This window comes from Semicossyphus pulcher, unplaced genomic scaffold (assembly GCF_022749685.1).
Source record: "Semicossyphus pulcher isolate SPU_LCO1_2020_fin unplaced genomic scaffold, fSemPul1.0.p SCAF_2, whole genome shotgun sequence".
Lineage (NCBI taxonomy): Eukaryota > Metazoa > Chordata > Actinopteri > Labriformes > Labridae > Semicossyphus > Semicossyphus pulcher.
The window spans coordinates 17,364,641-17,433,878 of record NW_027211693.1 but is presented as its reverse complement, the minus strand read 5'-3'; the positions used below and the strand labels follow the sequence as shown (position 1 = coordinate 17,433,878).

General features: G+C 41.3%; 7 protein-coding genes and 1 non-coding gene across 9 annotated transcripts; 3 read left to right on the top strand and 5 right to left on the bottom strand.

Annotated features, from left to right (window-relative positions):
* Positions 1–1,168: 1,168 nt before the first annotated feature.
* Positions 1,169–12,474, bottom strand: vegfba (vascular endothelial growth factor Ba). Its single transcript, XM_069670463.1, has 8 exons — positions 12,239–12,474; positions 7,594–7,645; positions 7,298–7,494; positions 7,131–7,204; positions 7,012–7,047; positions 3,921–4,004; positions 1,696–1,944; positions 1,169–1,460 (listed from the first exon to the last, which is right to left on the bottom strand). Exons 1-8 carry the CDS (start codon positions 12,314–12,316, stop codon positions 1,439–1,441), a joined length of 792 nt encoding a protein of 263 aa, XP_069526564.1. The 5' UTR covers positions 12,317–12,474; the 3' UTR covers positions 1,169–1,438.
* A 2,637-nt stretch (positions 12,475–15,111) lies between these two features.
* dnajc4 (DnaJ (Hsp40) homolog, subfamily C, member 4) lies at positions 15,112–19,454 on the bottom strand. Its single transcript, XM_069670435.1, has 8 exons — positions 19,421–19,454; positions 18,840–18,908; positions 18,181–18,305; positions 17,962–18,052; positions 17,392–17,573; positions 16,619–16,786; positions 16,190–16,276; positions 15,112–16,081 (listed from the first exon to the last, which is right to left on the bottom strand). The coding sequence occupies exons 3-8, from the start codon at positions 18,270–18,272 to the stop codon at positions 15,985–15,987; spliced, it is 717 nt and encodes a 238-aa protein (XP_069526536.1). The 5' UTR covers positions 18,273–18,305; positions 18,840–18,908; positions 19,421–19,454; the 3' UTR covers positions 15,112–15,984.
* Positions 19,455–20,431: 977 nt separating this feature from the next.
* nudt22 (nudix (nucleoside diphosphate linked moiety X)-type motif 22) lies at positions 20,432–25,334 on the top strand. Its single transcript, XM_069670001.1, has 7 exons — positions 20,432–20,495; positions 22,457–22,608; positions 22,922–23,573; positions 23,650–23,769; positions 24,066–24,163; positions 24,737–24,830; positions 25,042–25,334. The coding sequence occupies exons 2-7, from the start codon at positions 22,523–22,525 to the stop codon at positions 25,144–25,146; spliced, it is 1,155 nt and encodes a 384-aa protein (XP_069526102.1). The 5' UTR covers positions 20,432–20,495; positions 22,457–22,522; the 3' UTR covers positions 25,147–25,334.
* On the bottom strand, positions 25,226–29,781 carry LOC138598255 (heterogeneous nuclear ribonucleoprotein U-like protein 2). Its single transcript, XM_069670000.1, has 11 exons — positions 29,219–29,781; positions 28,995–29,071; positions 28,563–28,805; positions 28,326–28,438; positions 27,919–28,185; positions 27,588–27,710; positions 27,368–27,469; positions 27,045–27,213; positions 26,505–26,732; positions 26,382–26,428; positions 25,226–25,741 (listed from the first exon to the last, which is right to left on the bottom strand). The coding sequence occupies exons 1-11, from the start codon at positions 29,683–29,685 to the stop codon at positions 25,670–25,672; spliced, it is 1,908 nt and encodes a 635-aa protein (XP_069526101.1). The 5' UTR covers positions 29,686–29,781; the 3' UTR covers positions 25,226–25,669.
* Positions 29,782–31,948: 2,167 nt separating this feature from the next.
* On the bottom strand, positions 31,949–35,731 carry LOC138598196 (transmembrane protein 179). The gene is made up of 4 exons (XM_069669918.1): positions 35,244–35,731; positions 34,056–34,193; positions 33,692–33,770; positions 31,949–32,757 (listed from the first exon to the last, which is right to left on the bottom strand). The coding sequence occupies exons 1-4, from the start codon at positions 35,564–35,566 to the stop codon at positions 32,560–32,562; spliced, it is 738 nt and encodes a 245-aa protein (XP_069526019.1). The 5' UTR covers positions 35,567–35,731; the 3' UTR covers positions 31,949–32,559.
* A 1,863-nt stretch (positions 35,732–37,594) lies between these two features.
* trnaf-gaa (transfer RNA phenylalanine (anticodon GAA)) lies at positions 37,595–37,667 on the bottom strand. The gene has a single exon. It is a non-coding gene; the product is annotated as a tRNA-Phe (tRNA).
* Positions 37,668–37,942: 275 nt separating this feature from the next.
* hs6st2 (heparan sulfate 6-O-sulfotransferase 2) lies at positions 37,943–40,887 on the top strand. Its single transcript, XM_069670473.1, has 2 exons — positions 37,943–38,801; positions 39,428–40,887. Exons 1-2 carry the CDS (start codon positions 38,224–38,226, stop codon positions 40,254–40,256), a joined length of 1,407 nt encoding a protein of 468 aa, XP_069526574.1. The 5' UTR covers positions 37,943–38,223; the 3' UTR covers positions 40,257–40,887.
* A 2,980-nt stretch (positions 40,888–43,867) lies between these two features.
* Positions 43,868–68,994, top strand: mbnl3 (muscleblind-like splicing regulator 3). 2 transcript variants are annotated; one of them, XM_069670475.1, is made up of 8 exons: positions 43,868–44,119; positions 50,070–51,086; positions 56,614–56,778; positions 57,087–57,290; positions 57,385–57,624; positions 58,564–58,717; positions 62,549–62,643; positions 63,420–63,506. In XM_069670475.1, the coding sequence occupies exons 2-8, from the start codon at positions 50,913–50,915 to the stop codon at positions 63,420–63,422; spliced, it is 1,035 nt and encodes a 344-aa protein (XP_069526576.1). In that variant the 5' UTR covers positions 43,868–44,119; positions 50,070–50,912; the 3' UTR covers positions 63,423–63,506. The 2 variants fall into 2 exon arrangements, with proteins under 2 accessions (XP_069526576.1, XP_069526575.1); XM_069670474.1 differs by lacking the exon at positions 62,549–62,643 and having other exon boundaries at positions 63,420–68,994.
* The last annotated feature ends 244 nt before the right edge of the window (positions 68,995–69,238 follow it).

Below are 69,238 nucleotides of genomic sequence, written 5' to 3'. Positions count from 1 at the left end.
GCCCCACTGATTGTTTGAATTACACATTATAATGTATATAGTCTCCGTTTGTGAGCCGTCTCTGTTTAAATTCAATACATTTGGGTATGGGTTTAGATTCTGACTGCGTTCATAGCCGGCCACCCAGCGTGACTCTTTATGCAGACGGATTAAAGATGAACAGAAACAAAACAAAGACACATTCTGCAAAATACAACATCGTTTCGATCAACGTGACGGCATTATAATTATAAAAAAATTATAATATAAAACAGAGGCATAAAATACAAGACTTTACAGTAAAATGCAAGTATACTACATATACTCAGTACAAACAAAAGCTTATGGCTACCTGCAGTCATTTCACATTGTATGATGTGTGTAAAAATGCATGTATGTGTGCCTGCTGCGGCACAGAGTGAGTGAGCCTGTGTGTGTCTGTGTTCCTGGCATTATAAGTGTGAATGTTTGTGTGTGAAGCAGTGGACGGCCGCCAGCCCCCTCATTATTGTCATTCTCCTCACTGCCTAAAAGAGACGCAAAGAGAGGCAAAGCGACTGCTTTCAGTCCAGGAGCCCAGCAAAGATGGAGACAAAAGGCCCAAATTAAACAAATGCTGGAAATCGGCTTGGAGAGCCAGCCCGTGGTCAGACGCTTTGAATGAGAGAGGACGGCTGCAGGGATATCCCATCTGGGTCTTTCAATGAGGGGACCACACAGATACACTCACCTCCCAGCATTCAGCGAGACTATAGGTCCACGCACACTGGGGTGCCAGTTCATGTGCATGTCCACGTCCTTGTGGATGTGTCCATCTGTAATCTCTTGCCGTTGTGTTTCAGATCTTCTGCACTGAAATTGGCCTCGACTTCACCCTGGAATCTCCATGAACATTCGCCTGAAAACAGCCAATCGCAGCTTCTACTGAAGCATCAGCAAATAGGACACAAATCCAATCCACGTCATATCCATTGTTCTTGTATAGCGTTGATGTTCTTCTTGTGTCTTTATGTTCAGCTGCAGACCAAAAGAACTTCTAATAGTCCAACCTCCAAACCGCAGCAGAGCAGGATCATGTTCTTCTTGTGTCCACCAAGAAAGCTTTAGTCTGTCAGAGACACCAATGTGCTGCTACTTCATCCCTCCACTCATGGGATGTGTTTTGTGACTCTACATGTTGGTACACGCATGAGGACTGACAGGAGCGAGGGGGTGAGAAGACGTTTGGTTGCACACATACTTACACACGTATGCAGATCTATATTTAGGCTGTAAAGCTGCACTTGTTGCTAAACTAGAGCGCTACTACAAGTTGTTGTGTGTGCCTCTGATTATATTTCCTTCAGTCTGAGGTCCTGGATGTTCAGCTGTTTGCTCCATGGCGCTGGTGCTGAGAGCGGGCGATGAATCGACAGGGGTCGGTGGAGAAAAGAAGGTGAAAAGAAAGCAGATGGACACATCAAGTCCTCATGGCTTCACACCTGGAACGACAAACAATCCTTTAATTACTTTAAGTTTAGTAATAACAGAGGAGTGATGGGAAGATGCTGTGCATCATGCATGATGCAGCTCAAGTTGCATAATGCAGAATGCGTTTTTCAAGTTAAACATGCTTAAAAATATATTTAGAGTCTTGAATTATTAAACTTTTGGAGCTACACATTGGTTTTTATGAAAAAAAAACAGATTTATTTGCTTGGTTGCCTGTGGACAGACCTGCAGCGCTGATGGTTGAGCTTCCGGTTTCTCCGACTGCAGCGCTCAGCTCTGATGGTGCAGCGACACTGACAAGTGGTCTCATCCAGTGCCCACTTCCTTCCTCTGCACGGGCGACATCGAGGCCTCTGAGAAGGCGACGGAGAGGGAGAAGGGATGGAAGAAGGAGGGAAGCTGGTGGGTGGCAGTAATGGAGGAGGAGGAGGAGGAGGAGAGGATGGGGGAGGAAGAGTCGGGGTAGCAGGGGTCCTGGATGGAAGAAGGGTTAAAGAACAGCGTAGTTAAATGCAGAAGTTATTAATTCACTGATCAGAAAGTTGACAGCAAACAGCTTTACTTAGGCTTCGACACTTTGAACACACACGCTAACGTTAGCATGCTAATATGCTATCACATGACCCCATTTTAACAGGTATGATGTTCCCCATGTTCACCATCTTATTTTGGCGTGTTAGCATGCTGGTATTAGCTCAGCACTAAATAAAAGTACACCTGAGGTTGATGGGAAATGTAGTTACTTTTGCAGGTATTTGGTCGTCAATAGAAGCGAGGAATCACCACATTTTCTGACAATCCATCAATTAAGTATTAAGTCGCTTCATTTCATTTCAAAAGCACCTAATGCTGGAGCTCCAGGAGAAGGTCAGGGGTCATCTAAATCTGTTTGATTCATCATGAGGTGGCCATGAATCTCAAATTAAAGAACAATACATTCAAAGGTTGGCAAGATGTTTTAATCTGACAGACGTTTCTGTATTTGATGTTATATTATTGGATCAGTGCAGGGTCCAGAAGCTTTTTGTGACGGTTAAAACTGAAAGCAAGGCTTGTTTAAACCTTTAAATGGTGCCAGACTGAAACCAACTGGCACAGCTCCGTGTGTGGGAGATGTGTGACTAATGTGGGATACTGTTTCTTTAGCTGCAGACAAACTTTCTGTCCATCCGTCTCTCTGTCCGTTACCATGGCTGTGGTCACTTAGTTGCCTTCATCAGGCCTTCACTTTCTCCTCCAGACGCCCTGTACTTTCTCCGGCTCTGAGAAAGTTGCCTGCGTCAGATGGTCCATTAACTGGAGCTGGTTCTGCCTCAGTCTTCCCGGGAGGCTGGCAGCCTTAATGAAGTGACTTAATGAGGCAGAGAGGGGACATCTTTGTGCAGAGCCCGATGACCACGCCTGCCGCTGGCATGGACAGAGGAGATGGCATTTGGGAGCAAATTACACAGATTTCACCCCTGCCAGAGTCTGAATAAAGGCAGTTCTGAGTGATGGATGGGTGCTGAGGGGACATCACACCCAAACCGAGGCACCTCTGGCCCCTGGGGGCCGAATAATGACTGACAGTAATGTGAGGAAGAAGAGGCGGGGTGAGGAGGAGAGGGCTAACTCTATTAGCCGTCACTGCTCAGGGCTGAATCATGGTTCATGCACCAGAAAGACACAAACTCACCTGTTCCTGTTAGATCACAGTCTTACAGGTTAATAGTTTAAAATGTTGTCTTTAAATGTGTCCAACTGCTCTCATTGTGGATTATATAATAGATTAATCATCAGGGTGCGGACGCATACTTTATAAGGTGTAGTCTCAGGGATACCCGTCTGATAAGACTTGGTTGGTCCATAACTTTATATAATGTAGATTTGGCGGATTAATAGTGAAGAATGTAAAACCTATTAGCAGAGTACTCGTTCTTATACATTCTCAGTTTTAAGTCAATTAAAGAACATTAAAATTAAGACATTTCCCCATTTATCTTGGGACCCTAAGTCGACAATCACTGTAGTTATTATTAAACATGAATGAACAGCTGTTTAATACTATTATGTTGTGCAATAAAGCTTACAAGTCTTCTGTGTTTAGAGGTGAATCCCTGAAGTGATCTTAATTTCCCGCTCTTACAGCTGAAGACAGAATCATGCCTCCACTTGGGAAAAATCTGTTTGTTGAGAGGGTTAGGGCCTCCATGATGAATTCTCTCTACGTAATGTCCACAAAGGTGACGTCAGTAAGTCTGCGTGTGTTTGTGTCAGAGTGTATACGTGTGAGACCTTGACTGCTGTGACTGTAAAACAAATTGGCCTTCAGTATAACCAGATACCTAGTTTTTCTCTCTAATACAAACATTCACACTGACAGGAAAGTACTGACGCAAATAAGCAAAAAAACAACTTCAGGATTGTAACTGAGGTAAACAATCTGACGTGAGTCTGAACATTGAACTTACGCAGCTCTGAGGGCTCCAGGTGTCGTCTGTCTGGACTTTCCTCTTTCCTTTTTCTTGTCTTTTCTTGTCGGCTTCGCTGAGGGCCTGCGAAGATCAGACACACACACAAGTGACACACATCAAAATCAAACTAGAATCCCTCTCCTTGTGCTTTCTTTGAATATTTGTAAAGTATCCTTGCATGATCCCTGTGTGCTGAATGTCCCAGTTAAAAGTTTCACAACTTGTGTTTCTCTTCTGATTCTTAGATCAGACAGTTTCTCATTTCAGTCATAATTTAAGAAATATTCAGTCTGTGTTTTGTTAAGGAAAAGTTGCACAGCCGATTTAAAGATTAGAGGGTGACGCTGACCTATTTTATTTAAGAGTTTTGTAGAAGGACTATCGGGTTTCATATCTGCACTTAGTTATCCGAAAATGTCAAACAATACCGAGCAGGGGGCCCGAGTATTTCATCTTAAAATGTTATTTTCACATAATGCTCAGCTTTGAAGTTATGCCCTAAAACAAACATTTCAGTCTGCAGAAAAACACAATAAATCTCCTTTTCAAAACAGGAAGCTCACAGAAGAGTCTGACTTTAACTGAGATTCACATGTAGCCACGAAACCCCGAGTTATTTTCATATTTTCCCATATTAGTTTTACTTCTGTTGGAGTGGTTTGACTTTGATTCTCCTTCCAACACAACTCATTCACAGGTAAAATTACATGTTTTAGGGAGTCCCTTCAGACACAGTCATTAAATTAAGTGTCACTTATTGAGCCACACAAGACTAAGTCTAAAAAACAAACAGTGAAGCAACATTTAACAGGTTTCCAGCTTATTTAAATGTTTTTGACCTCTAAGATCTCTCCCAAGAGGTAAAAAATGTATAATATTCAGACACAAGTTTAGGATATCAGGAGAAAACATTAACATTCTGTTTGCTCTGCTTTCTTGTCCACCCTGGTTAAACTTCCCCGTCTCTCTGTTCTGATCCATCTCCTGCAAGCTGTATTAAACTCTATTAAATCATGGGGACAGTGTTCACCAGTGTAGCTCTGACATTATTAGCAGCCTGTGCTGCTGCTGCTGCTGCTGTTGTTTCTGGACCTCTAATTTATCATCATGCCTGCGTGACTCTGCTCCGTCAGTCTGTGAGAGAGCACATGGCAGGGGAGATAAAATCATCACTATGGTGACAACAGGATGCGGACTGCCCCAGGGGATGCTGGGACAGAGTCACACAGATACTAACTCACACACACACACACATAAACACACATAAACAAACGCTCACACCAACTTTAAAAACTTTCACACGCACTTATACTAACACATGTAGAAAGTACACATGATACATGTAGAGATACAGCAAACTAAACACAGTCATATGGACACTTGAAGCACAAGCATGATAAAAAGGCTGAACACACATACATTGGAATCCTTTATTTATGTCCCCCTCCTAACAGGAAGCAGAGGGACATAAACATTAAAGATGCAATCATATGATTGTGCAGTTGGAGGTGCACAAACAAACATCAGGGACAGTCACAGTGCTGAGCTGTCCGTCGCAGCTGACACGAAACCTGAACAGCACGGTGGGTCCACTGCCTGAACAGACAGGTTTCTTTACTTAAATTAACACGTTGACCTTAAGACGGAGATTTAGCATAATTAACAACGGTCATGTTTTAGTCTCATGATGACGTCAAATCAACTTGCAGAAAGTTCTTGTTATTTTCATGAAGGCAAACACTTCTATTTTGGTTGTGTGGTAATGGGGCCACTAATTAAGTCACTCTATCAATGTAGTATTAAAGACATTTATTATTAGCCTAATTTATTATCAGTGTCCTACTCGTTTTTTAATGGTCTTTTTGGTAATTTTGCTTTATTGATTTTGACAGCTGATGAGAGACAAGAAAGGCAGGGGTGATGGAGAGGGGATGATAGGCAGTGCAGACTCAGCCTTAAAACTTGGCGTGCATGGTCGACCAAGTATGCTACAAGGGCAACTCTAATGTTGTTTTATTGCTCCAAACAGGGGTAAGGATGTTGATTTTTTGCCAATATCCGATATGCCGATATTTTCCAATCCTTTTGCAGAATGCCGATTTCGATACCGATTTAGGCACATGTTTATTTCCAACTAATTGCAGAGTCATCAAGTCTCCCCTTTAGTGGAATTGATATCATGCCTACTACTTATTGTAGTGGCCAAAAACTGCCATACATCTTGCACCCCTCTTCACGCTTGATGAAGAGGCATTGTACAAAAGGTCAGCATCCCCCCCCCGAAACACAGCAGCGACGGAGACATGCCCAGACTTGTCTACTGCACCTACTAAAAGACATCAGTGATCACAGACAGAGTCTTTTTGTTGTGTGTTCATGAATATGTAAATAAGTTTTGCACTGATGTTACACTCTGTTAGCGTCGGCTTTGGCCACAAGTGTATTTTCGGCGTGTTTGATGTTAAGGCCGGTAAAATGATGAGAATGTGAGCTGCTAACTGTGAGCTGGTTAAGAGTTATGAAAGTTGTTTAACTACTTTTCATTGGCTGGAGTTTCTGTGACTTTTTAGTCTATATTTGTATATTGTTGATAACTTCAGGCAGTGCAGGCGCATATTCACGCCGAGTTAATGCTGTAGCATTACGTCAAGCTTTTTTAGGGAATCATTGAGCATTTAGGCAGAATTAAAGCGTTTTATCAGCGGTAAATATTGCATGATAATGATGACATGATTATCTTTGACTTTTGCAGTAAGGAAGAGTATCCATATGGTCAAATCCACCTGCACGACATGGCATTGAGAAGGAATATGAGAATAAGTGTCTCCTCAACAAGCCACTTAAAGCTACTTGTGTTTTATAAATGCTGTTTAACAGAAATACTCTCTGACTACCTCCTCCTCATCAACAACATCATCAGCAGAATCATAAGAGCATCATTAGTGGACGAGGCTGCACGGACAGGGCTTCATAAAGTCATTAGAGATGATGGAAAATTAGGTTTCACGACAATGGCTCACTCACACACAAACAAGGAGAGAGTAATGTCCACAAGAAAGGGATGAATGTGAAAAAGTAAACGTGTTACCTTGTCGTAGGTGTTGGCTCGAAATCTTCTTTAAACCTGCACACAGGTGAAACAGATGGTGTGAGGTCAGGAAACAACAGGTATACCAGGCATCCTTGACTGACAGAGTGTTTTATTACCTGCACTCACACTGGCTGTGCTCGACGAAGGGCAGCTCGATGAGCTCGTGCTTCATGAAGGAGGTTCTCATCAGCTGCACACACACAGAAAGACATCACATGAAGATCCTGTCACTGCTGAACATTAATCATCTACACTGAAGCAGGTAGGGATGCAGTGTGTGTACCTCCATGGTGAGTGTGTGTGTGAGCGAGGGAACACACTCCAGGGCCTCGTCCGAGCAGCATCCGCCACATCGCCTCACTGACACGCAGGACGGGACGAAGAGATGGTGCGTCTCCCCCGGCAACTCCCGCCAAACCTCCACCAGAGTGTCCCGAGGCTCACAGCCGCTCCGAGAGTAAACCTCCAACCACCGCCGCACTGGTGGAGACACACACACTCACAATCATTACAGTCAGGATTATGTGTATGAGCTCTATGAAGTTGTGTAGAAGCTTTTGCAGAAAAAACTTAGCATACCTTCTCGAGCTTCCCTGGATTTCGGGGAGTCTGCCGGCCGCCAGTGAGCGAGCTGGAGGGAGAAATACAGGTGATTAATAAGTTAATGTGAAAAACGTTTCCTGCTCAAGTTGACCTGTTATCATTCAGAAATGTACTTTAGAGTCAAGACAAGTGACAGCAAAAGTGTGAGGAAATTATATGTTGAGTTATCATAGAAAAACAGGAATGTTCTTTATCAAAAGAATGTCCTGAAATATCCTCAGTGTGTTTGATGCTGATTCCTGTGATTTATACTGTGAATTTATGGAACATGTGATCATGTCAAGCTAAAAATTAGTAGTAACTATCATACATGACAGAGAAAAGAAATGAGCTCAAACCTCATTAATTTTTTGCATAAAGAAATCATAAAAATAGAGGACAATTTATTTTCTTTCGACCAACTGTTTGTACAATCGACTAATTATCGCAGCTACACAGATCGCCCTCAAATTCTGAAGACATTGTTTAAATGTCTGAGTTTGTAATCAATTCAATAAAGTAAAGTTTATCTCACAATGTTCAGCATATTTAATACTGCACGTATCTGCTGTTTCTCAGCGATCTAACTGCCTGCCTGTTTATAAACCGAACAATGTTTCACATCTGAACATAAACAATGCGAGGTGCTAAATGAGAGGAAAAGTGAAAACTCTGCACATTGATGCACTCATGCTGGAGCAGAAGAGCTGCAGTGGTTTGACAGCTTCATCAAACAGGGCTGTGTTATGAAATGTTTCGTGCACACATGGGGTCCATCAGTTTGCCTGTAACTGAAAATGTCTGTGAGTTGTACCTGCTACCTTTGCCCTCGAGTCTATCAGCCGATCACAGTGTTTGAAACACTTTCAGTAGCACCGCAGAGGAAGATAGTGAGAGGATCTGCCACTGGATTTATCAACAGTCAGCTGATACAGTCGGTGTGAAGGTGGAGATTAGATATAATGATTTTAATTTTCTGTTGCACTAATTCAGTTCTCATTATGTCACCTCATGTTCACTCTCAGTTTCCTATACTCACCCCTCTAATGAAAACCACAGACTGTGTATAAAAAGTGGAAGTAGCCACTGTGACATCACCCAGGGGTTTGTAGACTTCCATTTCAAAGTCTAAAGTTTTACGTTTTTGTTAGTTTAAGGGGCCAGAAGTGACATTTAGAACAAGGAGTTAAGTTCAATAACTAGAACAAGAGGAGACACCTTGCAGACAGCTAGCTCCAACCTGACCCTCAAAGTGGCAACATTCTTAATCATGCTAAACTTAAACCTTGATATAAGTCAAAGTGTAAAGTTATATAAAGCCATATATTCCAAACATATATTTTGTACCAGGCTGTACAACATATTTCCGCTGTAAAGTTGGGCATTTTAATATGGGGCTCTATGGGGATTGACTCGCTTTTGGAGCAAGTCTCAAGTGGTCAAAAGTGGAACTGCACTTTTTGGCTTTTTTCGTGTTGGCATCATTTTCAAGCTGTGAAGATTGCTGCTTAAAAGAAACATAAAAGTGGACGAAAATAAAGTGGATTTATTCAATTGCTTTGGAGTCATTGAAGTTTCTGTTCTGCTTTATGTTTCTGCTTCGTTACATTTCACACTACATTTATTTTTAAAGCTATAGTCACTTTGCATATAAAGACTTCACGTTAAAAAACAGACACACTTAAACATCCTGGGTTAAAAATATTCCCAGTGCGGATGTTTTTTCAATCACTGTTGGGTTACTGAATAAAACAACCAGCTGCTGGCCGGTGGCAACACATGGCTCCTTGGAGAAATAACACCATAAAATTCTGACACTGATTTCAGCCATATAAAACAACATATGTGATTAAATATTAACAACAAACTTCAACAACAAAGCAGAGAGTATTTCTTCTTGTCATGAGTCTGATGTCTTTGAGTTGTTTGCAGTTTCACAAGATTCTTTCCCCCTCTTAACTTCTCAGATGGTTTCATTTAGATTGATAGATACTTTATTGATCCTGAGGGAAATGTAATCACTTTTAAGGCACAGTGCTCCAAGAGACAAAATCATCCCATATTAACACATTTCCAAAAGGGCAAATCTTTGAGAAAAGTTGAATGAAAACAGATTTGTGTGTCAGAACTATTTTTCTCCTTTCCTCTGCAATTATCTAACCTCTTCTTCTTACCCATTCATGCATTAGTATCTCAAATGTCATATCAGTGCCAGCTTATGTTTCACTGCAGAACGAGTACATTAAGTACACTTTGCTGATAACACTCCTGTACTTTTACTTATTTGAACACAGGACTGTTATTCTGTGTTTTCACGTGGTTTTGTGAGTAATGTTACCAAAGTAAAAGGTCTGAATACTCGTTACACTACTGACAGAACACACAGAAAGAGAAACTGGGTTTTATAGCTCTCTAACACACACACCACCATTGTTGGGCCTGTGTGTGTGTGTGTGTGTGTGTGTGTGTGTGTGTGTGTGTGTGTGTGTGTGTGTGTGTTTGAGGACCAAGGCCACTTGTAAGGGAATGTAGACTTTGTCCAGTTGCCCCCTTTTAACTGCTCCACCCCCTTCAAACCACACACACACACACACACACACACACACACACACACACATGCACACACAAACACAAACACATACACAGGTTAGGCCCACATTGATTCAGAGTTAAGCTGGGACTGAGGCCATTTTGTGACTGGTAGCATGTGAGATTAAGTAAGTGTGTCTTTTCTGTATTCGTCTCTGTGATGGGGATAAGATTACCTCCTTTTGGCAGCCACATTTATAAGGGGCTGGCACACACACACACACACACTCTCCTCTGAGTGCCAGCCCAGTGCCATCTGTACTGGTACTGCTGTCTATCTTCTGCCTAACTCCCAGCCTCTATGAAAGCCCACTGCGCAGATAGCACAAGAGTGTTTGTTTCTATGTGTGTGTTAACCTTACAGCTACACACCATCTCTCCCACACTGGACTTCATCACTACTGGAGAAAAAACAGCATGACCCCTTTTTGAAATACTCCGTCAGAGAAGCAGACGGCATGAGAGCAGAGTGTCTCGGGTATGTGAGCAGGTGAGGAGGCTTTCTGCGCACGTCTCTGTGTGCCGTGTAGTGTCTGGGATGATGCATCACTAAAACATACAGCAGCACAAAGTCAGGGCTGAATCCCACACTGCTGCAGGGTACGGTCTGTTCCTGATACAAGTCTCCAGACATAAATAAAAGAAACCAGCACATGCAGCTCTCTCAATGTATGTGTGCATGCCCCTGCGTGTGTGTGAAAATGAGCCCACATGTCACATCGAGGTCAGTCAGTCATTATTAATGACCACTATCATAACCATGTTTTTGCACTACACAAATCAAAATGTCAAGGCCATAAATAATCATTGGTAATAATTTTCAGATCTTTTACAGATTATTAAACTTATAAATATTGAAAATTATGCCGTATCTTGCTTTATTAATGCCATTTAGGTTGTAGAAATCCACCGCATGACATAGGCTTTGTATTTTTAGCTAGCCTTTTAGTTAAACGGGAGACTAGTGTAACTTTGAGAGAAATACACGTATACTTTTTCTTGCTGATTGTAAGATACGAAAATGGACACAAAACTCATCTTCTGTAAATATGAAACTACATTGAGCTGTTGGTTAGCTTAGCTTAGCAAAATGACTATAAACAGCTAGCTTGGCTTAGTCAAACTGTTAAAAACCACCCAATAAGCATTTTAAAAGCTTGTGAATTACCATGTTATAATTTATCATTTAATTCATACGGAAAAAACTTGTAAAAAACACAATTATTCATTTGATTGGGTTAGAAGTAGGACCACTTTGGCTATCAATAGTTGACAGGCAGCTAGCGGAAGCTCCACAAAGCTAACGTTCCCTGACAAAAAAAACCCACACATGATATTTTACATTCATTTTTTTGGACAAATTAAAACTAGATAAAACATGTCAATAAATGAGCTTTATATGTGCTGGAAGGCAGATGTGTTACATTTTGAAAGAGCCAGGCTAGCTGCTTTTAGCATAAAGAGCTAAGCTAACCGGAGGGGATTTTCACAGCAAAAACTCTTGGTAAAAACCAAATTTAGCCTATTTTCCAAAATATTAACAATTTCTTCAATATTAAGCTTGTTTTTGTACGGATTTCTGGGCCAAATGTCCTGTAGTATATAAGTTGTCAAACAGCTATGAGAGAGTATCCTTGATGAATTAAGAAGGACCGGGTAAGTGCGAAGCAGAAGGAGGATTTTCTACAACCTGGCAGCCCAAAAGTAGCTCTCATTACTGATTTCCACAGCTTCGGTAGATGATTTATTACTGCGTTAAAACTCGATGTATAAAGTACATATTGAGCACCAGTGACCAACTTATATTACAGAGATGTTTTCTGCCACTGGACCTAAAGTGACAGGTGTCATTGACCTGGGGGATAACTTCCTCAAAATCCCATATGTTCTCCACCAGACCAACTTCAATCAAAAGAGGTGTTACACTGGCCAGCGAATGATCACCAATTTAAACTGGAAGTAAATCCGAACAAGCTCATAGCTTGTGGCCGGCTGAGCACTTCAAACACGTCTTTAGGGGTACGACACATAGTAAAATGCATAGTATACATACCTTGGCATGGGACGTTGGTATTCTGGTCAGCAGCAGGAATTGAAACATTCCTAGAATAACTTGAAGCATAATCCCCATTGTGCAGGAGTCCAAGGGGCACGCAAAAAAAATATTTTTTGGACCAATCCAAAAAAAGAAGGTCCGGCCGTGTCCTTCCTTCAGCTCTGTGTCCGATTGAAGACGCAGAAATCCCGCTTCATTCTCCTGTCTCCCTTCCCTGAAAGGACAGCCAGGGTGGCATCCTCTCTGTTGGAATAATAACTTTATCTTGGTGCATTTGAGTCTAAATGATTGTCTAAATCACTCCAGGGGCCAGTTCCCAACCTAAACTCTGATGATACTTTGTGATAATAATTAGTAGAACAGAGGCTGTTGTCCTATAATAACCCTCCCTCCAGTTATTTTAACATGTACACAGTAGTAAGTGATAGTAATTCAAAATCTGCCAGAGTCAACCTGACCTTAAGGTCCTGATATTTGGGTGAGACTTATTTAAACTTTAAGTGACGCCTCCTTACATGTATTTCAGGGCAGAATCAGTCCATTGGTCTTGGTCCCATGAAACCGGTCTGGGGGTTCGGGGTGGCGTGACTGGAGGATCATCCAGACTCCCGCTGAAACGTGCTGCGATCATTAAATCCTCTGTGTGCCAGAACAAAATCATCATCCAGATGTAGGACGTTTTATCCCGTAAAGATCCGTCGCTGTGAACCGACGTGCCGCATATCCCTCTCTCCGGCTCGGTCACACTCTGTCGCTCCGTCTGAAAATGTGACGTTTCATCTCCAGGCGCATCTTCGCGTTTTTTATCCTCTTATAAACATGGCCAGAATAACATCCTGCACTGACATGGCAGCGCCGCTCCAACAGAGCAGCAGACAGACAGACACAGACAGGTCTGGAGAGGTATCAGTCCTCATTAGTTTAGTGATCGTTTCCTCATTTCCTTTGCCCTTGAGACGCACGCAGCGTAACCATTGCGCTGCCAACTTTTTGCAAACGGGACACGCGCACTGAGTACAGGTGCAGCGTCTCTATTGGTCCTAAAGTGGGGGGTCAGGGGGCCTCCAGGGGCCCCTTTCGTATGGGGAGCGGGGCTTCAGGTGCCACGAGGACACTAAGGTCTTGTCCTCTGGTTTGTTAGTGAACCTAAGGAGTTTTTGTTAAGTTACAGGGCTAAAATGCAACATGTTTTGTTCGTATTTAAAGATCAGAAAACAATTGGCCGAATAATGGATGCAACAGCTGACTGAAATATGGAAGTTTTGATCATTTGTGACAAAATTTCACAGGTTCCTTTCCCTTCCTTCCTACGGGGTCTCTTATTCCCAGTAATAGGAGACCTGGTTTTGACCACGAACATAACACTTTGGTTTTGGACTGTTGTGGTCATCTTGAAACTGTGGTTGGATTTCATCCTACTTTTTACATTTTATAGACCAAAACAGTTAGTCATGAAACTAATTATTTATCAGGCCTAATTAAATTAACCGTTAGTTGCCATCATAGTGTGTGTGGTAGCAGCTACATGTGAGTTTTGTTCTTTTTTGACTGTATTCTGGCAGCATAAAGAAGAAAGAAGCTCATTTTGTTAACTTGTTTGTTTATGAGTCTGTAATTTCTCAATAAGCCCTCTTGTAAATTTCAAAGGAACTTTTATCTCAATGGCTTTTGATTTGGGTATACGGTAATTATATGCAAAAAAGAAACAAGTTGAGTTTCAAAGAAACACTTGTACAGCAGGTAAAGTGTTGTTGTCAGTGCACAGAAGATCAGTCCAGGTAAACCATCTGACGGAGAATAAAGTGTCCGATAATCAAGAGTGTAAATATTTACCTCAGTTTTAATTCATCATTTTTTTTCCAGAACACTCTTCTGGAAATAAACAATAAACTCCACACACTACAACTAAACTATGACTTAAATCGGTGAAATATTGTGTTTGAATGCCTTTTTCACAGCAGACAATTTGACTTTCCATAGTGAGGGAACCTGTTAAGTATTGTAGCTACATGTGTGTGTATGTGTGTGTAAGCATGTGGACAGCAGAATCTCAGTCACTGTGGTGTGTTTGGGTTATGACGAGGCACTCACACGCCACATGAGGGTGAGGGTGTCTGTAAGCTGTGCATGTATGGATGTGTTATCTCCCGCTGAAGGCTCAGGACGGGGGCCGCTGCTGACAACAAGACAGGGAGAGGGAAAGGCACAATATCTTCTCTTCAAGCACATTTCATGTGGTGGTTCTGTGAAGTTCACTTTATACTTTACTTTAAATGAAACTAGGAAACCAGCCTCTTTTCCATGATGTCACAGCAAACAAATAGAGCACACAGGATGCTCTTATGAAATGTTTCATAACTTTCATGTGAATGTAAATATGCAAATAAACAGTCTGTGTACTGTATCTGTTACGTCGGATTTCAGTTACTGACATCTGCAGCTCAAAATGTTAGATTAGAGGTTTCAAGAGCAGTTAGAAATCACCAAATCTGACCGCTTAGACAATGGAAAATAAAGTCCTGAATTCAGAAGGCAGGCAGATAAATAATTATCCAATCACAACTGTACTGACTCATCTGTGTGGTTGCTCATTAAAAGGAAACTGTCTGAATGCCTCTTGCTAACTCTGCCAATCAGAATAAATTAAATTCACTGTAAAAACATATCACTGAATTAGTTAATAATAAATTTCATGGTTCTTATTCGTCCAAAAGAATATTAAATGTATCGGTAGTTTTTAGGGCATAATCAAGGACAAGAAAATGTTTAAAATGCAGTGTGCGGAGTCTGTTGTGTATTAAAATACCAGAACCACAGCATGTGTGAAAGAGAGACGAAACAAAGGGAAAGTAATGATTGATGCTAACAAGTTGATCTTTTAATGGTCTGGTCTGCTGTGAAGCAGTCATAAAAAGGAAAACAACAACAATCTCTAATATCTAAAAACTGAAAGGCAAAATGGTAAATGTTGGTTCTGCATGGTGAAAGATAAACGTATTTATGAACCACCTTTACATTCAGCCTGACAAAAAATAAATTACTTAAGAGTCCCTTTTGTCTAGTCATGACTTTGAGCTTCATCAATTCCTTCTCGTAACACACAGGCTCAACAGAGGGGACAATGAGGAGTTCAGATCCATAACTATGATTAGTAAACACGCAGAGTAATGAGTTTCATTGGAAAACCATTGTTTGAGTAACTTTTGACTTTGCAGGTGTCATACTACATCCTCCTCAATCGTCCCCTGGAATTATGGAGCCTCCAATGTTATTATTATTATCCATACGAGTTCCTTTCAGCAGGAAACATATTGGCATTACAGTTAGTCTGCCTCCTGTATGAAACATCAGCTGGCATTGATTCACCGCTATCAAGAGGCTGAGGACCATAAATAACACGCTCCTGTAAGTTCACACGAGGCGGTTCACAGTGTTCATTTTGGCTCTGAGAGGTTTGTGTACATAATGTGACTGGATCCCTTTGACCGTCGCATCACTTCAAATATTCAACAACAACCTATAACTGCTTCCACAGTCTACACTTACAGTTCAGCTTGGGCATGAAGAAACACATGACCAGATGAAACCAGTAATGTGTCCGTCTTCAAGTCCTTGTCTTCACGACTGAGGTCAAACTCGGCTGCATCTTCAAATACGTCAGAAAAACTTTAAAATCCTAAAACTTGTGCCACGTTCTATCTGCCGGCAGTTCAAACCCTGTCATCACTGAGTTGGAGACTTTCCTACTTGTCCTCTCCACTGTTGCGAATTTTGTATTTCTCCAGAAACTCAGCATGTTTCTGCCGCAGGATTTCTGTCTGTTTCTTAAAACCGTTGACTCTGCAAAATAGCACAAAAGACAAATTCAGAAAATAATACACAGATTTATTTGTACATTAAATGTTTCAAAACTTAAGACAAATGAATAAAAGAGGTTCTTGAACTCACCTGGCCCTCTCTTTGGATTCATTATAAATCTCTGTGATGACTCGATCCTTCTCGTCCATGTAGTTATTGTGAACTTCTTCCAGTTTCCTGAAGGAGTCGAAGCAAACACTTGAGTTAACTTTGCTTAACCTAAAACCTTGTCCCTCAGCAGGAAGCTCCCAGTCGTATTTATGAGTTTGCTCAGCTGTTAAAACAGCTCGACAGATCATAAAGACGTGAATCTCCACAAACAGAAGTGGCACAGAGTCAATGTGTAAAAACAAACACGAGGCCACTAGTTGGGAGGTTGTGCCAAGACACATGGCACTGAGACATGTGCAGATGGATGTGAACGTGCAGCAGAGAAAACTGTAATTTGTTTTGACATACATACAAGGTGATAAAAATGTACAGAAAAACAGAAAAGAGGATGTGACAGTTTTTTTTTACCGGAAGAAGATGACGTGTGCTCCGACGCTGAGCAACATGGTAATGATGCAGTAGCCCACCAGGCGGTAGTTCTTCCTCCTTCTCCTCTCCCACTCCTCTGCCGTCGTCTCCTGTGTTTGAGACTGACGAAACTGCTCCCAGTAACGCATGCTCTCCTGGTGATCCGTACTGATGGTAAGGTAGAAGGATTGTGATTGGATGGTGAAATCAAAAGCAAGCAGGGGTCGGATGTTAAAAACAGACTAAGCTGAAGCCGTAATGAGGCTGAGACAATCATTAAGTAATACATTTATATAAACTATGAAGAACAAGAACATTTTTCCTGTTCTGATTCTTCCACTTGAATACTGGGAGACAGTGGTTTAAGTGGTTTACAGGGATATACAAAATAAAATAAATCATTTGGCCAAAGACTGGTTAATTCTTTGTGCAGAAACGTTGCCAAAAGCACAATTTGTATACTTGTGCATATGGTTGGAGAAAACCTGAAGCATCAAACTCTGCAGCACCTGCATCAAGTGTTCTTTTGAAATATACATCAACAAATTCTGGACAAAAATAGTTTTTATTATTTGAGAAAGTGGAGATGAATTCTGCAGTGTTTGAAGTGTCAGTTATTCAGAAAAACAATCAAAGAGGGCCAAAGTTTTCAAATTAAAACCATGTCAGCCAGTTGTCCCCCCCCCGCACACTAATAGTGTTAGAGAGTGTGGAGGAAGGCCAGGTTACATAAGACGTACGAGCGTGCTCGAGCTGACAGATTGCATCTTCACCTGGCTCTGTAGCTGGTGTGACTGGAGGTAGATCTGAAGGCCTGGCCCCCACCATACGGACGTCTGATTTTGAAGTCGTACTCCTTCCTGCTCATGTCCTTGCTCAGCACCCTGTAGGCCTCGTTCAGCTCCACAAACTGGTTGTGCAGCGCTGGGTTGGATGGGTCGCTATCTGGGTGTAGCTGCATGATGAGAGGATCAGTAACATTAATGAGGTCTACTGACCAAAAGCAACCAACAAACCAAGAGTTACTCTGGTGCAGGCATGTGCTGCTGGATTTTAAATTATTGTTAGTTTTTCTGCAGGCAGATGCACGGTCTGAACTCATAACCTCGTTTTTTCTCTAAAGGATGAGTTGTCTGTCTCACCCTTCACTTCTGCCAGAATCACAAGGTAAATACACATGCACATCCTTATTTACACTGGGAGCCACAACATGAAAACAAACAGCCAGGAAGCCCACTGTGGGAACAGGTCAGAGATAAAAACTAGGCTGTGAAAGGCTGCCCTCATGTGGCCACACTTATTCTTCAAGCAAGCACACAGCCTGTTAAAACTGAGCAAGATACCTTCTTAGATTTGTCAAAAAAGGCATGTTTAATTTCCTCCAAACTGGCATCAGACTTGACTCCCAGGAGATCATAGTAGTTCACCGCTTTTCTGTAGCAGGAGAGAAAAATCAAACAGGGATTTAGTTTTTCTTAACACGGTCAAAGTTGTGTCAGTGATTCTGTTTAAATTCAACATACAAACACACACAAATATTCATCTATAAACACACAGTGTACCTGTGTGCATAGCTCTGTGAGAGCAGCCGCAGCCCACTCTTGCAGCACCAAAGACAACTCTGACATAGACGCAGCTGAGCCTCCAACTGCATGATGGGAAATTTCTGAGGTTCCACACAGACAACCTGTACAGAGAGGACAGGTGTTAACATGAGTAAATCTACTTCTGCTGAAAGATTATCTGGTGTTTTAATGACACTTGAGGCCAGTTGATTAGTTTAGTATTGTTTCAACTAGTCATTTAAAGGTACCACAATGGGAACACATTGCCAAACAGATATTGCGACAGGCAAAAATGCGATTGTTCTTTTGTCTCATTTTAATTGTGAATACTCTAGTTATACTACTTACAACTTGGTATGAATATGTTTATAGCATATCTAAATCATAACACAGAAATGGTTGCACATAAATCTTCTCATCTAAATCATCTGAAGCATTGGCAACAGGATTTCAATCAACAATAAAATACATTTTTTAGTGACCATAAATCTACCATATGAGGGATATGTGAAATAATTACATATATGACAGCTGGATATGTCATTGACAGATCCTGCATAATTATGGTGTTGCCAGATCATTTAGCTTTATAACATATTGAGTTTAAATCAAGCTGTTGTTGATTTACATGTTATGCACATCTTTCCTGCCTTTACCTTTCAGTGTGTTTCCATTGAAAAAGATGCTGTCAGCAGTTGTCCCTCAGTAGTTGACACGTGACCTGACTTAGGACAACAACAGAGGACGAGGTGAGTGAAATATTTTAGGAAAAGGACTTTAACGTGAACAAACCAACACTGCCTACCAACCCCAGCACCTCTCTCGTGATCTGCTAAGACATAAAACTTATGATTCACACAGGCATCGTGCAGCTTTGTTCTTGGGGGCGTGTTGGCTCTGTGCTGTCTGAACAAACTAGTTTTACACACTTTTAAATAAAAAATAGTTACCTTCATCAGCTATACCATCAGCTAGAGTTACTGTCGGGTTTGCACATTAATCCTGGTATAAAACAAAGAGTATAAAAAGGAGCAAATGTTGTCAGTGTGTTTCCAGTAGGAACACTTTGTTCTGCTACCTGAGCAGCTGAGCTAACGCTAGCCGTCTTTTACTTCTGTCAGCTAATAAGCATCTAATTCATCTAAAGTGTGTTTAGTCAGATATGGAGAAGAAACGTTCACCAATGCTACAAAATTTGAGCGAGAATAAAGCCAACGTTTGAAGAAAAGTGACATACCAGTTGGCCTCTGTTTCATAACAGTAACTAGCTGTACTGTCCTGGGCGGTTGCATAAACTCTGCGGAGTCAAGCTAGCAAGAGTACAACCGGAAGACGATCATGTCAGCGCTTTAAAACTAATGAAAGGGAAACATGCAAAGTCTCTCCTCAGAGCTGATAATGCAATGAAAATAAGTGATGACCTCTAATGAACTCACTGGACAAGAATGTACTTAGAATTTTTATTTACTTTTAATGTATTTATTATTATTATTATTATTATTATTATTATTATTTAGTGGTATTATCTATTTATATTTCCTTTTATTTAATTATTTGTTATTTATTTATTTATTACTTTAATTATTTTTTCTTTGAAATTTTATTATGAAATATATATATATAAAAATAATATATTTTCTATTACTGTGCCTTGTTAAGAAAAGGATGTTCACTTTTGTATTTCCATGCTATAACGTATTGATTTAATGATTAATGATTGACTAAAATAAATGATAATTTTCAATAAAATAAATATAACACGTTTATTTTCTTTGGCAAAATAATATATTTACACTGGTAGTTTCTTTGTTGATTTAGTACATTACAGTCAATGTCAATGACTGTATGCTTGCAAAGCATTTCCATGGGCTTTTATTTTGACTATAACCGGAAGTTATTGTTGGTTCGAGGCGGCTTTACACAACCCAAACACGGCGCTGCACGTGTTTTCTCACGATTTTAACCCTTTCGTTGCCTTTTTTTATATACAGAGGTGTATTCACACAATTTCCTGAAACTCACCTTTGCATTGTGGATATAACAAATCTCATGTAGAGTTAAAAAAAAAAAAAAAAAACTAATTTGTTTGCATAAACCCTTTTACGCAGCTGTCAGTTGAGTATTTCTGATGAGGCATGTTCTTTATACAGTCAGAGTATGGACTGCTGCTCAGAGAGAAACCTGCAGTTTGGACACTTGGTCACTGGGTGGCGATAATGAGCACTATTTACCAAACGTCAAAAAGGAGGAAGAAACTATAATCTGCACTTTTGACTTCTTCCTACCCAAGTGCTCTGCATCTATCCAGGAAGGTAAATTCAAACTCCTATATTTTTTGATACAAGTTTAACAGTGCTGTTAGTTGTCCAGGTTACAGTAGTACAAAAGAGTGTAGGCTTTATTTTTTAACTAATAGATAATTTGTGATTCGTCTTAGTCTATGGTCCCCGTGTCTGCTGCAGGATGAATTCAAAGTTGTCGTCACGTAAATTGTCAAGTATGGGATCTGTAAACAGAACAGTTTACAAGATTTAGTCTATCTCAAGTTACTAATAGCATTAGCATAGCATCATTTCCGTGGTCCATGGAATTATGTGCACTAGACTGCATATAATAAACGTCATCGATTCATTTTTGTCTCATTTTGGCTCTTTTTACAGAACTTAATAGCTCTTGTTGGTAATACGTAAGCTTTCAAAAGGTGTATGATCTATTTATATATAATTTATTAAACGTATAATAAACGGTAACCAACCTGCTGCTGCCTCGTGGAGTAACACCTAAAAACATATTCAACAATGATTAATCCTTTGTGAGTGTTCACTCCTACTAGTCTATTTAGTCTGTGTTGCAAAATTGCCAGTAAAGAAAAGCAGCCAAACATTGTTGATTTTATAACTATTTGATAACCTGCTCACTCTTTGACAGATAATCAAGCTCATGTCCTGATACCAACGCTGACACGACGCTGACTGATTCACAAATAGAATAAAGGTTTCACAAATCAGAGACTGTGTTATAATGAATGTTTATCCTCTGTAGGATAATCCAGTCCAGATTTGAGAAGTCTAGGTACAGTGGTTTTTGATCTGGACGTGGTCTAATGTGGTCTATATGCTGAAAAAACAGGGAAATGTGCCTTTATTGCATTTTCACAAATAGAATAAAGGTTTCACAAATCAGAGACTGTGTTATAATGAATCTTCAGGGTCTGTAGATTAATCCAGTCCAGATTTGAGAAGTCTAGGTACAGTGGTTTTTGATCTGGACCTGGTCTAATGAGGTCTAGGTATTAAACAAAAACGGTGAAATCTCCCCTATAGCATTTTCACAAATAAAATAAAAGTTTCACAAATACAATAGTGGGTGTCAGGCAAAGTTAATGTCTTACCTTAAGTGTCTAAAATGTTTTCACATCAAGAAGTGTCACAAAAAGACAGACAATCAGTGGACAAACAGTCGCACTGCACATTAAGTTAATTTCCCCTGAACTTTCCCCTTAAGTGCCGTATCGGAAGCTGGCGAATCAGATGCTAACTTTAACGTCGTAACGCTGACACTTTTAAATGCCCTGCTCTGTTATTCTGGTTAGACCTGTGCTTAGATTGATTCTCAAACTTTCTTTGTGTCACCAAACCTCACCTAAAATATATAATGATAAAGAAAGGTAAGAGATGACAAACAAAGCAAGCTGGAGAGTTAAAAAAAAACAACAACAAAAAACCATTTTGTTTGATAATAGCCTACTGCTCATAATTACTGGACATTTAGGCTAACCATTCAATAGATGACTCAACTTGATGAATTGTGTTGGCTGGCTGTGACCGTGTGTGTTCTTGGCGTTTCTGTTTGTTTATGAGTGGTGGGGTTGTTCATACTGAATAAGTATACTGTTGACCTGACCAGTTATTTTCAGAGTTAGCTCTTAAAAACACATGCTTTAGTTTCTGTAGCTTTCCTGTGCGTTTTGTTTCCTAAAAGAATTATTAACTCTTAGTTTGGACTTTAGACATGAGGATCACGGGACTGCAGCAGTGTGAGAGACGTTCCCATAAAAAATATAGAGAAAAGTTTAAAGAAAATAGTAGGCCTACATAAATGAATACATTTAAGGACATAAATATATGGAAATGGGAAAGGGAAAATAATACAGATAAAAAAAAATATGTAAATGAATACATTCATTTAGAGATGCATTAAAAGCAACAAAAAAATATTTTTTGGCATATTTATTGTTGTACTAATTAATTTGTAATTTAATTGATGATTGCAGCTCCCATCTTCCACAGCGAGGAGATAAATGAAGAACACAGTAATAACCTGCAGTCAGTGACAGCTGATGGACTCTGAGGTGTCAGTGCTGCTGCACTGTGCAGCCTGGAGGGGGCTGGTGGAGTCTCAGGTACAGGCGGAGCTCTCTGACAGGTAGGAACATAAACCAGGCCTCTGAAACTTGTTCTACCTTCCAACACAATTTATTTAGAAAGAGTTTTATAAAGCCTTATAAATGTATCGTACTGTCTTATAAATGTGCTTAGAATTCATATAATCGTGACTTTATAAGAAGGTATGGCAGGTCAAGTTGCCCCTGTAAAATACTTAATAGTAAGACTTGAGACTAATCAGAAACAATACAGTGGCTAATACTTATCTTATCATGCTGAATAAAATCGTTTGGCTCAACAGTTTGTCAATGGGCAAAAAGTAATTATAGTGACGTGAACATTTTGTTTTACAGATTCAACAGGCAGATAGATCTGAGTCTGGAGCGTCAAATAGAGGAGGTGTGGGCAGAGCGAGTGTCCAAGGAGCCGTGGCTTTTCAACGGGTCCAAATTCAGACTGCACTCTTTCTGCTTGGCCTCGCCTGCATGTGACTCATCCTCCTCTGTGTCTCCTAAACACCAATCCTGCAATCCCTACATCCCTGTATCAAATTGTTCAGAGGGTCAGGAGGAGGAATTACAAAACAGCAGACAACAAAGAACAGAGGAGAACTTGTGTACAGAGCTGAACAGTTTGGAGAAAATAAGCAGATGTGTAAATCAGGGTGAAATCAATCAGACAGCCACTGCATTGACACCAGCCTTGTCTGATAAGAGGGTTACACAGCTCACAGAAGAGCCAGAAGCCAGGCCGCTCCTCACTCTAAGACTGGGTCTGACCTGCTACAAGGACTACCTGGGAACAAACTGGTCGAGTCGAGCGGCAGAGCTGCGTCGGCTGGGAGAGGCCGAGTTCGGTGATCCCCTGGCGCTGCTGGCTCAGCCTCTGGGTGTGGGCGGAGTCCTGTGTACAGGCGACGGACAGGTGGTGCTGATCAGGAGGAGCCAGAAGGTGGCAGAGGCCGGTGGGCTCCTGGACATCCCCGGAGGTCACCCAGAGCCAAAGGTAAGGAGGAATGAAGTGGATGATGTGGCACCAATATGCATGATGTGTTGTTTTATATCACGGCTGCCCTCCTCAGGTGGTGTGTGAGCGTCTGGGCCGGGCGGTGTGTGAGGAGCAGATCAGTGTGGACATGATGACGCAGAGAGCTGTCATCTCAGAACTCTTCTCGTCTGTGTGCGCAGAGATCAGAGACGAGGTGGGTCAATCTGCCAATGTAATTCCTCAAATAACTCAAGAGGCATATAGGTAGTTTATAATTAAATATTGGGGTTTCAGCTATGTAATATTAATAAATTAACATGTTTTTTCAAAGTAATTCAAAGAAAATGTCTCTTGAACCCCTCAGTCAGGGTTTGAACAAACCAACAAAGATTAAGAACAGATGGTCACAACTACGATCTGTGAAAGTCACTTTAAAGTTATTTGGAAACTACATCTTTAACAATAAAACTCTTACTTGCTTCATCCCGTCTTCCCTCTGTGCGTCTGTAGGTGAATATTCCTCTGAGCTCCCTCGGAGAACCAGTCCTAATGGGCGTCGCTCTGAATCACACCAGCGCTGGCAGGCCGAGTGCCGAGTTTTACGTCAGGTACTCATGACTACAATGTTTTATCAGTGGCTTGAACACAAACTTTTTTGATTGAATGTGTTCTAGAACGATCCACTGGTAAGCAGGATCAGGGGCTGCAAATAAGCATTCCTTTTTTAATGTAACAATGTTTATCATTACAAATATGGTGGAATGAGAATAGGCTGAAGACCCAGCTCTTTCATGAACACCTCTGCACTTAATGATATTAATACTAATGTAAGGATGAGGATGTTGTTGATGTTGATTAGGATAGTCATTATGATGACTATATCGACCGTGTTGATGTCGTTGATGATGATATACCGGGAAAAAAAGCACTTGAAGCCGTTTTTTGGTGCTTACTTTGTTCCTTCTTGTCTTGATCCTTGCTTGTGTTGTATTAACTCTCAGATGTGCGTCGCTTTGGACAAAAGCATCTGCTAAATGAAATTGTAACATTGTAACAAATATTAAAGCTGGGTTCTGCAACTTTTTAAGTAAACAAAAAGAGTAAGCTAGATTTGAAATTTCAAAGCCACTCCCCCAAAAATTCATGACAGGGTTTTATCTCAATCATCTCTGTGTCCTTAGCTGCTCGTTGACATCAGATGAAGTCAGAAAGCTGTACTGGAAAGGAGGAGCAGAGGCCAACGAGTCTACAGATGTCATCTTCCTCAGCAGAGAGGTCAGTAATCTACAGTTACACATGCATAGTTATGTGAAGAGAAGAAGAATGAGCCCTTCTTGTTTTGGCAGTTGCACAGGTTAAAAAGTACTGTAGATAATATGTAGATACAAGTTATGCTTCAAATGATATCTCAAAACACCACAGAAACATCTAGAACATCTAAAACATCTTTTACAAATATGAACGTAGTTGTCTCTGAAATTTGCAGGATGTGTTGCAGCTGGACGGACGCAGCCCTCTGTGGTCCGAGCTGTGTCCTTCAGCTAAAGGAGCCGTGCTGCTTTATCAGACGGTGAAGCCTGACGGAGAGTGAGGCCCGAGCAGGGGACGGGACACATCAGGGACTGGACCCACATGATCAAATGTAACAAACTCAAGGAGAAATATTTCATTACAATTCAGGGATTTATTACTCTGTCTTTTAGCACTCTCTGACCAATGCTGGTGCTAAAACTGTGCAAAATGCTGTATATTTAAAATCATTTCTACACTGTACAGGAAACAATGGTCAAATTTAAAAAATATTTTGAATAAAATTGTAAAAAAAAATGACCTGGTTTACAGCGTAAACATTATTAAAAATATCAAACGGATTATCTCTGCTGAAGATTACTTGCTGATGAACTGCAATCATCTCTCTTGTGTTTAAAATTAGCAGCATTAATAGAATGTTTTTTCCTTGTACACGCACGCACGCACGCACGCACGCACGCACGCACGCACGCACGCACGCACGCACGCACGCACGCACGCACACACACACGCACACACACACACGCACACACACACACAAACAATGCAGTGGCATCCGTTTCCTCTCGCTGCAGGTTTCTTCTTCAGTAACCTTTGTACCCACTGTCCCCAAAGTCTCTGTAGTAGAAGCTCTGGTCCTGATAGGTCACATCCCACTGAAAAGAAAACACAAAATGACAATAACATATAGTTTACCGTTTAAAATCTAGTTAAGGCGTCTGTTGCTGTGTTTCACGGCTGTCATTTAGATATTTAAAAACCCGAAATATTTATCTGTAAAAAAAAAAAAAGCTGCATGCTCAATGTTGGCCAAAAACAAGCACAAGTAAGACACACCAAAGAAGGTGTCAGTGTATGCAATACTGACAAACAGTCCCTCAGAATCAAAGTTTCTCATACAGTAAGGAAACAGAATGACAGCAAGGTAATTAACTCATTTGAAGTCTGTCAAAAAAGCAAACTCCTCAGATCAGGGGTCGGGTAACAGATCAACCTCAGAACACTATTTATCTGTGTTTTCTTCAACAAGATTTTCCAAGTCCTTCACCTAAATCTGTGACTTTAATCAGAGAATTTTAGAGCTTTTTTGTCACTTCTGTCTTGTAAATTCATGGCACTATTGATGGTGTTTCATTCATAAGATTACACATTATGAAACATAACTCATAGAAATTCATACAAATATTCAACCTGCAGTAGCATTCAGGTGATTTTGGTCAACAGTTTTAAACCTGAAACTGCAGATAAGTTCATGTCAAAGCAACAGCCCTGAATGAACAGCTGCCGAACACTCACATATGTCGGCTGCTGCCTCCATGTCTTCATGTTCATGTCCTTCCACCCTACAAAAACAAAAATGAAATCAACTAATATACTAAAATTTCAAGTCTCTAAAAATACTCCATTTCTCACACTGACCATAATGTCCAGTCCACTGGGTCCTACGTAAGGGTGGAGGGCCAGGACCGTAGGGTCTTTTCCCGTGTAGTCTGGGTTTCTTCTTCTCCTGTTTGGGGATGGCGGGCAGCAGTCTGCGAGACTTGTCTTTATACTCCTGCAGGAGCATCTGCGCCTGTTCCTGAGGCAGCTCCACATACAGCAGCTCCTCCAGCAGGTCACTCTGCAGCTCTGGAAGACTGCAGCTCACTGGAGAGAAGAAGGAAGGTTAGCATTTGATGTTCATCCTCATATGATTTAACTTTATTATAGTCTCAGCATTAGCAAAGATTGTTATGAAGCCTTTAAGCATTTCATATGGAATTACAATAAAGCAATAAAGGGAAAATAAAAGCTGTGTCTGTCAAAGGGAGGTTGGCTAAATAAAGAGTAATGTTTGAACTTAAATATTATTTAACTTAATGTAGAAACGCCTTTCAAATCAACTGCTAAAACTGGTTTAATCCAGGGCACTGTGATGGTCCTGAAGTCTCTTTTTTGTCACTAAGACATAAGTCACACCTTGCAATTTGAGCAGGGAGGTCTCGGGGATCTGCTCCCTGTCACTCATTTGATGCTGGGACAGTCGTCTTCTCCACTCTTCCGCTGAGGGAAAGACCACCACCACTCTGCGCCTGAAGCCTGTAAACAGCTGCAGCTTGTGACGCCGTGCAGAGAAGAGGATGTTGCACTGGAAAGAAAGAGATGACAGAGACTTTGGTGAGACAACAATCCTCAGCATGGTGGCTCTCATAAACACTTTTTGTACCAACCCAAACTAGTTCACCCCAAGCATACTGACGCCTTTAGAAGAAGTAATATTGTTTTTAGAAGTGAAGCGCTACCTGGTCGAGGATATAGTTGCCAGGAGTCTGAGCAGCCACCTTGATCAATTCAGTGAGACACTGAGACGCCTGCTGCAGCCTGCTCTCCCTCTGTCCACCACTCTACACACAGAGACACAAATACACACAGTGGACCATTTTTGATCAGCTGGTCAGAAAGTGAACATCATGCCTGAATGTCAAAATTAAATTGAGAGTGAAAACTGGAGGTTTGACTGACAATCATACATGCGAGCAGCTCCTCTGTGCCCAGCAGCCTGTACTGTTTCTCTGGATGCTGCTTCATGTGAGTCCGGGCCCAGCAGCTCTTCCCAGAACCAGGAAGACCAACCATCAACAACACCTGGAGGGAGGGAGAGAAAGATTCAAATGAAACAAGTTGTAAGGACTTATTTTATCCTGCATTAAAACAAACTTTTCCTTCAGAGCTACAATGAGGTTGTTTAAAAGCCTAAGCAACTAATGGATGGATTAACATGAAATTTGGTAAAACATTCATGTAGAAATTTTAGTTTCTCCATCCAGCTGAAAGCCCAGCTACTGTGTCTCACCTCACAATGTGCCCTGACAGTAGGACTCAATGTGTTGCGCACCCTCTGCCCAGAAGAAAGAGCTGCCATCGGTGTAAACCCTGGAGGGCTGGGGTACCAGGGAGGAGTCGTGGGGTCCAGGTGGAGTCTGACTGAACAGCTCTTACAGAGGACGTGAGGGAACAGAGCACCGCCCCGCAGCACGGAGGGACTCAGGGAAAAAGCTACACCCATGTAACGACCATTCTTATGGAAGGAGAGCTCAACAGCACCGTCTGTGGAGAATGACTGTCAACACACACAGTTCAGATTAGAAAAAGAAGAAATGTATGCCAACTCAAAACTAGACATGTCACAAAAAACAGCAAGACGGTAAAGTTTCAAAGACTTAGAATAAAAGAAGAAATAAACATAAATATGTCGCTCACAGCGTAACAGCCAATGATATCTCCCTCTGAGGAGGGTTCTCCAAAGTCTTCCTCCTTCCCACCTGACACTTTTCTACCACACCCGTCATAAGCAAAAGAGACCTCATCTTCTCCTGTTATGAGACAAATAGAAAGCCAGAGGGACAGAGAAGCAACAGAGCTTAATAACATCTCTTAAAAAAAAAGGTAAATATGTTGAAATTAATTCTCCAGGAAAAGAATGAACCTAATATTTACCCAGCAGGAGAGAGCTGTTTGCCATTGACCAGCCGACTCTCAGGCCGTAAGAGTCCTTGTCTGCGTGTTTCCCCAGCTGTGTAGTACACAGCCTTCTCTCTAGCCTCACCTCAAAGCCCACCCTGCCTTGCAGGACCCCGTGAGTTAGCCTGCAGCCTGACCAAAGCAAGGGGAATCTTTCCCAGAATCGCGGCTGGCCATATGCACTATCAGGACCAACCTCAAAGTGGAGGTGACTGTTATCTGTGTTAACAACAAGGACAGTCAAGTTATAAACGTTATATGCCTCTGTAAAGCTCTTATGGCATGACATTAAATTCAAGAAACTGTATGTTCTGCCTTTATTTTTGCAACAAAACTACAAAACCATGGTTCAAGGTTTGTTTCATGTTTCTTCACCAGAAAGGTGATGAGTGTAATTCAGGGACTTACATGGATCTAGTCTGACTTTATCTTCATCTTCCTCCTCTGCCTCCTCTCTGTCCAATGGAGGTTGTGGTGGTTTAGCTCTGGTTGACAGGAGACAGAGACAGAAGACCACTTTATAAGACCGTTTTCACAAAGGTCAGATGAAAAAAAGTCAAAGTTAGGGTTTGGGCAGGATATGTGGCAAAACAATGAGTTTAATAACAAAAAAGAAATCAAGCTTTCCCAACCTTTTGTATCGTATCTCCTCTTTGAAGTCATAGAAAGCTCTTCCCCTGCCCCTCTCCTCTGATGAATGACTTCTCTCGTCCTCTTCTGGATCATTTTCCTCTCCTTCCTTTGCCTGGGACTCAGGTCCACACTCAGAACCTTGTTGTTGCGTTGGCAGACCAGTAATAGTTTCTGTCTGCGTGGCAGAGTCTGTGTACTTCTTGACACAGTCCGGCTCCCTTTCTTTCAGCGGTGAGGACGATGAAGCGTTAACGTAAATTGTCTCTGTCGTTGCGAACGGTGTGAGTGACTTATTATTTTGTGATTTTAGCTCTTCCTGGCTGTCTTCCACACTTCGTCCAGCCTCCAGTGCAGACCACAGCCTGCCCACCAACTCAGCCTTCAGTCCCCTACTGTCCAAATTAAGTTCTGTGAGTTTGGACCGCAGCTCGGCCACTTTTAACTTTTTTATGTCCGTTAGCTTCATTGTGTCATCGAATATAGTCCTGTTGTCGCCTTATTCGAGGTATGGCCTCTTTATAAAAACACAAATTAAAAGTAAACGGTCGGAGGAAAGCAGCGTTTTGGCTCAAAACATCGGTTTAACATGGTACCCTGGTTTGTGATTGGCCGTTTTCTTCTTCTTCGTTTGTGTTTTTTGGCAGATTGGACACGCATTGCAGTCTATACCGCCACCAGATGGTTAGAAACGTTACTACAACTGGCTTTAACAAGGATGGTCCTCATTTTTAGGAGGTATCCATCTTTTCTCTGCTGTTCACTATTCAGTAACTTTACTTAAGGACACATTGTATGTACTTAATATTAACTCACGTTTTAATTTTACTCAACTCTTAATCCACTGCATTTCAGAGGCAAATGTTGTTTGCCTGATATTTTCTGTTATTTTTCAGATTACAATTTTTCATACTCTGAAAAACTCCTGTCCAGTGAAAAGCATGTATCTGCAAATTTTGTGATTTATATTTTTCAGACAAACTCTATGATTAAGTGTTACTTTATTGGTTGAGAAAATTAAACTATGCGAAAACCCCTCTTCAATTTGCTGGAAAATGCACTGTCACAAAGCTAAAAGCAGGGTGTGTTGTTTTTCTCACAGGACAATAATGGTACGAACATTAAGCGGCAATAATATAAATAATAAATAAATAATTTGCTCTGTGTCTGGTCCCATCATTCAGGATCTGACGACATATAAGTCATGTTTCTTTATAAAGGCACATTCAATAATGTTGAGTCACAGCCTTTCTGTAGAAGAAATACATTTCCTACATTAAAAATCTTATCAGCCGGATTTTCATCATGTCATTTTTTTTAGTATGCATGTAAGTTAAAACAATATTCTTTCATGATGGGAAGCATTTTATTTGACAAACAAGACAAATGCAAAAAAATACATGAATGTGAATAAGCACAGAAATGTTCAAGACGTGAAGTGGGACCATAGTCAGTTATAATACAAAAACATATTTTACAATTATTCTTAAGTGATTAAACTGTCTCGTCTCTCCTTACTTCAGATATTTCGCTCCACTGTCTGTGTGTCATTACAACCACTTGGCTCAATGATACAAAGGAAAATAAAGTTTAGAAACAAAACTCGAAAGAGAAAGTAACTTCTTTCCTCCTCACGGACCTTTTTGGGCTCTGCATCAATGTCTCTCTTTGAACATGTTCACTGATCTGTGAAGGTTAACCTGCTACTTCTAATATCATCAAGTACCAATAGAGAGTTTGACTGCTTCATTATTGCCCGTAGTGGTTGTGTCCACACAAACAGCATCATAACAACAATCGTCACAAGAGGAGAGGTCAGCAGTGATTTTTCGTTACACAACGGAACATTAATTCATGCTCACACAGTGAGCCTGTTTCACATACATGGTGGCTCAATCACACTCTCACCACATGCTTCACATTAAAAGCTTCTCAGTGCTACATCTGAACATTACACTCAGAACGGTCATGTATTCTCCCTGATGAGGACTGTGCAAAATGTCACACCCCTGCAGAAATGTAAACAACCATGCATATTAAATATATTTAAATCACACTGTAGAAAAAACACCTTCTGGTTGCTTCTGAATAACACTTTGAAATATTAGCTCACTGAATACATGGGCTTTAATTACTCTGTTGAGTGTTCCCTTCATGTTTCTGTAAAATCCCTTTTTGTTCAAAGACAGAGCAGAGATTAGTCCCTGCTATTTATAATTCATATTTCTTAATGAAGGTGTTACTTTTATTTTGTAATAGTATATCCTTTGTCATTGGAAAAAGTGATATAATTCAAATAAATTATATTGTCGTAAATTCAAAATATCAACAGAATAGGAAGAATCAGAACAGGAAACATGTTTTTTCCCGATATGAGTCCTGCAAATAAACAGGCCAAAATATGCTTAGTTTTTGTGGAGGTCATTAACTAGTGAAACCAGATACATAAACACACTATGTGTTTATCCTTGAGATAGCTTAATGTATTGTATAAGGGTTAATGTTGGATTTGAATTCGATGTAACTCCTAGCAATCCAGGGTTTGCAGCAGTTTTGCAGACCATTTTTTGACACCTGTAATTCTTTTTACCTTCACTGCTGATGGATTTTCCAACAATTTTTACCATTCAGTTAGTCGTACTTAGGCTTCAGTAAAATGACACTAATACTGTTTACTTTATGTCTATCTGGATAGAAAGCTGAGTTACAACTTGGGGGGGGGGGGGGGGGGGGGTCTTTTTTTATCATGCAGCAGACAAAGTGTCTGAGATTTTGGAAGTGGGATCGTTCTGAAACATATTTGTTTATTTGTGGGACTCTGATGTAATAAATACACAAAGAGGGACACACTGGGGTTAATGTGTGAGATGATGGATGGCAGGGTTATATAACGTACGAGTTGTACATCCTGCTGAAACATCATAACATTATATAATATTGCCTGAGAGATTATGGTACCCAGTGTTTGAGAATTCAAAGATCTGATAAAAATATATATCAGCTGATATTTCTTAGCAGGCAGAGAAAAAAATGAGGAACATGTTTCTCTAATTTGGCAAACAAATAATTGTGACTTATTTTAGATTTACAGGGCGTAAATAGACTGTCAGTGCTCCCTGAAGAATTAACTATATAGTGATGAAACGTTTTCTGAACGACCTGGAACATACTATATCTTTGGCATTTACCGAAATCTCTCTTTACTTATATAATGTAGTCAGGTTTTGTTATGTAAGACGATGAATTAAGTAAACAAGTCCTAAACTGTATTTACACGCAGTAATGAGAACTGTAAAGAGGAGAGTTATTGTACGGTCTTATGTCACTTCCTCATACACACTAATCAGACCAGGAGGGTGGGCGTCTCTAGCGGATGTGGAGGTGAGGGGGAGCGGCTGTCAGATGGACTGTGTCCCAGCAGCATCTCCTTCTCGCGGGGACGACATGGTCCGCTCATGTGCTGGCTGTGAGAGTGGTAGAGCCTCAGGAAAGCCAGGATGGACTGAGTCAGCCACAGCGCGGTCACACACCAAAGAGACAGCTGAGGACGCAGGGCGGGAATTAATGAAGTTTACAGGCAAACATGAAAAAATCAAAGTAAAGTATGTGCCTTAAGTAAAGAATAAATAATAAAATGCTTTGGCATATAACGGTATCTGCAGACGTTATGTTGGACTTTTGGAACTGGTCAATGGCATATCTAACTATTTTCTACCAAACATTTACAACATATAAAAAAACTGAGAGATAATTGTTAGTTTGCAGCCTTATTCTTCCTCGGTTATCCTTCCTGGTTCCTTGGTGCCCTGCCATGTTATTACGCGGACATTTACTTTGGCATGGGTGTGTGTGTGTGTGTGTGTGTGTGTGTGTGTGTGTGTGTGCGCGTGCGATAGATGCGTGGGTCTGCGTGTGTGCTTGGGGGGAGGGGACGGGTTTTTATTACGTGTTGCATTTCTGTTGCATGTTTGTATTTTTATTCTTTGTGAAGCACTTTGAGTTGCATTTTTAATGTATGAAAAGTGCTATATAAATAAAGTTTGATTGATTGATTGATTGATTATTCTAAATGTAAAATGTATCAGTCAATATTGATGGATATGGATGTACTTTATATTTTGTATATGTTTAGACAGCATTCTTTAATACTCTGAGATTTTTGATCTATTGAAAAGACTAAAGCAGAAACCTTTTTACATGTTTCTTCTCTTTCTACATGTTTTATTTCAAACTATCTGACACCTTTCATTATCTCATCCTAAAACATATCCAAACTTAACCTGAAATGTTTCTATCCTATCTATTATTATTTTTACACTACCTTCAACCATCTGTTGAAGTGTATTTATTATTATTTCGTAGTGCAGTAAAGCATTTTTATAACTACACATGAAACAGAAGCTATTTTAAAATATGGGAGTGAATTTGGCTATTTATTGTACGCAGTGGGTGTGTCTGTTGTCTGATTGTCTTACCTGTGCCAGATTGAGCTCTGTGTAGAAAGAAGAGGTGTCCACATCCAAGTAAAGAGGAACAGACTGGGACTCTGCACAGCTGAACACAAACATGGAGATGATGAGAAACCACACTCACAGAATGACATATTAGCTGTGACATATTTATCATCAACAGTCTCACATGGTGTAAAGATATATCACTGCAGTTGGGCCACATGAATATAAAGACATTAAAGGTGTCAGAGGTTGGACAATTCAGTACCTTTACCTTTTAGTGGCAGATTTCTCGACTATGTCATCATCCTAATAAGACCCTTGAATGAAACATCAACATACAGTATGGTCCACAATTAAAATATGGATTACCACACAGACACTGTACCTGTAAGGCCGTGTGTTGTCATCAGTCACGGTATCACACCAGGAAACCAGTCCCAGAGACAAGAGAACACTGGCCCCTCCGGACAGGAAGAGCACACACACACTCAGCAGAACGGTCAGGAAGGACGAGAACAAGGTGCTGGGTAGAAACACACATTACACACATCAGACATCCACTGAAAGCATGCTGGGCATGTAGGTAGACAAAGCTACTAGGGCTGTGTTGATTAGTCAGCGAATCAATTCATTTATCAGCATGTGATTAAACTTTTTATAATTGAGTTGAACAGTATGTGCAATTTTTAAGCCCAAATGCAAAACTGTGCCTGGTTTTTACTCCATTATCTGGGGATTTGTTGTGTTTACTTGTCATAAAGAAAGTCAACTTAATATTTTGGAGCTTGGAGCAGGGTCCATTAACACTAGGCAAATATAGACAAGCACAACAATGTATTTTCTTTTCACAGACAAAACTATCAATCAATGGGATCTAGAAGCCACTAAAGCTGTGATGAAGAAAGGGCTATAATTCATACTTTCATGTTTAGTGAAATTTCATGAAGCTGTTTGCACGTCTGTGTACTGTTTACACTATTTTATGCATATCTTTAGACATATTAATGATGCACTTCAGCATGTGTATTGATGTACATTCATTAAGAACACATTTCTGTACAAACAACAAGTGCTGTATTACTGTAGAGAGATATTTAGTCTGTAAACTATTTAAAATAGTACTTTACTTATTAATATAAATATTGAAATAAATACTTGAAGTACAAAGATTAAAAGTACTGATTATACAGAAAAATGTATGAGAAATGTATGAGCATTTATGTATGTCACTTATTTTAATTACTTGATATAAGTTATCTTATATTTAGATGACACAATTTACTAATTGATTTACATTTTCTATGAAGAATCGAATCTAAATCTGCAGAATACCAAAAGCTTTAGTATAATATGTGATAAAGAAACGTGTACACATTGCCTCTGACATATTGAGGCGTAGAAGTAGCTTGTAAGTACACTACAATGTAAATACTCAAGTAAAGTACCTAAAAAGTGTAATACTGAAGTACAGTAGTTGAGTAAATGCACTGAATATTGCCACAAGCATCACTAACACTGCAATAGTAGGGCAAACTGAAGAATTAGGTCAGTAGTGATGTGTCAGGAGACTCACTCGTCATGTCGTCCATGCAGATAGAAGAGACATCTCCAGCCCTGCGCTGCACCATACAGCACCGTGAAAATACCGACAAATGTGGCGAACTGGCAGGCTGCCGGGGGTCCCCACTGCTGCACCACCAGGTGGGAGACGTCTCCCTGCTGCCCCGTCAGCTCGGTCCGTGTCTCTGTCCTCCAGTAGCCGGTGGAGAAGAGTGCACAGCGGCCTTTAAAAGCGGAGCCGTTGAGAGCCATGGGGACGACCACCAGCAAGCCCGCCACGATAGACAGGGCGTGAGCCGTGCAGTGGGCCAGCAACAGCCGCCGGTCCAGCTCCATGTTAGAAGTCAAACAAAGTCTAAACTGTAGAAGTATTCACGTTACTTGAAAAACAAAAACAAAAAGTAAGTCAGCACATCCCCGTTTGTTTTCCCATGCAACGGTTTGGTTGGTGGTAGTGGGTATTTAAAGTTATCAGGGCGGGGACCGAGTCGTCGCTCTGAATTCCAGCCGTTATACAACAGAGAGGAGAAAGGAGGGGGAGGAACAGAGGTCCCACTCCGCCGCTATCTCCAGGAACCAAAAACAAAAGACAAGAATCGTCTTTTTTTAGTAGTGTCAAATAATAAGAAATTGTAAACATGTGTAATAGTTGAAATTATTTATTATCTTCAAGATAGGGGTAAAAGGTATAAAGGTTAAGTAGGTTTAATTCCGTTACTTTTTAAATAAGGAATCGAGGAAAGTGACATTTTCCCCCAGGCTTTGAAATATATAAATTATCAAAGCGACAACAAAACCAACAATACATAGCCTATTACAAACAAACTAATGTCGTCATAGCTATGGTCTAAGTTTTCCAGAGATCTCACAAACTAACCCAAAACACAGGGCCGAGAGGGCCACCCCCTTATAGAATGGGAAGTCGACTAATTATTGATCAGAGTGATACATCTTTTTATTTAAACGATCATTGGTAGGCTACAAGAAATTGTACCATCAGTGACGCAGACGCGGCGACATGACGTCTGTTTTTGCCAACTGGCCTCCTTTTTATCAGCGCATGCAAAAGAGGATTTAATCACCCTGCAGACAAACAGATTATATGCATGATCTCTATGATGAAGGGTCTGATCATTGACGAAAGTAATTAAACATTTCAGGAATGGCAACACTGTGGTCAGTTTTGAATCAAATAAACACATTTTAAAAATGTCCTAAAGCTTGTTAATAACACTTAATGGCATGTGAAAGTAAACTGTGAATTATGAACGTCACGCTATATGTAGAACAAAATATGTTTGCTTTCTTGTTTCCCAAGAAACTGCTGTGCTGTTTGCTTTATAATTCTTATGTCATCTAGCAAATCAGCAGTTACAAGAGCCATCCTGACCCTGCATCCCATCCCAGAGTCATGCTTGTTTCATTACACACAGAGATTCTCAAATTATGTGGCACCATATGCATCTAATTACCTGTAGTTACGAGGTTGGTCGGAGAGAGAAGCAGCAGAGCTCTGGGTTTAAAAAGGCAGTTTGCACAAGTAATACATCGCAAATTCAATTGCATTTTTCTTTTGTGTTGATTCAACTTATTGCAAGCTTCTTAACCTCTGATATACAGGATACAAAACAAATGGCCAACTGGTTGCTAGTATAAGAGGCCTTTTGGCTTGAATGCAGACTCTTCTTACAAAAATGACTGGAAAGTTACACAAATCATGAGCAGTCATCAGTCATAAAATATTTAAAACAAATGAGTAAACACTACTGGAACCACCAGTAAGTAAACCAAAGAGTCAAAGGCCATAAGTAAACCAAAGAGTCAAAGGTCAATTCTAGGTGGATGACACTTACCAACATTTTCCAGATTGAATTACCACAGGAATGAATGTACATGTCTTTCTGTCTCTTAACATTATGAGCCTCATAAGTTTGCTATGTAGGGCGAGCTGCAGTTATTGGGACAAGGCCGATACACATGTTCAGCTATACGAGAATTAATTACATTGATAGTTAAAAGTATATTTTGAATATTTTTTTTATATTTAAGTATACTATTTATAAGATGACATGTGATGTGATAGGTCAGTAATACATGAATTTAATTTCTAAAAACAAATGCACATAACTAGGTTGTATGTAGGATTTATGTTTTATTGGCTTAAAATGTATTGTCTTTAACACAATAATGAGTAAGTAACAAAATAGTTTATCCACTATAATTTCTTTTTTTAAATAAATAAACCTTTTGAGACTATCATACATTTTAAATAGAATTAATTATGATGTTGAGACAAGTGTGTTTGACATTTGTGTTTGTTTCAAAACTGCTGACATAAATGTATGTCTGTGCGTGCTAACAAAATGCCGAAACCCGGGATCGAACCAGGGACCTTTAGATCTTCAGTCTAACGCTCTCCCAACTGAGCTATTTCGGCGATGAAACCATATAAGGGAACATGACGGATTTGTTCCTAAGCTACAAGAATATATATTTTGCTTTTAATATTACTTTAAAAAGCATTAATTGTTAAAAAAAGCTTAAACTGGTCGTTACGTTAACTTTGAGTGTAGATGGTTCTGGGGGAGACGTTCGACACAAACACATACGGTGTGACGTAATCTCCACGCCCACATTCAACGCAGTGGCTGTTGGGAAGAAAGGTCAAGAATCGATGGCCGCGGAAGGCACTGATTTACTGCTGTGAGTAAGATTATCGTTTTGTAGCACTAACTCGTGCAACATGGAAAACTGCTGAACTATTTCAGACAATACTTCTACGCTAAGCAGTTGGTAATACAGCAACAATTGTAATCTACGTCAGTTTTTCTAAGACTCAGTCGAGTCTGGCTAGCTGCCGTTAGCAGGCTAGCATGCTGCATTGTTTTTGTTTTCGCTTCATTTGGTGGTCATAAAAAGTATTCCTCGAAGTTCCCCGGCCGAGCCAGGGGTCTGAACTGCCTGAGTTATGTTTTTCTGTCCGTCCCGAGAAGATGGATGAAAGGTCCAGTAATAGCAGCCACCACAGGCTCTTAATTGTCCTGTTTATGGTGTTGCTCTTTGGCGTCATTACGATCCAGTATGTGTGCCCGAGCAAATCTGAGTGCCAGATGCTACACCAGCTGGGATCCTGGTTTAAGGACGGCAGTGCAACTGGTTCCCGGGGCAGTGGTAATGAGGTCCAAGTAGGGCTCCAAAAGGATCCGTATATTGCAGAGGACGGCGCCCTAGTCCGGTTTGTCCCTCGCTTTAACTTCACCAAAGCGGATTTAAATCGTGATGTAGACTTTAACATCAAAGGAGACGATGTCATAGTTTTTCTGCACATCCAAAAAACGGGTGGTACAACGTTTGGTCGACATCTGGTGCGCAATATTCAGCTGGAAAGGCCCTGCGAGTGCCACGCAGGTCAGAAGAAATGCACCTGTTACCGCCCTGGAAAAAAGGAAACCTGGCTCTTTTCCCGTTTCTCCACCGGCTGGAGCTGCGGGCTCCATGCGGACTGGACCGAGCTGACCCGCTGCGTCCCGTCACGCATGGATTCACGAGAGGTTCCCGAGATCATGCCCAGGTTGGTGAGGGAGGGTCCTTTGCAGAGTATTCTCAGAGTTACTGGTTGTATCATTTAATAACTATACATTACTCATTATTATAGAACTTTAGGCGATTCAGATATGAACACTATAATATAATCTTTATTACATCACTGAAGGGTAAAATAAACTCTTAATAGCGAACTTTTTTCTTTTCACTCTTCGATAAAGTGCATTCAGTTGTATGAAAATGTTTATGCTATAAAGATGAAACAAAGTCAACCCAAGTGCTCACCAGGTAAAAACTTTTGGACATTACAAGTGAAATCTGTTTCTAAGCTCATGTATAAATTTAACTTGTGTAATTTAGCGGTGAAACTGTAACAGTTTGACCATATGCTGAGGTGCCAGTTAGGTTGCAGCCTAACAATACTGATGTCAGGGTTTCAATTTAAATTATGTTTTGTTGTATTTAACACAGTCCTCTCTGCCTTGCTTACTAAATGCTTTTTGCCAAGCTTATTAACCCTTTCTATTCTTTAAGTATTGTGATGAATATAAAAAAGCATGACTTGCTGTCTTATTCAAAAAGACAAATTAATTGCATTGACATCATTAGACTAATTGGTGGATTACAAACCTAATGTTCTCTTTCTCATTCCAGAAGGAACTATTATTATATAACCATCTTAAGAGACCCTGTATCACGCTACCTGAGCGAGTGGCGTCATGTGCAACGGGGTGCTACGTGGAAGGCTTCCTTACATGTGTGTGATGGACGTTCACCAACCTTGTCTGAGCTGCCAAGCTGCTACTCAGGAGACGACTGGTCAGGCTGCTCCCTGCAGGAGTTCATGGACTGCCCTTACAACCTGGCCAACAACCGGCAGACCCGCATGCTGGCTGATCTCAGCCTGGTCGGTTGCTACAATGTCTCTGCAATGAATGAGGAAGAGCGTTGGGCGGTACTCCTGGAGAGCGCCAAACGCAATCTACTCGGCATGGCTTTCTTTGGGCTGACTGAGTACCAGCGCAAGACCCAGTATCTGTTTGAGCGTACCTTCAACTTGGAGTTCATCGCACCTTTCACACAGCTCAATGGCACACGTGCCTCCAGTGTTGAGGTACCTTCTGAGACGGAGCACAGAATTCTCCAGCTAAACCGATGGGACGTAGAGCTTTACGAATATGCCCGTGACCTTTTCCTGCAGCGTTTCCAGGTGGCAAGGCAGCAGGAGCGCAGGCAGGCCAGGGAGAGGCGGCAGCAGGAGAGGAGGCGTCTCCGTGGAAGGCTCGCAATAAAGCAAGGTAGGCAGCTGAAGCCCACTGAATCACCCCATCAGTCTGACCGACACTCAGTAGTAACTGAAGAGCGGCAGAGGGGAAAAGCTCATGGAGACAGTGAGGAGTCAGAAGTGCTTCTCCCAGACTGGTGGGATCTGGATGAGAACAGCACCCTGGAGGATTACATGGACAATGTGGAACAGTGGTAGTGACAGGAACAAGCAGTCGGGTGTCTTAATGCGTAGTGTGCCATGTTCTGCCTTGTCTGTTCTTAATAATTCCTAGTCATTTTTGATATATGCCTTCTACTAAGTTTTCTTTTTTCTTATCATGAACTGTTTTAAATGACATATTTATTTATTGATACTGATTGTATTTCTTTTTCACAACTGACATTCAAAATGGAAATGTTTCCTCAACAGAAAGAAAGAGGCCCTTCCAGGTGCCTGCAGTTCTTTACCTTTCAGTGGTCGTCTAAGCCTTCTAGACTGTTCTCTGAGCTGAAACACCTCTGAACTCTGTGATATAACTTGAAATGAGGCAAGGTTTATATTTTTCATTGTTAAAAAGAACAATGTTATACTTGTTTCGATAACAATATGCTACTGTTTGTGATTTACAATCTGTATGTTTGCCAAATTGTTGTCCTGTCTAAAAATATGTACATTTTAAGATGTAATAGTGATTTTATGTCTTTTAATTCATAGAAAAGGAGAATGGAATTGTCATAGATACCTCAGTGTGTAGCATTAACTGCTAATGTTGTAAAATTTCTGAATGTGTCCCAAGTATTGATTTTATATAAAAAAGCTTTTACATTCACTGAACTATTGTTCTGTTCCTGCCACATTGAGACGTCTTCTTTCTGTGTCTGTTGTTTGTCTGATCTGAAACACAAAAAACTGAAAGCCTCTGCGTTACACTTGCAGACCCCTATCACACCAGCAGGGTGTGCTGAAGTAATTGTAAAAGCAGCAAAACTTTCAGTGTTCAGTTGCCTAGGTGGAGGTTGACATCACGGCTTATTTTTGAATTGGTTGGATGGGATTTGCATTTTTTCAGTGTGATCCTCTGAGGATTTTATGGAGGGATCAGCTTTGACAGCTGTTTTAATTTTTTGGAAGAAATATTCAGAAAGAAAACTAAAAATGAAAATGCTCAAGACTTCATGGAGATTATTGGAATGTTAAAAAATACTTTTTATCAGCAGAGTTACACTGGCGGGATTAGTCGAGGGATGAGCTCAGACTTTGGTGTTTATTGCCTATACACTAAAATATATTACATTATGATACACACATTTCAATATTGATTTGACTATAAAAAATGGAAGTGTTAATAGCTTATTTTTCATCAATTAACAAAATGCGGAGAATGAACAGAAGAGACATCTAAATCAAATCAATATTTGGTGTGACCACCCTTTGCATTCAAAACAGCATCAATTCTTCTAGGTACACTTGCACGCAGTTTTGAAGGAACTTGGCAGGTAGGTTGTTCCAAACATCTTGGAGAACTAACCACAGATCTTCTGTGGATGTAGGCTTCCTCCGATCCTTCGGTCTCTTCATGTAATCCCAGACAGACTCGATGATGTTGAGATCAGGGCTCTGTGGGGGCCATACCATCACTTCCAGAGCTTCTTGTTCTTCTTTACGGTGGAGATAGTTCTTAATGAGGCGGCTGTGGCTCAATGGTAGAGTCGTCGTCTCTTAATCGGAGGGTTGAGGTCCCTGACTCGATCCCTGACTGCTACAGTCACATGTCGAAGTGTCCTTGGGCAAGACACTGAACCCCAAATTGCTCCCGGCGAATGCATAGATCATTAACTCTCAGAGGTACGTCGCTTTGGACAAAAGCATCTGCTAAATGAATTTGTAACATTGTAATGACATTGGCTGTATGTTTGGGGTCGTTGTCCTGCTGCAGAATAAATTTGGGGCCAATCATACGCCTCCCTGATGGTATTGCGTGATGGATAAGTATCTGCCTGTATTTCTCAGCATTGAGGACACCATTAATCCTGACAAAATCTCCAACTCCATTTGCAGCCCCAAACATGCAAGGAACCTCCACCATGCTTCACTGTTGCCTGCAGACACTCATTATTGTACCTCTCCCCAGCCCTTCGGCAGACAAACTGCATACTGCTACAGCCAAATATTTCTGCACCCCAGATTCTCTGTTTTCGTGCATAGTTGAGTCCCTTGGCCTTGTTTCCATGTCGGAGGTATGGCTTTTTGGGTGCGACTCTCCCATGAAGACCACTTCTGGCCAGACTTCTCCGGACAGTAGATGGGTGTACCTGGGTCCCACTGGTTTCTGCCGGTTCTGAGCTGATGGCACTGCTGGACATCTTCCGATTTCGAAGGGAAATTAGCTGGATGTCTTTTTCATCTGCTGCATTAAGTTTCCTTGGCCGACCACTGCGTCTACGATCCTCAACGCTGCCCGTTTCTTTGTGCTTCTTCTAAAGAGCTTGAACAGCACATCTTGAAACCCTCTTTGTCTGTGAGAGACCATGCTGATGCAGTATAACTACCTTGCGTCTTGTTGCTGTGCTCAGTCTTGCCATGGTGTCTTGCCATGCTGTTCCTCACCCAGTTTTAAGCCTCCTACACAGCCGGTGATGCTGGTTTGAAAGCAAAGGGTAGTAACACCAAATATTGATTTGATTTAGATTTTCTTTTGTTCACTCACTTATCATTTTGTAAATTGATAAAAACAAACAATTATTATTTATATTTTTGAAAGCATTCTTAGTTTACAGCATTTTTTCCACACCTGCCTAAAACTTTTACGGTTTACTGTATATATTTTAAAAAGTAATGTAAAATATCACTTAACAAGGACGCATGCTGCTCATCTATTCTTATTTCCTGTTTAGATAATTTGAAGTTTTGAACATATAAGGTTGAAAACTAATTAAGTATAACAGGCCTGTACAGCATACATGTCCTTACAAAAAGGTGATTTGGGATGAAATATTAATCGAACATGTCAGAGGCAAACAAATTGGCAGTTTTTAATATGCGTCTCAAGCAGGTTTTATTGTGGAAAAAACACTAGACTACCGGAAACAGTTTATTTTGTTAAAAAAGTAGGACAGGTGGAATAGCTGGAGAGCGCTTCTATACTGTCATATTCACCATAGTCACCTTAATGTAAGAAGTAAGTAACTTACATACCATTTTTCATACGTTTAAAACCGTTATAAGTGTGAAAGTTTTCCTTTAACCTTTTGAACGTTACATTTTAAATGTTGACGTTAGTTAACGTTTGCTTTTGTAAGAACTGCAACTTTAAACATTTCTTTGAGTGGGGGGTATACTAATATATCAATACAATAAACAGAGTTAACAATTAATTGCATTCATCATGTGACAGCACGGCTAACGGTTGATTTTGGCTAGCGTTAATATCACCAGGTTGTCATTGGGTTAAGTAACCCTCAGTACTTAATAATGCGTCAGTCGTATCCAGGGAAGTCCTGTGTCCGCCTTGGTGGTGTATGGAAGCACGTAGCGTATTGGCTGTGCATACCTGCGACGTGTTAATGGCGGCCTACCTTTATACCTGCAGTGCTTTCGTCGTGACTTTGATTTCCCCGTTTGTTAATGATGTTACCTGATAAACGACAGCAAACACACATACACACACACACTCCCTCTCTCTCTCTCTCTGTCTCTCCCTCCCTCTCCCCCAGCTCCTCCCTCCTCATTTGCCCTCCCTCTGATTTTTTTTTCAAATGTGTTATTCTGCTGTGTGTTCAGTCAGTGCTGCAGCCGAGCAAATTTAGTCACAGCTAACATTTGTGCTGCCAGTAAAACCCCGCTTCTTTCTCTCACTCCGCGGCGCTGACACGTTTTTATTTTCATTGGCTTTGATTTTTTTTTAATCCTAGCAGGCGATAGCGCGCTTTATTTCTTATTAATTCACTCCCAAGCAACATTGATGGTGTTTATGACTCGGAACGCATATTTGTGGGAAAATAACAATTAAATTAACATTTTAACCGACGCTAATTCAGGGAGAAGACATTGGAGTCTGGATCCGATTGGAGTACAAACAGGTAAGAGGCAGAGCACGTCTGGCGCAGTTGAGTTTGCAGCAATAATAATTCTACCTAGTTTTATATTTAATCCATTTAGCAAACATTTAGCATACGCTGTCCTCTCTGCCTGTTGCACCGAGGCTCAGAGCTGTCTTTGATAATGTTAAATGCGGGCATAATTGCGATGTAACAAAGTGGCACAACAGTAATTACGCTTACATTTCACACGCTCTGGGCAGGTCTGCTGAGGGCTGACGGGTATGTTGTATTCATATAAATAACACTGTAAGCCGCGGTCATATTCAAGTCTAGGATCTGCACACAAGGGTTTGGTTGAAGGCAATACGCAGGATTTTATTGGCTGTCATTAAAGTGCCAGCGTTTCAAGTGCAAGCTGTTTTTTTGTTGTCATGCCAGAGAGTGCAGAGCAAAAAAAAAATCAATGTGAAATTACTTTCTGAGTCTCTCTGTTCACTGTAATATTGTGTTTGACACCATTACTGCTGGTAGAAGTACCGAGCACCTGCAGGTTGCTTCCTGGTTTTCTGAGTATGTCTGCAGGGTTTTGCAGCCAGCCTCTGTGTATGCATACAGTGCAGAGAGTTGAGTCTTGTCCTTGTTTACCCTTAGGGGTCAGACATTCAAGCCACCATGGCATACTGTGTTGTCACTTGTTGCTGACACATACTGGATGCACATCCAGCAGGTGTAATGCCATAATCTTGTCCTATTTAACAATACAGCCAAGTTAAGACAAGTTCACGCTCCCTCCAGGCTGTGGACTCTGCACCAGTCGAGCTAGTTCTTCTTTACTTAATATAAACACTGATAAACTGACAAACACACACAGGCATACTGCCACATTTCCCACATAACCTGTTTTCATTTCCCCTTTCGCACACACACACATGCACATTCACTTCCAGGGATTCTCCATCTTTTATGGGAGAAATAAAAACAGCAACATAGCAGTAAAAACAAATCAAAAATGTCGTGCTGAGAAAACATTTTTGGTTTGACATTAATATACAGTTTGACTATAATATACAGAGTTTACTACAGGGATGTGAAAGTCGCAACTCAAACCAGTATTATGTTGAAGTAAAAGGACAGCTCCAGTTCTTAAACCTAACTCAGTCTAAATTAAAAACCTAGAGCTAAACTACATTGTTCCAAGTCCTTCCTGCTTTATGACGGGATAGGCTTGTTGTATGTGTGTTTGAATGGGGACTGTGGTGCTTTAATGAGATGAAAGGATTACTGATACTTAACCTAATTACTTTGCCCCCTCCCTCCAGGCTGCTGGCTTTCACTCTCATTGTGATTTATGGATCTCCCACCTTCTGCTTTTTAATCAATCACCTGTTCATTGAGGTTATCCTGTTTTCTACTCGTCCTTGTCACTGGTCTTAAAAGAGTTGTCTGTAAGCTAGTTGTAGTTAGAGATCAGAGTTGTGTTTTCATACTGTATTAGTAACTCTCTGTGCTCTCGAGAAGGAAACCACCAAGCTTTTGGGAATGGGGAAACTCCTGATTTAAAAAAAAAACCCCACAGAAAATTTACAGAGTCTTCCTGTGACACAAAGCTTAAATCACTCACTGTCTTTTCATGGTCCACAATACTGAGCTCTGAAAGTGTATGATTATTTTGTCCTCTCTGGACAAACGTAGACGTATTAACCAAGAAGTCTGTCCAATTTTATGCCCAGTTTGAACATTTCAGTTTGCTAAAAAAAAGTAAAACTTTCGTAGTTCTGTAGGTGTATGGTTGTCTCTGTCAACCTCCGTTATTAGTAAGTAATTAATACTAAATGTAACACTTTTATGCTCTTAATGTAGAGTAATTCATGATTAAATAACAAAGAGGCTAGAGCAGATTCTTCAGTGCTTTAAGTTAAACTCACTTGTTAAGTCTTTAAACCATTTAATTGACCTTTTAAATTCAATCAGTCACTCAGCTTTAACTACCTGAAACTTCTCACAGTAACACTGATTTAAATACCTCTTAAACATCTTTCACTGACTGAACTATTTCAGATGCTTAAACAGGGAGAACATGTACATTTTCTTCAAAAATCTCCCATTGTGATTATAGTTGTATCATATTGACAGTGATATCCGCTTATTTCAAAATTTCAACTAGTGAAACATTTAAAGTTACGGCACGGTATTTCTAAGAGAATCTAATTAACCAGTCGGCATGCTGTATTAGCCTACAACCGATAACATTCCCATTAACTGCAGCCTTCACATGATGTTCCTAATCTTCAGACATTTTTAAAAAGTGCAACAATGGAGCAGTTTTTAATGTTTAAATTAAATATATCGACCACTGGTAAGACATTAAAATGAGCGAAGGGGAAAATCTGAAAGGGGTTTATTTTCTCACCATTGTCCCCTTGCTTTACGTAGACCGCATGACTGCCTCTCTATAGTCTTAGTGGTAAACAGCTGTCCTTTAGTGCGAGCAGATAATGTGCGGGGCTTCCTGTCGAGGTGGCACCCAGCCTACACAGCCATAATGCAGACGTCAGAGCTCCGGTGAAGGTTACACAGCCGGGAGCCGTTTGGTGCACTGTGTTTGATGAGGGACGCAGTGCGCCGGAGTCAAGAGCAGCCACCCAGATCTGTCCTCCTTATTCTCCCCCCATCCTGTTCCACCTACACGTTGACCCCCACCTACTGACTGCTGGAGCCCCTCTCCTCACTGCAGACACCTGGAGGACAGGCAGCAACATAATCACTATTATAACTGGGGCACTCTATATTTGTACACCATGCCGCATCCCAGCAAATCTCTGTTTGTGCTGCATCGTAAAGGTCGGACAAGTTCAGTGGGCCAAGATAGTTTCTGTACAAAATGTTCATTATGATATAACAACACAATTGAGAGAAGCATATGTGTGTGTAAGAGCTGAAAGCTTGTCGATTAATAGATCAGTTGGTTGGCAGTAAATGATCTGCAACTTTTTCATACTGAAGCTTCCAGAATGTGACGATTTGCTGCTTTTCTTTGTCATGTATAATATTTCATTTAATCTTTTTGTTGTCTTTAATCCTGTCGTTAAAAGCTCATTTTCAAGCTTTTATTACGTGTGATTTGTTTTTGCTTTAGAGCTTAAACCTCTTTGTGAGAAACAGCACTGAGATAGTTGTGGTGTGTGGGCTGCAGCCGCACAGTAATGCAGCCTCAAGCATGCAGCATCTACGCTGAACACAGATCCTGACCAGTTTTAAGCTGTCAGAGAACCAAACTTCTTTTATAGGCAAATAATTTGCTCCTCGCCTGTTTGTTATCTTCTGGCCTCCTCTTGTTTTATCGCTGCTTTTGTGGGTGTGTTGTGCAACATTACAGCTTGGCCGTACATGTTTCATTCCAAACTGAAGGATTGTTATTTCAGACTCAGAAAGCTCAGGATGTAGGAAGCAGATATATTTCACTTTATGCAGACGATGCGTCTGACAGCTGTTTATATATACTTTTGGCTAAAAAAAATGTTGGTTGGATTTTTTTTACAAGTTTGTGACATTTTCAGTCAACATTTTGTCAAAGAGGACTCAGACAGGACACCTGGAGAGGGATATGATATAACCTGGTGTCAGTCTGCTTGGGGGTAAATTATTCATTGACTAATGTGCAGATTAGTCCCATGGTGTAAATACACAGTGGAGTCAGACGACACTCTTAGTGCAGTGACTGCTTTTTTAGCCGTGCTGCGTTATGGATGTCCGTGTCAGTCTGTCGGCCTGTTAGCTCGCTTTGGTCAAATGGCTCATCAGTCGTTGGGTAGATCACATCATATGTTCAAGAGACGTACAGTCGGTTAGTCCGAAAGACATTCATGAGAGTCAAAGTTTCCTATGCTTATATTTAACCTAAATAGTAAAGCTGCAGAGGTACAGCCTCTGAGTAGTGAAGTGGTGAGTAACCTACAATCTATGACTGTCCTATTTTCTCTGAACGTCAGAAACGACTAGCTTTCTACTCATACGTCGTTCTGTCTGTTCATGGACAACAAATATAACCCTCCTAAGCGGGCATGTCATAATTTACCACCTAACACAACACACACAATGGCATGATTTCTCTATTTTTAACTCCTCCATTGTCTTCCACACAGGCCCTGATAGAGGCCAAAGGCAGTGCTATCAAGGAAAGGCATGTTTAAACAAATTATTGGGAGGGTGAAGCTCCTGGAGAGCAGAGCCACAGCGGTACATATAAGCAAGTGAAAGGTCATTATGGTGTATATTCAAAGGTACAGGGTGCAGTATGAACTAGATTGGCTTTGGAGAGGAGCCAGTATTGCTGCGAAGCTTTCCAAGAATGGCTGTAATGGCAACTGTGCGCCATTTGGTGTCTGGCGTGGCGAGAGCGAGGAGAGGAAGCGGGGTAGTGTTGCTGAGGAGCGTTCTGATGATGCTAGTTGCATATTGCTTAGCTGCGTTGTCAGGGTGTGCGTAAGCAAAGGGCGCTTGATGTGGAACTGAATGCAGGACAGGCAAAGCTGCAGGAGGAGTGCTTGTCTCGCCCCCCTGAGAAAAGTTTCCATCGATCTGTAGGGGAGGAGGAGGCACAGACAAGCAGAATGGTTAAGCAAGCAAAGCAATTGCTGTACCTGCTCATCTCTCATTCCGTCCTCTCTCTTTTTTGGCTGGGATGTGTCTTTGTTCTTGTGTTTGAAGGTTGGTGTACCAATTCAGTTCCCACCTCCTCCCCTATCCCTCCTTCTCCCACTCCACTGCAGTTTCCTCCTTCTGGGCTGTCTCTCTGCATGCTCACACACACACACACACACACACACGTTCCCTCACACTCTCCCCCCTGTCGTTTCCTCCGTCTGTGTCTGCCGCCATCAGACGCAGGGACTGATAATATCTGCTCCAACCCTCTCTCCTCCTCCCATTTTCTGTACTCCTCCTCTCGTGCATGTCGCCTATTGTTTACTCGCTTTGTGCATTAATTTTGTTATATGCCCTTCTGTTTTACTTTGTCCACAGCACCATCTGGACCTTGCCTTGTCCTGGGAAGCTAACGTGCAGTCTCCTCTGTGTGTGTCTCTTTATTGAGCCACCTCAGTGATTGTGATCTGTATTCAGTTAGTGTCCCGACACGTCACTCTGCTCCCTGAGAGTGAGCTGCACAGCAGACAGCATGCATCCTCCCTGCATCACACTGCAGTACAGTCTAACTCCCTCCACCACGTCTGTGTGAAGTCAGAGCTCTTTGTAGTGAGCTCAGAGTTGTTGTATAGTTGAAAAACTAGCATGTGGCTCGGCCATGACTGTGCTTAACCAGTGAAATAAGCCTGGGAGGAACAAGGATGGGCTCTGTGGAGGGAGGAGCTGCTGTGGAAACTGCCCTGTCATTGGTCGTTGATTTGCTCTGCGTGCCTGCAAAAGTCTGTCTCATTGGCTGGAGCGTTGCATTGAGCACAGCAGCTGCAGTTGTGAAGAACTCCCCCCTCTCTCTCTCTCTGCCTCTTCCTACTTCTTCTCTACACATTAATAACTGTCTGGGAATCATCGGTGTCGCCCACATGTGCCAGTCTGTGCGATTTCAAGGACATTGCTTTTTCCTCTATACTTCAGCTTCATGTCAACTTAGTCAATTACTTTCTGCCGCTTGGAGCTCAGGGGAGTTGAAGTGACGTCTCTGTCCTGCCTGCAATCCCCCTCCATCCCTCTCTCTCTTTCTCTCTCTCTCTCTCTTGTATCACTTAATCAAGACATAGCTTGCCCTTTCCTGTTCATTGCTGCCTCCCTCCCTCCGTATGCTCTGTTCTCCTATTTGTTTGTCCTCGCTTTATTCTCTTTCCCCTCCCAACCTCGTGCCTCTTGGTCCTCGTCACCCTCCGTTTAAACAAGCTCTACAAACGCCAGGTTGTGGCTTGACGTTTTTTTTTCTCCTCAACAGGCTGGTGTTTTGTTTATGCTTTGAATTAACGTTTGCCTTTTATTTTTACAGTCTGCAGCGAGACAACAAGCAAGGACATGCAGGAGAGAGGTCAGTGAGGAGGATGACAACAGAAGAATTAACAACGGCGAAGGGGGGATGAGAAAGAGACCGATATAAGAGGAGGAAGTGGAACTCCAAAGTGCCTACTGCGAGGGGTCATCTGCTGCTGGTTAGCTGCTGTCTGACTGCTGGATGAGAGCAGGACAGGCTCAGTTTGTGTTTGGCCTTGAATGGAGGCTATATTTTATCCTGACAGCCACAGAGTCATCCATCCCACGTTGCTGAGCTGCAGCCCCCACATACGCTGAGCCGAGCCGCCACCTCGTCTCATCACTGCAAGGACACCTTCCCTATAAGGTTCTGCTTTTTGTTGTTCCACAGAAATCTACTGTTTTTTTCAGCTCTGTCCAAACATAACTCGCCCCACAGTGACTGCCTCAGCCTCGGCCATGCTAACGTGAATGTAACGGGGGACTTACCGTGGGTGTCGGTTGATTCAGGTGAAGGCACAGACGCTCATTGACATATCTAAGCATGCCAGAGTGATGTCCTCAGAGTAGTCTCTGTTTTTTTTCCTATGAGACAGAGCTGGCCTCTGCTCACAGTCAGCCCCCTCTATCTCACCGACTGTAACTTCAGCTGCCACTTTTCCCAGGAAGAGCTAATAAACATCCCCTAAAATAAACCGACCGAAAGGACTCGCTTCCTATTTGCGCTAAGGAAAAATATTTTTGCTTTTGTTTCCTCTGTGTTTTTTTTTTTTCTTGCATCACCATTAGTCACCCTTGCTCTCATCAGACAGTTTTCCATCCATCTGTCTCCACCGCTGCTCGGTGTTTGTGAGCGACCCTGATGGCCGCAAGCATGGCCATGGGACGGGACACCAAATGGCTGACCCTGGAAGTGTGTCGTGAGTTTCAGAGAGGCACCTGCTCGAGGTCTGATGCCGAGTGCAAGTTTGCCCACCCCTCCCGGAGCTGCCATGTGGAGAATGGCCGAGTCATCGCCTGCTTTGACTCACTCAAGGTAACAATGCCACAGACATCACACGCATCAGTCATTGCACTATTATATCTGGTTTGTTTAGACACATGCATTGTGAGCTGTGTCGAGTTTGCTGATGTCTTCTGGCTCTACGTAGTATTGGACAAATACGTTGCCCACTTATATATAACACAAACACACACAGATACATACGAAGCAGGGTTTCCTGTTGTGTTTTATAGCAGAGAAAATAACATGACCATTTTATACAGTTGTATAAGAATGGCTTTAAATCCTTTAGGATGTCGTTGACTTCCTACATAGTTCATGAGAGCAGATTCACAAGTAGCTTCCCCCATCAGCTTAACCATATCCAAGGTGAAACAGTACAATCTGTTTCAGTTGGTCAGATGACCCACGTTTTTTATCTAACTTAGATTTGTCAGAAAACAGGGAGAGAGATGGGTGACATATATAACCTGTAACGTTGAGATTAAGTGGTACGTGTCCTGTGCCACCAGGCCGCCATACTGCCCAATAAAGGTGTTCTATGACGCTGATTAAAAATTATTTAAATCCAATATTTCCATCAAACACTCTTCTATACTTTCCATCCTGTATCAATGTCATGTCATACATCGTTATGCATTTTGTTACCCCCTTGCTAGCAAGCTTTCTGTGGCTTTGCAGCGTGTACATGACGTCCTATATCGTAACCACGGGCTAATGAAATCCATTTTAAGGCAACATATGTTGGAGATTAAACCTGACAAGCTTAATTTTACAACTAAGTCAATCTGCATTAAAGACGTGTGGTTTCATGTCAGGTTACTAAAAGTTAATCCACAGCTTTAAGCCAATAAGAAATGAGGATTTTAGCGGTCAAGGCATAAATCGTATTTTTGCCCAACTCTAGTTTAAATCAGGCACGTAGAGTTATAATTCTCCGTACCTAAAGCCGTATAGATACGTATAGCGTTGTCAGTAGGATGTCTTGTGGTTATGAAGATATTTATTGTTTCCATTTCTGGTAAAAACACTCTGCTGTCTGTCCGTCCATCAGTGATGTGGGCTTGTCCGTCCTGAGTTTTCAGCGTGCTCTGCTGACTCTCACCCCCTCTCCTCCACCACAGATCCCATCTTTAGATTTACTCAAACACCGCAGAAAATTGAAGATGCTTTACTGTATTTTATCAGTGCTCAGATTATCAATGGCCAGTAGCTCTAAAATCGAGAATAGACTGTTTCTCTCTCCCCGCGTGTGGATACGTGTGTGTTTGCGAGAGGTTTTCTCGTGACCAGCTTTCATAGGGAGAAAAAGTGAGACCCAGACAAGGGGCTTTCTGTCTGAGTGCAGCTGCTGTCTCCTCGTTTATTGAGTTAGAATTTATTATTCAGCCATTTTTCTGTGTTATGTCCTCCAGAGCAGGAGGGAGACGGAGAGGAGAGAGAGAGAGAGGGAGAGAAACAGAGAGGGGGGCCTAGCAACAGCACAGGAGTGCGTACCCATTGGATAGTTTGATCTTCCTGAGTGGCACGGCTGTTTTTAGCACAGAGCAACAGCCTGGCTCTGTACTGGTTGCATTGATGGGAGAAAGGGGCGAGCTGCTTTGTGCTAAAGGCCACGTTTGGCTGTCTGAAACCCCGGGTGCATGTGAGTTTTAGAAAGTACTGAAGTTGGTGACAGTTGAAGGTCAAAGCGGCTTTCTTTATCCGGGACTGCGGCAGGGTTTTAGTGCCAGCACAGTACGCCAACAACCACCTCTTTACAACAGAGTGTCTATCTCATTGTTGTGCAGGATTATACTCAGCTGACAGACATTGCTTTTGGTCGACTGACTAGAAAAAACAAAGAAGCACCTCGCTCTGTCCCCAACAGAGCGGCTCTACAGCATCACTCCTTCCTCCTGCTCTCCACCCACCCCTCCCTCTTTTGTTAATTTTATGGATTTATCTGCTAATGGCCTCCCTCCTCACCGTCCCTCCCATATCTGGCATCTCGAGCCCGCTCCGAGGCGGCCGTTGTCGCTTCCCTGTTGCTCCTCCATTAGCTCTGTCTGGTTGGTCTGAAGTTGCTGCAGGGGAGGGGGGGTCGGATCACCGCCTAGTTCTTTTTACCTTGTTAAGTGTAGAGCTGCTGTCATCTCGCATGATTAGTGTGGACATCACATCCGCCCCAACATACTGAAGATATAACAGCAGTGTCACTTCTGGATGACATCATAGTTCTGATTTCATTATTGATCAATCTGCTACTTACCTTTTTGATTAATTGATTCATTTTAAGGGCTGTAACATAACACACGTACAATACATTAAAATGCCCAACACAATTTCTCAGATCAGTCCAGGGTGTAACCCCGCCTCTCGCCCAATGACAGCTGGGATAGGCTCCAGCCCTCCTGCGACCCTGAACAGGATAAGCGGTATAGATGATGGATGAATGGATGGATGGATGACTGATCAATGAGTCCACAGCTATGCTAGCAGCGCTGTTAGGCTGCTCTCCATTGCAGTATGCTAACATTTGCTGATTCGCACAAATAGTCAACGTACAGCTGAGGATTACGATGTGTCATTAGTTACGCAGGTATTTGAACATTAACCGAAATACTAAACAAACTGAACTTTTGATCCGACAGATCCGATCAGTTTAGGGTTGCTTAATAAATCACAATGTCATTGTTTTTGCAATGTGAGCATTCACAATAAATACACTGCAAAAGTCTGAATTTATCATAATGAATCAGAAAACGAGTTTTATGTAAACGAGCCATGTTTACTCATGTTTACTCACTAAGCATGTGTAAATGTTGCCTATTGGATGGAGCCCTGGGTGTAATGGCCATTGATGAGGTCAGGTGAAGCCAAAGCTAGCTATCTGCTACCCTCAGATTAGTTGGTGTTCATTTCGTGGTGTAAAAAAACACGTTTTTGGAATTATTTTGGATTCAGGAGGAACGTGTTGCACATGCAGGTATTATGTCAAACATGCAGAACAGCAGATAGACATAGAAACTGTAAGTTATAGCTAATTATGCACTCTATTTATCACACTTCATATCGCAGTACTGAAGAACTTAAAGGCATATCGCAGAGTTTTCTCACATCATGCATCACGGTGCCAGCAGAACTACAAATTTACTCATCACAAAAATTATTACCAGTTGATTTTCTGTTGATCGATTAAACTTCTGGTTCCGTTAACTGAAGAAAACCGTCGTATAAATTAAGACTATGTGTTGCAGCTCTGTGCAGTGATTCTGTTTATCGGTGTCCCATCTCTCTCTCCTCTCTGTGTATATCAGCAGCACACTGCTGGACTGACAGGGACCCTTTCTGTGTTGCGTAGTGTGTTGCTATGGCTACCAAAAGGAGATTCCTGACCCAATACTCCCCTCAACACCATTTTTCATTGGCCTCCTTCTCTGCACCAGATTTTAGAGGGTTTGAATCCAATGTTCAAAATCCTGAACGACACTCGTTTCATTTGGTTTATTGAAGCTCACAACGTATATAAAAGAACATTAGGCTCATTAATAGGAACTCGTCTTTCTCTGAGTGTGAGTGAGCAGGCTGGATGGACTCATGGGACTCTCTCCTCATTACAGACTCATCCCTAAACACACAGCTCGCTGACGCAAAGCTTGCTCGCATCTCCAGTGTGGGCGAGAGTGTTTGTGTGAGGCTGTGTACCATCCTGACCGTTTTCAGGCTGCTGCATGTTTGCTTGTACACACTTTGTGTGTGAGGTTGTTTAAATCCCTCATGGATTATGGTATAGCAGACATTGCAGTTTCCTTCTGTCCTTTATACTTCTCCTGCTGCTGCTAAACCTCATTTTTAATGTGTCGTCCCCTCAGCGTGACATCATCGATCACCGTCAGAGTCTCCGCACCATGACGTCACTTTGCTCTTTCAGCTCACGGTGACCGAATGAGAGCTGGTCTGTGCGAGTGCGGTCTGATGACGGAGCGTGTGGCTGTCGCTCGGTGGAGGTAGTTTAGCGGGGTAACAGTTCCTCTGCGGGGCAGACAGCTGCTGTCAGCCCGGGGGTTTAATGGAGACTGCAGTTTCTCCTCTAAGTGTGTGTTGACCTGCAGTGTTCCTGCAGCTGTGCTCCTGCAGCACCATCTTCACCTTCCCCACACACTCTGGCGGGGAGGAAGGACACTGCTGTATGACATAGTGGGGTAAAATGAATTGCTTTTAGATAAATGGCTCCAAATCTGATTTAGTGTTTGTCAGGAAGCCAAAGATGACAAGTAAAAATGAGCGTAAAGAATTACTTCAGAAAGGTTTCTGGCAGAGGCTGCTGAATCACGGCAAGTCTCAGCTGACTTAAATACTGAATTAGGGCGAGCTAAGTCAGTATTTGGTAATTAAAAGAGACCTGTCTTGTATTCCTAATTTCATTTTGGATGAAACATATTGCATTCATCACATATTCTAATATAACATTTCAGGGAAGCTTAAAGGTGAGTTAAAGGCCCATCTGAGAAACTAAAACTACAAAACTGCATCCAAAAATAAGTTTAAATTAAATCTGGAAATATGTAAATCTTTTTAAAATCATTACTTGCTGTTTCATTAACATTTATTAAAAACCTGCTTTGCTGAAATACGTGTGCGTCGTACGAGCTGTCTGCAGTCATTGTTGGAGCCTGCTTGCGTTGTCCAACATCAGAACGACAGCTGCTCTACAGTCGACATGTCTCATGCTGTGTTTGTTAACAAATAGTCTTCAATAGTTCTCTGTGATTAACATGTTTAACAAAGTCGTTTTAAAGCAATTATTTTATATCAATTAATTATAGTTTTTTTAAATTTAGTCTTAAAAACTGTCCTCCTCCTGTCTGCAGTTTAACCTCTTCTGTTCTGACCTTCAGTATAGTTTATATCCTGTATCACGTCACATGTACTTTGAGATATGTCGTTTTTTTCTCTGTCTCGTAAGTAGCTTATTTATTGGACAGATAGTCACCAGGTAGAGACACAGAATCCGTCAAACAGGCGGTGAGAGTCGAGCATATGTTTTCACTCTCCAGCTTTATCTCTTGTCGGGGACGTTTATTTGACTTCTGCTGTGCCTCTGTGGAAAAATCCAAAGCTGCTTCAAATACTCCACCTGTCATGTAACAGACATGGAAGCTCAGTGAACATGTAATTTTCTTGTACAACGTTTGACAGCTTATTTTCTACGTTGCTGTTGTGTTCAGATAGTTGTTGATTCCAGCTCGGCTTTCTTTTAATGATGAGCGTGTTTAGAAAGTAGTTGTTTATTTCTCAGGAATTATCCAGCATGCAGCCTACTGGGACTTCATTAGTACTTTATTAAACCAGGATGTGCCGCTCATAGTTCTGCTTTGTAAATAGCTTCATTCTTGATGTTTAGTTTCACAAATTAACCTTGATTATATGACGAGTTAAACTAAACACCACCATGGGATTTTAAGGAATACCCTTGATTCCTATAGCTTTCTATTACACTGACTGTATTTGACAGTGAAGTCACTGATAGGTGTCGCCCTGTCTGCCTGCTCTCTCATCCGTCATCTCTCCTCCTCAGGGCCGCTGCACACGTGAGAACTGTAAATACCTGCACCCACCTCCACACCTGAAAACTCAGCTGGAGATTAACGGGAGGAACAACCTGATCCAGCAGAAGGCCGCGGCGGCCATGTTGGCTCAACAGATGCAGTTCATGCTGCCTGGAGCACAGTTGCAGCCCATAGTGAGCAGTTCACACTATAACTATGACCTCTCAGTTAATGCAATGTGTTAGAGGAAATGGAAATGGAAAAGACACATAAAATACATAAAAAATTACAATGGAAAAACTCTCTGAACTCTCACCAGTGACTTGCATGATTTATAAATTGTTAAGTTATAGCATAACTCTATAAAACTACATTATTCCCTTAGCTGAAAATAACCCACAGTGCTGCTTATGTTCCCGCTAAATCCTCTCCTAAAGCCAGAGAACAGTCTGCCATAACTTGTTTTGTCTCTCACGTCTCTGCCCTTCTCTTCCTCCCTCAGACAACATTCCCAGTGACGCCCTCCCTGGCAACCAGTCCCAGTATGGCGTTCAGTCCTTATCTGAGCCACATGGGCCCAGGCATAGGCTTGATGCCTGAGCTGCTGCCCAGCACTCCCCTGCTGGTCCCCGGGAGTCCCACCGGCCTGGCAGCCATGGGCAACGGCACCTCGGCACAAAAACATGTGCGCACAGACAAGCTGGAGGTATGCGGCCTGCGTGCAGTTGTTGTGTTTCGACGTTTGTCCAAAGTATGATGAAAGGTAAATGTTAATCAGCGCTCCCGCTGGGCCCTGTCAGGTTTGTAGAGAATTCCAGCGCGGTAACTGCACGCGGGGTGAGAGCGACTGCCGCTACGCTCACCCCCTGGAGGCTGGCATGGTGGACTGCAGCGAGAACTCGGTCATTGTCTGCATGGACTACATTAAAGGTCGCTGCAGCAGAGACAAGTGCAAGTACTTCCATCCCCCGGCTCACCTGCAGGCCAGGATCAAGGCTGCACAGCACCAAGCCAGTCAAAACACAGCGTCCACAGCCTTGGTGAGTCCTTCACAACTCCAAGTGTGTGAACTCTTTGTCCCTTTTATCAAAAAATAAACTTTGACCACAATCCTCAGATAGCAGAAGCACAAAGGTTTGCCAATACTCTTGACAGTTACAAATCCACACACAGCAGTGAAACAGAAGATGTTCTTGATCTCTACTGGGATATTGTTTACTGATGCAATGAAGAATCAGGGTATCACAGTGTCCCTCAGGCAGCATGAAATTTGATAATGTAGGCTGGGGATTATGTTTTTTTATGAATGTCCGCTACTGTGTGTGTGTCTGAGCCTGTTCTCTCACTGAAGCAGGCGACAAGGGCTAAAGTTAGCATTGTTGGGCAGCTGTAGCATTATCAGTTCAATCTGAAGTGTTAAAACCGGACAACAAAAATAGATGCAAAATAATAAAATGAAAAGATTTAGAAGTTTCATTGCTCGTAATGCTTTATGCACCAGAACGACTGTTTTGTTGTTGCTACTACCACTCTGTGTTGTCTATCAGGGTCGACTTTTTCACTGATTAAATCTTCAACTCCTCAGGATAATGAGGCAGGATAATTTAAGAAGTTAACTTTGGAAAAATCAGCTTGGAATAACAACTGAAAATGTTTTGATTTAATTGTATTTCCCTGTTACGAGTAAAAAGTTGACTTGGTCATCTTTCACTGCAGTTCATCATCAGTGAATGAAATCATAGCAATCTCATTTTGCTCTTGTCCTGACCTCTGGGCTGTGCTGCCTCGCTTCAGCTAATCTTAGATACCACTGCGCCCTCTTGTGGTGGAAAACAGAAACATCAGCTGGATTTGAAGTCGAAAGAGCACTTTCAAAGATTTAATCAAAGATGACGCAGCATAATGCAGTTTTTGTAGCAGGAAAAATGTTGATGTATTCCAACATACATGTAAAACTTCCTGTTATTTTTTGTGGTCAGGGTCTGCCTCCAGGCGTCATGCAGCCCCTTCCAAAGAGGCCGATCTTAGAGAAGAGCAACGGAGCTGCTGCCACTATCTTCAACCCCAGCATGTTCCACTACCAGCAGGCCCTGGCTAACATGCAGCTCCAGCAGCCAGCCTTCATCCCCACCGGTGAGTCTCTACACACGTGAGAAACACTGATACATAGTCCAGTTTGTACCTACTACACTGCACATGTAGGAGGTAAACTGGGACCTTGAATCCTTGGATCTTGTTTATGCAGGTTAACGCAAGGTTTCTTTTTATGTTAGGCAACAAGGTCAAAGTGAGTTCACGTGTAGTTACGCATGCTTCTCTAAGTGTAGATACTCATGTTAACCCTTTCCTCCATGCCACGCTTCTCTTCCTTTCTGATGTTGCTCGCATTCACATCACTCTGGGATGAAAATTGTTGAAGCTAAAAACTAAGTCTAATGTCAAACTAGCTTCCTGTCCTACGACCTTAATTTACGGTATATGGACACATCATTTCTGCTGACCTCCATATTGCAGGTATTGTTTTGTCCACATGTATGTTTGTTTACATAAGAACATTTTAGCAAACATGATGTCAGAATAAAAAGCAGGGTTTTTATGAACAGATATAAACTATGCAGCGACACGTTTTGCTTTCATTTCTGGTTGTGCTGCTTCTGTCCTGTCGTCTGCTCTGTGTCTCTCTGTGAGCTGGGCTCAGGCAGCTCCTCCACAAACACACAGTGACAGTGAACCAGGTAAAGTGAAGATAATGTGTTATTCGAGGCTACTAGGTGTTTTTCCCCCAACAGCTGCATAATGCCAGATTGAATATTTGGAAGATTATTATGTCCAAATGGAGTTAGTTTCAAAGCTCTGCTGGCAGCTGAACAACAAAAGTGAGACAGAGTAAAGATGAAAACCAAACATCACCAGTCTTACTGCTCTTAAACATGTTTTTATAACCAGGATTTTGAGATCCTTATTGTCTTTCATGGTTCCACACTCTTACATCGTGAAGACTTGATTTGAATGTTTTAAATTAGTCTCAAGGACGTGTGGATTTTATTTAGTGGTGAAACAATTAGTAAAGTCTTTAAATAATTGATTGAAAAAATTCATCGCCAATTATCTCAAATTTCTGTTCACTAATTTGTCAAGACAAATTTGCTGCTTTAGCCAATTAAATCAGATAACTTGCTGCTTTCTCTATTTTATATACTCATAGTTAATACAATATAATCTGAACTTTGATCGATTAAGCAGTTAATTGAACAAATTAGTAGCAGCCCTATATGAAAGTGAAGAAACAAATAAACCTTTTAGGGACATAAAAATGCATTTTGTTAGCACACTGTTCATTCAACACATAAAGATAGAGGGAACACCAGAATAAACAATTTACTGTTTGCTGTAAAGTCAGTGGTCAGTGAAATGTTTGAAGTCTGTCGGACATGAATTATTGATACACCACAGAGGTTATCAGCCAAACACGCACACACTGTACCTGATCTGTGCTGAGCATGCTCATTCATGAACACAAGTTTTACCTTCATTTCTGGCTGCTTGCACATGAGTTTCATATCTTCAGCAGCCTCGCTGTTGCTCCTGTTGCCTTCACTAACCTGAATCTGTTCATTCGTCTCAACCCAATATTACCGAGTCCACACTACTTAACCTCAACTTTTCCCCTTTGTCTTCTGTTTTTCCTCCTCCTGCTGTCCTTCTCTCATGCTCTCCTCCATTTCTTTCCTTTTGTTGCACACTCATCTACACATAATATGACAGGGTCTGTTCTGTGCGTGCTGCCCTCAGGAGGCTTTGACAGGTCAGCTTTATACGTTCGTGGTAGTTGACAGGAGCCTCTATTGAGGGATTGATTAATTCTTTTGAGGACACATGTCTGTACTGGTTTTCACTTTGCTGTTATAGGTGACAACTTTAAACAAACACCAAGGTTTCTATACGTTGATCTTGTTGACATCCTCTACTGAGGAAGAAAAATAATAGTGGGTTAGCAATAATGTAACCTATACAAAATGTGCAGGTGCTGTGGCCCTTTAGTTTTAAAACACAGAGGAACATTTTCTCCAGTCGTGAAAAGATTATTTTGTCAGCCACGAAAGAGCGAATGATAGACCTTCATTTTGAAGCTTTCAGCCCATTGTCTTCTTCAGAGCATCATATCTGTGATTCATGTCCTGTCTGTTTAACGAGTCTTGCTTTGTGTAAGCATGTCATCATTTCATTTCAGCACTGTGAGAGCATGCCTAGTGTGTGTGTGTGTGTGTGTGTGTGTGTGTGTGTGTGTGTGTGTGTGTGTGTGTGTGTGACCACCTCTCTTTATGCATCCCCTGACATGTCTTTGTGTTCTCCATCAATACCACTTTACTGACACTGCTTAATGATATTATGATTGTCATATGCCACATTTGGAGATAACTCTCAAGGCAGACAATACACACAGGTGTTCACTATCACTCTGCTTGAGTAGTTCTTTTGTCAGGTGTATGTTGGGTGGATCTGAGCTGGGAAGAAAAACTATATGTTCTCATAAGAATTAATACAGTGTGTGTTGTCCTGCCCTGTTAGGTACGACAAAACCAGCAGAAGTCTGATTGAAAAATAACTGTTAAGCACAGTTGATGGATGTCCACATAATCTATCACAGTGGGCGACAACACACAAGCTACCCGGGACGCCTCACAACATCCTGGTTGAAAAAGAAATGTGTCCTAATTTTACAGTCGTCAACGACACATTTTGGAACAAAAGAACAAAGGATCAGTAATGTGTTTGATGCTGTCGGTAAAACTGTGAAAGAGATGAAAAGCTAGCATCATTTTCTTCCCCTTCTTAGCCTTTTATGAACACGAGACAGCCAGCATCATAAACATCACTGCAGAACACCTGACCTGTTTGTCCTGTCTCTCGGCCGAGTCATTGAGAGCATATATGGCTGTATAATGGCTTAATCGTACACAGAAATGATCTTATATGTAAAACAGTTTGTAGTATGAACCAGACAGAGTACATACTGTATATAAATTTTTTTCAAGCTCAGTAGTAACTGATGAATTTTCCTGTTATCTGCCCCAAAATTAGACATTATTATAGTAACCCTTTTGACCTATCTGATTGTTATTAAAGGTGAAATTTTGAAACGCTATCACATTAGGGCTTTAATACAAACAGAGAGGACCCAGAAGCAGACTATTAGAAGAATTATTAGCAACAAAAAAGGGAAAACAAAAGGCTTACCGTCAGGGCAAGAACATATCCCAAAAAAAGACGAGGTCCCGGAACACAGGTGAAAACACTGGCAGAGCCACGAGGAACACATCCACTCAAGGAGAAAGGATTAAAGACAAACTGGCACAGAAACAGGGGAAGACAAAGACTTAACACACTGGGAAGGTGACGGTTATCACGCACAGGTGAGACAGTTAAGGAAAAGGTGCAAACAATAAGGGCGGGGCTCACAATCACACAAGCAGGAAAACACACAAATGCAGGAAGTACAACATACCTGAGAGGGAATGACAAAATAAAACAGGAAATGAAACTGAACTAGGAGATAAATTAGACGTATAATAAACAGGGATAAAACATGACACTGTGACGTTCTTTGTTACGGATCATCTGCTCCCTCCATACACATGCCCTGTCCATTTGAATACAATATATCAGATACTCCAGTCTGACTAGATTGTATGACTGTGTATTGCCTTGTCTGTTGGTGAGACGATGCCTTTTCTTTTGGCTAATTAAATATGTATTTTTTCTTTATCTCTTATTTCATTTGCATGTGTCTTGATACTTGTTCAAATTCATCCTGGCAATATCACTTGACTTGTGCCATGACTTTTGATCCTACACATTTTGCCATGGTAACCATATCATTCCTGTCCCCCCCCCCCCCCTCCCCTTCCCGCCCCGCCCCACATCCTCGTCCTCTGTCTGTCGTCTGACTCGCCTGAATAAAAGTTCCCATGATGCACGGTGCCACCACCTCCACTGTTTCGTCGGCTTCGACCCCAGTCACCAATGTTCCTTTCGCTGAATCTGCCGCCTCGAATCAGGTTTGCTCTTTCATTTCAGTTTATTCTTTTATTTTAGCGTCCTGTTCATACTCGTCTCTCACCGGGTTAAATTCACCTGCTCACAGTGTCACATGTGTTGTGTTCACATTTCACCTGTCTTCTCTGTTCATTCTGTTGTGATGTGAGCAAATGAAAACAGGATTCATTCTGAGAGGGATCTCAAGATGAAAATCTGTTTTCATCTAAATGTCGTAGTTTTCTGTTCACCTGTCTCCATCTTCTTTATAATCTATAGACACAGTGTGTCGTCTGGCTTCTGTAACAAACCTGCTTCTTTCTTAGTGAGTTTACCTTCACACTGGGACACATTTCATGGCAAAGTTTTCCAGCATACATACATACAAAGTGATATGTGTGTGTGTATCTGTATTTACTTTAAACAGCTGCTCTGTCCAATTTCATTGCAACATGGTTTATAATGAAGGTTTCTCATTGCATCTTTACGGTCGTAATGATTTCTTAAAATTATAGGTCAGAATTTTAAAAAAGTCAAATTAGATACAACCGTGATAATAAAATGGCTTTCTGCAGCGTCATTCCGACAATAATAGAAGGTTATTCAAAATACAGTTGTTACATTCTCTCTAAAGGACACCTCCTTTTTTACTTGTATATATAAACAAATATAATCCCATAAGGTAAAAAGAACCTGTCTTTGCATTTGACATATTTTGAGTCCTCTGCAGCAGGTAACTGTTTGTGTCAGTGGGATCTCCCTGCCCCTCCTCTCATCCCTCCCTCTCTCTCTCCTCCAGTAGACCCTTCAGAGCTTCTGACTCCTGATCCAGTGGAGCTCCAGTGCGTCCCCATGGAAACCCATTTCTGTCCCGTCCCCAAGCTGCTGGTGGCGGCTCCGGTGGCGCTAAACTCAGTAAGCCTTTCCCGAAACCCCAGTTAAAGCCCCTCGCTACGGGGGCTGTCATCTTTCTGAATGCAGCAAACATGTGCCTCGCCTACAGTGCACACTGACTGACTGAGAGTCAACGTGAAACTTCTTTTAAATTATTATTAAAGATAGACGCTGCGATGTTCACGCAATACAAGCCTGGACGTATTACTGTTGCTTTAAAGCAGCCATCCTGATGCAGAGAGACTCAATCAGGCTGAGCAATAGAGCTCCCTCCGTCCTACAGCCATACATGCCCTCACCTTAAACCTGCAGCAGACATGTGCACACACACACACACACACACACACACACACACACACGTTTAAGACTACATGCCCTTTACGGGTTGGAGCCATCACATGAGGCGACCCAACACATTTGACTGTTCAGTCAGAAATTCTTAAATCTAATTCTTGAAATTCAGACTATTTCAGCGGCTAACGGACCTCCCGCTGGTCTTCAACCGTTACGTGTTGTCAAAAGGAAAGAGTGTTTCATATCATGTCATGTTTACGTTTCAAGATGGCCACAGAGGAAACATTTGAGTGCCATGTGTGTCGTTCAGTCTGTTCTCATGGTCTCATCTTGCCTGATGAAACGTCAGCGAGTCGTCGTTAATTTGTTTGTGCCTTTGATTTTCTGCTCAGCTGCAGAGGAGACTTAGTTTCCTGATATAATTCACAACATTTAACAGCAAACATGGATGTTGTTATTTGCAATTAGAGGCGATATCTGTTATTACAAGGATACTGTGTATTAGCCTATAGCTCTTATTGTAAGATAATCTAGTAATGACAGTGGTTGCCACTTTAAATTTATGTTCTTTCATAAACATGAATTATGTTTTGAATCGTCCCCTGGTTTCAGAGTCAGTATCTGGTACTGACTGGATCCGCCCATGAGGAGTTACTTTACATGTAATGTAAAAAAACTACATATAGTCACAAAATTGGGATACAGTCTCTTCTGTAAGTGTTGAGACATTTTAATGAAACTAATTATAAATAAGAAGCTCAAATTGTTAAACTATTGAATGTCAGAGATTGTTTCGAGGCTGTCCAATGAATGATAAGGAAGGTTTGATTATTGTGTTTCTGTGGGGTAAGAATGACAATCTGCAGGCGTAGTCATGTTGATTTCTTATTACAACGCTGAGTCTCGGCTTTAGACGCAACCCTAGATTTCGACAAGTGTCAGCTCTAAGATTACAAAAAGCACCTCTCAAATTTCTCATGTGATGTCAGAGTTTTTGCACAAGATGGAAGCTGGATGCGTTTCCTGATGTTGTGCCTAAAGTCAGCGCGTGCCAAGTGGCGGTGTATGCAAGGAGCTGCCCTGTTTAATGCAATACCTGAATAATTCCTGAAGACAAATCTCTCCCTCTCAGATGCAGAGAAGTGCTTTGAAAAAGCCGGTTTGTGTAATTGTCTTCTTTTGGACTGAAAAAGTGGCACAAGAGTTTTATCTTTCACGGCTCTTCAGGGAGAAAGCTGAGAACTTGAAAACGTCCCGTCTGACTTTATAATGTGTCGTCTTTTCTACCGATGTGTGCTTTTTGTCAAAATTTGTCTGACACCGAAAATGGCAGCCACAGTTGTTATAACCAGAAGTGAGTTTTGGTACAGCCAGGACTCGGAAGAATGAAACCTGTTTGATGTGTAATGGTAAATTCAAATGTCTGTAAGGCGTGGAAAATTGACATAAAGGCCTCGGAAACTTGGCTGAAATCACTTTTATCCAAATTCAAATGTGCCTCTCTCAAGTCTCCTCAAACCACCGCTGTAGAAACTCCGTAAGAACGGACCAGTGCTCCAACACAGATGTGTTGTTTGGTACATTATTATAAAGATAAATCACATCTATACTAGTTTATTCTCTGAAACAGCTGTGCTGGTTTATGTAAAGAAATCAGTGAGTTATGTGCACACATGAGTGTGTTAAATAGACAAAGCGTGATATCTTTGGTTAGTTGTAAATGCTGCAGATATCACAACATCTCCCGGTGAGCATAGTTCAGTTTAAATAATGTTATTGTGTCGTGAATGTATCTAATGCAAAAACTCTGCACATGCCCTTCTAAAGACGGCATGATGAGATGTTATGACTCACTATATAACTCTTTCTGAGGTCACATAGGTACCATGCTGATACTGTGTGAGGACATATCAAAGTATGTGTATTGTTCTATAGATTTATATTTAATGTCAGTGGATGGTGTGACTACTTTTAGAAATATCTTTCTCTCTCAGAAAAGGTCGACTTTTTGAAGTACAAATGAACACTGTACAAGTACAAGTCAGTTTTTGTTCCCCTTTCTTCAAAAGTACCCAAAGTGCCCAAAATGCACCTGTAACCGATGGTATAATCATCCGGCCCAATCGTGAAATCCTTTTTAGCTTTTCGTTTTCCACATGATGGAATAAACAGGTAACGGTGTAGAGGGACCATCCTATGGGAGCTGCTTCTGCTGCAACAAGGATGTAATCCCTCACTGGCTGCCCACTAATGAACACTGCTAACTGTGTTCAGTCGAGGCAGATAGGAAACACAGGCTCCTGGAATTGACCCTGTATTGTGTGGGTGAATGTTTTCTCCTCGTTACCACCTGTGCACCAAAATTAGTGAGTCACTTTGTCATCTAACCCTTAAAAAGAAAATGTGTAGTCCCCAAAATGCTGAAGTACTTATTTACTTCCTTATAGTTAATCCGACATTTCCTTTTAATCTACATAAATTACACAGTAGTTTTCTGGTTACATGTCTGTTATCAAACATCTGTAAAGAAATGTGCTTTTTGTTACAGATCGTTCTTCTCCTGTTCCTCTGTTTGTCATCGGTTTAGCCGCCACATTCTCTCAAGAATCTGAAAGGAAATGTTTGTTCCTACTCGATGAAATTGATTACAAGAATGTCCAGACAAATATGTTTGTCTAAATCTCACAGCTTTGAAAGACTAGCTTTGTCCAGCCAAGTAATCTTCGAGCCTTTGTCTCCTCGCCCCCTTCACATCATTATGCCTTCACTGACTGCTGTCCAGCTGGAAAATAACAGAATACTTGATTAATAAATTGTGCCTCTTGAGGGCGTTTAACTTTTATAAGTCTATTTAGACGTGTGTAATGATGCACAAGAGTGTATAAGTGAGGGGAGTTGTGTTTCGGCACGAGATAAATCGTTTTTACCTCTTTCCTTCTCTCATTGTCTGGTACTTGATTCCTTTAGGCCTCCTTGTATTTCCCATACATAAATGTAATACTGCTCTGGAATATGCAGAAAGCTCTGCTCACTGTGTCCAGTGAGCAGATCCTTTGGCATGCAGAGAGTTCATTCGGTCCTGGGCGTACTTCTGTTGCCCGGGCACAAACAAAGGGCCTTTATTTCCCGCCCTGTATAAAGATTTGATAGCTGTGTATGACAGTGACATGTATTACTGGTAAGTTAAGCTTTTTTTATCCGACATTAAAAAACACAGCATGGAAATAAAAAAAATCATTTATACATAGTTGATAGTTTGTGTAGACCAACAAGAAAAAAAGATATAATATGAAAATCATTTGTATACAATGATGGAGTCATTGTTAATGGAAATAGTTGCTGTTGCTATGGCAACAAAATGACAACATGGCTACCTTTCTATTATCCTAATTGTGAATTTTTTCACATCCATTGAAACGACATACAACACTAACTTATTCAAAAAGGGAATGTCTACTTAGTTTGTCTTGTTATTGCGACGTGATTGAATATTTTGTATGAAAACTTAAATCCTTGTGAAATCCAAAGGTCCTTCGGGGAGATCAGGTGTTTGTTTTCTTTATTTGACCTTTGTTGTTTTTGTTCCTGTACATGGTGTTTTTTTTCTGAGAATTAAGAATGGACTTTGGCTTTTAAAGCTAACACCTATCTGTCAGGGAGGTAAAGAGGCTTTTGGACATAAACCTGACTTCTAAACCTCGCTCTCCTCCTCGCTCAGTCTGCTGTGTGTGCGGAGGAGTTTCATTAGTGAGTTCTGTTTCAGTCCTGAAGGCGGTCCAGAAGCCTCTTCCTGCCCAGCTGTGCTGGGTGATGTCGATCCTTGCTGAGGTGTATACGAATGTGTGACGTTCACCTTGTTTGCACTTATGTACATAACTATGTCGAAAATACTCAAAATTTATTTTGAATAAATATAGATAAAAGAGCTGATTAAAAATCAAATCAATGTATTGTTAATGATATGAGTATGTCTATCATTTTATTACTGTTGAAAATATTGCTTTGTCCTTTTGTTTCTTTGCTAGAGCCCTGTTCTTTGCCAAGCATGACATTGCCGAGCTGTAAACCATGAATGGTTTCTTTAAAAAAGCGTTTTCATTTATTTACTGAGGTTCAGTAATAAGTTAAACATGAGAGGTGGATTTGAGGAAAAAGTCAGTCTGGAGTAAATGTAAAAAGCATTAGTAACCTTGACCTTAAATGTGCATCATGAACACACTAATGCAGGTGCAGTCTCCTCAGTAATGCACCAAAATAAGGCACAGAGGAGCTCCACCTGCAGGCTGAATAGAAGCCAGGAAAAAAAAGAGGAGCTGGTATGAAAATCAGACAATTGAAGGACGTAGACATGAGATGTGTTCACAGGGTTTTACATCACTTTAATTTGATCATTTAGTGAATTTTTTTTCTTTGCTCCCTTCTTGTCATTATCACAGAACAACAATAAATCTGAATTCTCCTCAGGATTTAAGTCAAAATTGCAAACAACCTGTTCTTTGGATGTAACTCCTGCAGCAGCAGCAACGTCATCCTTACACAACTCTGCTCCTGTACATTTGGACCTGTGATGCTCTAACTGCTATTTAAGCCAGCCATTTTGTTGCCATGGCACTTGTCCTAGTGGTGGATGGACTGAGTCACGCTGGTGAAAAAGTTCATAGCCCTCCGACTGCACATGTGAGGAAAATACATGTGGAGCGCAGTTATCATACTGTGGGTTCCCAGTCACCAATAAGTGAATACGATTGTGATCTTATTTTGAAATGTATCCACATTATTTTGAAATGATTCAGTTGTAATTGTGCCTTTATCATGCAACGTTTGGTTTGATTTACATTCTACATTTAAATTGACTTAAACAGCACATGTATTGTGTGTAATATCCCTTTATTTGAAATACTTTGTTGGTGAGTCGTCATTAAACTGGGTACAGCTGCAGACTGAAGGCAACCTGTGGAAGAGGATGAGGGCCAAAGACTGTTCAGGACTAAGCCATATGAAAAACTCTCTCTGACACTCTAGGACAGACTTCAAGTGACTGCTGTCATCTTTCCTTTCACTGTTTTTCTGCTTGTGGTGCTTGTATGTGCTGCTGTGCTACATGCCAATTTATTTTGCAGTGTATAGCTATTAAGAGTAAGTTACTGTGCCTATGATGAGTTCTGCAATTTCTGTTTGACCTTTAATAAAACACTTAATTGTGATCCTCTTGTGCTGCGTTGTGTTCATTATCTTTTTGTGTCCCTTTTAAAGAGACATATACGTATCTCTTAAATTGTGACGTTTTACTTGTGTATGACTTGTTTATATTTATTTACATGTAAAGTGATGAATGTCTCATGAACATAGACTTACAGTATAATCAAATATTGCATGAGAAACTGAAATTTTACAAATATATTTGTATTGTTGTCGGGGGGGGGGGGAAGA

Excerpts from the sequence above, each read along its gene's own strand:
- LOC138598196 (XM_069669918.1), bottom strand. The coding sequence starts at position 35,566 with ATGGAGCTGGACCGGCGGCTGTTGCTGGCCCACTGCACGGCTCACGCC. Across the intron at positions 33,771-34,055 it reads GACAACACACGGCCTTACAG|CTGTGCAGAGTCCCAGTCTG; the intron begins GTACAGTGTCTG and ends GTTTGTGTTCAG. Across the intron at positions 32,758-33,691 it reads CAGAGCTCAATCTGGCACAG|CTGTCTCTTTGGTGTGTGAC; the intron begins GTAAGACAATCA and ends CTGCGTCCTCAG.
- nudt22 (XM_069670001.1), top strand. The coding sequence starts at position 22,523 with ATGGACTCTGAGGTGTCAGTGCTGCTGCACTGTGCAGCCTGGAGGGGG. Across the intron at positions 23,770-24,065 it reads GCGCAGAGATCAGAGACGAG|GTGAATATTCCTCTGAGCTC; the intron begins GTGGGTCAATCT and ends GTGCGTCTGTAG. Across the intron at positions 24,831-25,041 it reads TCATCTTCCTCAGCAGAGAG|GATGTGTTGCAGCTGGACGG; the intron begins GTCAGTAATCTA and ends TGAAATTTGCAG.
- dnajc4 (XM_069670435.1), bottom strand. The coding sequence starts at position 18,272 with ATGCAGTTGGAGGCTCAGCTGCGTCTATGTCAGAGTTGTCTTTGGTGC. Across the intron at positions 18,053-18,180 it reads TCACAGAGCTATGCACACAG|AAAAGCGGTGAACTACTATG; the intron begins GTACACTGTGTG and ends CTCCTGCTACAG. Across the intron at positions 16,787-17,391 it reads CACACCAGCTACAGAGCCAG|TACGGATCACCAGGAGAGCA; the intron begins GTGAAGATGCAA and ends CCTTACCATCAG.
- mbnl3 (XM_069670474.1), top strand. The coding sequence starts at position 50,913 with ATGGCCGCAAGCATGGCCATGGGACGGGACACCAAATGGCTGACCCTG. Across the intron at positions 51,087-56,613 it reads CCTGCTTTGACTCACTCAAG|GGCCGCTGCACACGTGAGAA; the intron begins GTAACAATGCCA and ends TCTCCTCCTCAG. Across the intron at positions 56,779-57,086 it reads GAGCACAGTTGCAGCCCATA|ACAACATTCCCAGTGACGCC; the intron begins GTGAGCAGTTCA and ends TTCCTCCCTCAG.
- hs6st2 (XM_069670473.1), top strand. The coding sequence starts at position 38,224 with ATGGATGAAAGGTCCAGTAATAGCAGCCACCACAGGCTCTTAATTGTC. Across the intron at positions 38,802-39,427 it reads GTTCCCGAGATCATGCCCAG|AAGGAACTATTATTATATAA; the intron begins GTTGGTGAGGGA and ends TTCTCATTCCAG.
- vegfba (XM_069670463.1), bottom strand. The coding sequence starts at position 12,316 with ATGGGGATTATGCTTCAAGTTATTCTAGGAATGTTTCAATTCCTGCTG. Across the intron at positions 7,495-7,593 it reads ATCCAGGGAAGCTCGAGAAG|TGCGGCGGTGGTTGGAGGTT; the intron begins GTATGCTAAGTT and ends TGTCTCCACCAG. Across the intron at positions 7,048-7,130 it reads CACAGCCAGTGTGAGTGCAG|GTTTAAAGAAGATTTCGAGC; the intron begins GTAATAAAACAC and ends ACCTGTGTGCAG.
- LOC138598255 (XM_069670000.1), bottom strand. The coding sequence starts at position 29,685 with ATGAAGCTAACGGACATAAAAAAGTTAAAAGTGGCCGAGCTGCGGTCC. Across the intron at positions 28,806-28,994 it reads TAAAGTCAGACTAGATCCAT|ATAACAGTCACCTCCACTTT; the intron begins GTAAGTCCCTGA and ends TTGTTAACACAG. Across the intron at positions 28,186-28,325 it reads ATATCATTGGCTGTTACGCT|TCATTCTCCACAGACGGTGC; the intron begins GTGAGCGACATA and ends GTGTGTTGACAG.